We start from the raw sequence: 72,089 nt of genomic DNA on the forward strand, positions 1-72,089 counted from the left end.
GGGTATACAGCATATCTTGCAAAATTGGAAATCCGCTTCTATGTTGAATTTTACTTTTTGGTGGAACTCTATATGTCTGTTTAAGAAATATGAACAGCATGCTTTTGATAAGAAGAAGAATAACCTTTTAATTTCATTAAACGATATTTGGACTCCCATTGACAACTACTTACAATCACTTTAAATATACAATTATCATGCACTCTGTACAAATACTCTTGGAGGATATATATCCCGCATTCTTATAATATTCTTTGCCAATTTCTGTACTCTGTTTTTTATTGTTACATGATGTACTTTGTTTTCCTTTTCTTCATTATTCAATAAACAAATTGAACTTAAAAAAGGAATGGCTATATGTAGGTTCATAGCACAGATAGTTTTAAATGCAAATTCTTTAAATAGCATTGTCATCTGTACCTTTAAATTTCTTGTGCTTGATATAAGATTGCTGACGTGTTTGTCCGTAGTAGTAAGTTGGTATCGTTCATTAGCTCAAATGACGCTGTGGTTGAGCGTTTCATAGATTTTCCATACAACTGTATGGGCGGTGTTGTCCTAATGTGGGCACCTATGTTGGTATGTTATATTTTCAATTTAATTTAGTGGTGTTTGGGGTTGTATAGTATTACGCATTGACGCTTACGTGCTGACGTGTATTTCACGTCGGCATGGCATATACTTTAAATAGCTGACCCTTTTGTTCAGTTCGCGTTTGAACAGCAAGAAGAAATAAGAACGGATTGAAAAGTGTATAACCATGCACAATTTGAGTGGTGAGTCCCAGCCTTTAGTTTTAGCCATATAGAGTTTGTAATGGTACAATATGAGTGAGATTTTAATAATTTGATTGTTAAATAAAAATAAAAGCAAGAAGTTTTAAACACGTTTATCTCTTGTTTCAGAGACTTCACCTCCAGTTTGAGTTGTATTTAAAGCTTGTGTCGGTTCCCTGACGCAGTACCGAAACCTGGCACGTCGGAACCAGAAACCAGTTCAAGCTAAGTTTCAGTCACTTTATATAATCTTATGTGATTAAGAGATGTTTCCTGGAGCTTGAGTAGCTAGGATCAAATAATGAACTATCAGGAATAGTGGTATGTATTACCATTGAACACTGCGATGATTGGGTGGTGAGGCAGCACACACAGCCTTCATGTCTCTGAGCAGAGATCTACCAGATATACAAATAAATTAAATTTGGTTGAATTTAGTTTGACCTTTATGGAGTGACTTTTCTATGATTTACAGTTGAATTTTAGTCACTCAACGATGAATTAGTTGAGTTCATTACCCCTACAGTGATTTTTTGACTAAGTATGCCTGGAACAGGCTGCCTGAATCAATACATCATGCTCCATCTCTAGCAGTATTCAAATCCAAGCTAAAAGCTCACTTTTTTTAAACTGCTTTCAACTCTTAACTCTCACTCACTGCTGTCAGATACCTATACCCATTGTATTATTTCCTCTACCAGAATCTCCCCAACCCTGAGATGTCTTGTCTGCCAAATTAGATTGTAAGCTCTTCTAAGCAGGGACCGTCTATTGTACATTAAATGTACAGTGCTGTGTACGCCCTTCAGTGCTATAGAAATGATAAATAGCAGTAGTAGTATATTATTGTCAATCTAAATATGAAGTTTATGAGTATTGTTTTTCTTTTTTTGTAAATTTATTCATTCTTTCTTAGCAGGAATATGTTACTGTTCTTTCATTAGTGCAGTGGTCCGATTCGCCCAGGTGGAGCGCTAACTCTCTTGCAGCATACAAATAAAAAAAAGACTACGCACGCCTTCAGGACACTCCCTCTGCCTTGAGAATGCCTGGAAAAGATCCTACTCACATTACCTACACGCCTCTGGAACCAACTACCACCTCACACCAGATCACTAGGACTACTGAACATCAGGAAGGCACTAAAAACTCACCTCTTCCTCTACCTATGAAATAGCTACAGTCTAAATACCACTGTCTACTGATACTAGTGTGCCCCGCTGTATATTCCATACCATGTCACACCTAACACATATTATCATGTGCTGTTATGTACTATCATGCACTGCCATTTACGATAATTCCACACTTTGCCAGACATTCCATGCAATACCACACCTAACATATATTATCATTCACTGGTATGTATTGTACTGCCATGCCCTCTCATATTCCTGCCATGCTCCTGTAAGTATTGTCTGCCACATATTGTCATACATCCTAATGCACTGTTATGCTCTGTTATATACTGCCTTATCACGCTTCATACTGTCAGGCTCTATAAAGTAATGTCAAGCTCTATTAGTTACCACAATGTCATACCAAACTCATAACATCACCACCCCATGCTCTATGAGGTCTTGTCCTGTAATATCCTATTAAGAACTGTCATACTTTTTGACTTCTATCATGCTCTCCTATGTACAGTCCTATTATGTCATGACCTACAATGTACTGGCATGCTCTACATTATTATACAGGTTCTACTTTATTATATAAACCCTGTTATGCTTGTTTGTAAACTTATAACCCACTCTGAGCTCTTCTGGGAGGATGGGATATAAATCTAAATAAATAAATCAACACTTCTCCATACCTCTAAGATAACTTCAGACTGTAAAGATCCCTTCTTCATATATTACTATACATCCAAAATATAATTTGCTTCTTCACCACCTCACGATCTGCCCCACTCCCAAATAAATGCTTTCAAAAGACAATCCTACCACCCCATAAACAGCCCCCTATCCTCCCACAAATGCCCCATTACCCCAGAAACTGCAACCATCTTCCATAAGTGCCCCTAGCACTACTCCTACCCTGTTATAACTACCTCCACAACACACACAAAATAGAGATATACAAACACGCAACTCAGATACAAAGATGGGTGTGTGAATGCATTCATGCTCAGAGGTGGCAAAGAATTTCATGAGTCATGTATGCTTTCTCCTCTTGTATAATTCTTTATTTCTTAGAAAGACAAAAGAATAATCTGAATAAAGACAAAGAAAATAGCTGAGATTCTACTGTAAACATCTATGTGTTTACAGTGTGAAAGTCCCAAATTTTCTCCTTAAACACATTTCCTCAATTGATGAGTCATACTCCCTCTCTAGCCCTATTCAAATCTAGCCTAAAAGCCTATCTTTTTGAGACAGCTTTTAAACCTTAACTCCTTATTCTCCTGATATTTCACATACATGTTTATATAATATAGATGGGATGCCAAGATTGATATCAAAGAAGAGACAAGTTAATTTAATCATGTATTTTTAATGGGTATAACTAATGGGCAGACTGTTCAAGTCTTTATCTACCGTCATTTACTGTGTTACTATGAACCAGTAGGTTTTACCCTTGCAGGACCAAGCAAATATCTTCCCAAGTACATCATTTCTGTGATAACCAATGTTTGCATGTATGTGGGGAAGAAGTGTGTTTTCCTCTCGATTCCTCAGAAAATACGTCTATACTGTTTTGACAGATCCAAATGGTCACAAAGCATATAAGACTTGTATCTCACACTGGATGTATTTTTCAGTGTTCCAAGTCACAGGCAGTATTTAGCTGAGAAAGAAGTTTCTGATGATCCACATGCCTGGAGCGTTCCACCTTCACAAGTCTGATACCTTGTTATCTTACATATCCAGCTGATAGATCTAAGTATGTTTATTTGGGGGTCCCTTTTCTGCAGAAAGATATCAAAACCCCTCAAAATGAAGAGAAGCATGACTCACTTGGCCAGTAGCAATTCAAAAGATCTCATGTGTCCAGATGTTGCCACTCGATCCCTAGTGACTTACATAGGGATTCATCCCTCTATTCAGATCTACAGGGGCTCCTTTAAACTAGTCTCGGGAAAAAGGCAGCCTTATCTAAGATCTGCCAGTGTTTCCTTTTCTCTCTCTTCTACGTATCAGTTCAGCCTTAAGAGCAGTGGAATATGTGTCTCAGGTTCTGTGTACAGCATGAATCTGTCTCTCCGAATCATATGACACAGCTCCCATGCGGAAATGTGGTTCGTCTTGCTGGTACCAGTGACTCACACAGAATTCTGGGAAGAAAAAGGTTATCTCTCTGTTGGCTGATTCCAGCGAGTCTGAAAAACAGGAAAAGACATTTGACTGATAAGTCCTCTAGGCTGGGAAGAATGACTGATTTTTTCTAAAAACCTGTTTTCTTCCTCTCTTGTAATCCCTTTACTTCTTACCCAGCACCTTCTGCCCTTCTGGAACATATCTTCTACCAGCACAGATTTACTGTTATTGTTTTTGTATAAGTTGCTGGTTCTCTGCATTTATGCTTTGTGCTGGAATGTAATCCACCAAGGTCTGAGGTTTTATCACCTCACTTGGTGGATGATAAATTTAGGCTACATAAATACCTAGTGTGTTTCTCTGAAACATGCATCCCTTATACTCCTTAACTCAGTATATTTTGCTCCTTAGAGACTTGGTGCACTCATACATTAACCCCACAACTAACTATACTCCCTCCTTTCCTCATTCCACCATTGTCTGTCCCTCAGAATCTTCTAGCTATTACTAAGTCAAGAAGAAAACTGCAAAGTAAGTCAAGTGTGGGTACAAGTCCATTATTAGGCACTTGGTGAAGGTAACGTGTACAGGGAGTAATGTATGAAGATGACTAGGAAAAGGTAGAAACACAGAATCATGAGTGGTGTGTTCCCGATTTGTCATCCCTCAATATAAACTCTAACTACCTTGAGTGTTATAAGGACTTCCTTACCTGAATCATAGGGGTGTCACTGGAAGAACTATGACCCTTCAGCAGCAGTGACTGTGGTTTGTGTTCCTGGTGTTTCTTAGTTCACACATTACCAGTGGCTACTTCATTCCAATGGCAAATAGTATGTAAACAGGGCTTTGGCTCCCTACCTGAGCCATGAGTTGTGTTCCTTGTGTCTGTCAATCCATACATTCCCCGTATGGATTCTGGTTCTGTGTTACGAGCTCTGTAGACTTTTGTTGGGCCCATTAGGGACCTCCAGAGCTGGATGGCATCCTCGTGAGCCAAAATATATGCTCTCATAGGGCCACTAAGGATAAAGAGACAGACAGAGAATGCATAATGGAATATGATCAATTACAAGGAACAAGATGTACACTATTCCTCTCAAGGGCAGGGACTTGTTTGTACCTAATACTAGAGTGTTCCAATAGGGTTGAGGGTGGGAGAAGCAACTGTACTTAATGGAGGTCCAGGTAGTAATATCAGAAGGTCAGAAAGAAAAGACAGACACACCTAAACTCTCACAGGGCTGACTGCATGTTGCTCCTTGTCACACACAACCTGGGTCTAGCCTTTCTTTGACGAACCAACTGACCCCCTACCTCCCCATGAGAGCTGACATACCTGTGGGCCTCCCAAAGCAGTAGAAGCAGTGGTGGTGCCTGGCTGGCAGAGGCAGTGCTGTGAACAGGCTGCTTGCAGCTGCCCTGTCAGGGCCTTCCTTCTGCTGTGTCATCCACAGTAAGTGATGTGGCAGAGGGAAGGTCCTGGTGGGGCCGTTCGCAGCCTGTTCACAGCGCTGCCTTTGCCAGCCGGCCACCACTACTGCTGCTTTCAGAGGCCCACAGGTATGTCAGCTCTCATGGGGGAGGGGGGGGGTCAGTCGGTCACAGAGAGGGTCAGGGACAGAACAGAAGGTCTGTGTAGAATTCTGCATGGTGCAGTTGTGTAGAATTCCACCAGGAGTAAGGTGTTGAAACTGCCAGTGACTAGAAGAGGTATGGGTGAAAGACAATTCAGTGAATACTATGGGAAAAATACTGGAGGATCAGTATTTTGTAACACGGCAGAAAGCAAAATGAAGAGGAAACACAACAGAAAAATCAGGATATATGGGAGTTAACAGTTAATCTCTGGGCCTACTTGGACATGGATACAAATGCTGGACTCCACGAAAGGAAAAGACTACTTGACACCCAACATAAAAAGCATGATAAGCAAAATTAACGAGGCTATAACCTGCAAAAAGGGAACCATTAATTGATATTACAAAAATGAACTGGATTCCATATTCTGTAGCAATATCATTGAATCCTACCAAGGAAGATATAAAACTCAGAAAGATGATGCTTCCTGTTTGGAAAAAAATAATGTACAGGTGGAAAAAAATCAAATCATACCATGCAGATTTGCCACCTCAAAGGATCAAGATCACCAAAAATAATGAGAAATACCCCTCAACATCTAGCTGAAACATGCTGAACTAACAGAAAAATTATCTTTGATTTTCATATACATATACATATACATATAAATATACAGTAATTGGATTTTTTTAATGACATGTGAGGGTGATTTTTCCAAGTGATCTAAGATTCTAGATTTTTGTAAGCTTTCACTTTTTAGATAATAATGAGAAAATAATGAGAAATACCCCTCAACATCTAGCTGAAACCTGCTGAACTAACAGAAAAATTATCTTTGATTTTCATGTACATATCACCAAAAATAATGAGAAATACCCCTCAACATCTAGCTGAAACATGCTGAACTAACAGAAAAATTATCTTTGATTTTCATATACATATGCCCATTCATCTAACTGGTTGCTTTAGGGGAATTTCTGTCGCAGGACACAAGAGAACCTTATAAAAGAAAAACTTTTCACTTTTTGCTACAGAAATTCCCGAGGCAGCCAGTTAAACAAAATGAGGACCCTTGTTGGAAATATCTTTGTGGATTGACGATTGTTTGGGGCAGCATTTGCTAAAGTGAATATCTCCAGTTATTACCCTATGAACATAAGATTACAAGAAACTAAGTGCAATTTTTGAGTAGAATTTATGTGAGAAAGTGGATATATTTAAAATTGAATTGGACATGTTAACTTGGAAGTGACTTAGTGAATATGTTTGTGTGACATGGTGGAAATATACAGTAATTGGATTTTTTTAATGACATGTGAGGGTGATTTTTCCAAGTGATCTAAGATTCTAGATTTTTGTAAGCTTTCACTTTTTAGATAAAGTGTAACTGTTAGCTATATCCTATGACCTCATAAATGGGAAGTTTTCTCTATTTTTTTTGATGCATTGACCAGTAGTTCCCAAACCTGCTCTAAAAAGGTACTCCAGCAAGTCAGGTTTTCAAGATATCCACAATGAATATGCATGAGAGAACTGCAGTACGGTTTTACTAAGAAAGTGGAGGCACTCCATGCAAATCTGTCTCATGAATATGAGCTTAGTTATGTGTTCTGTGGACTGCCAGAAGAACTAACAAATCAATTCTGGAAGAGATCAAACCAATTATTAATAATCCTATATAATAAAACACTAGCCACGCATGCGCACTCTCCTCCGAGACCCCCCCTCCCCGGAGGAACGGAGATCGGTGGCTGGCTGCGGTCCCGGCTTCTGGAGGCAATCGGCGGCTGGTGACGTATAAGCGCGCATGCGCACTCCTGCGGCCACAGACCTACTGATCATGGAACACGCAAATAGGAGTGCGCATGCGTGGCTAGTGTTTTATTATATAGGATTATTAATAATTGGTTTGATCTCTTCCAGAATTGATTTGTTAGTTCTTCTGGCAGTCCACAGAACACATAACTAAGCTGGTTAGTGGATTGGAAATCATCACTAACTGACTAATTAGGTACTCTGTCCATGCTCCACCATGGCCTGCTCCTAACCACTTAGGAGATGGCTGGTTAGCAGAGATAATCAGTGGCACTAACTGGTTGAGTTCTGCTGTATATCAAGAGCCAGGTCATTCATCAGGATTTAACTGGGCAGAAGTCTCTTTTTAATATCAAATGGAAAATTGATTGTTTTTAAAAGGAAGTTCTTTAAAAGCTGATGCAAAGTTCATAGGTACAAGCCTTCATAGACACTCCCCCTGATATTTGGCACTATTTAACTGATCAGGAATGGCTCCTGACTGGTTAAATAGCATTTGGCTGGCTAACCATTAATATTCAGCAGGAGATAGCTGATTATCTCCAATGAATATTTGCAGTTAATAGCTAGTCGCTAGACGGCTATGTCATATGACTTAGCCAGATAGCCGTGAATATTTAAGCACTGGCCAGCAAACTGGGGTGCCACCAGGATTAGGAACCACTGGCATACACTTTTCTACCAAATTCCCGTTTGTTATTTTGGCAAATGTGCAAAACTTTCCCATTTGGAGACATTCCCCCCGGAGACATAAAAATAACATGAACACAGTGAGAAGAGACAGTTACAAACAAGAAAAACATATGAACCTCTTTATAGAGCTAAGCCACCTCCTCATAATGACAAAACAAAGAAGTATGGGACAAACACATCCTAGCATGCCCACGGGGCCAATATACATTCTCATAGGGAAGATTAAGCAAGAAAGCTAGTACCTGAAAAACACACACCAGCCAGTAAGCTTATGGGACCAAGAAATCCAAAGTCACATATTACTAAGGGTAATCTGTTCAACAGGGGTATAATTTATTTAATAAGAAACAAACAGAGCTATAGATACATTGGCCTTCTCTTCTGAATAACGGAATGTACATTGAAAGATAAAGATTTTCTACCTGGACATAAATTCAACCAGTCGCTGATAGAAGAATCTTCCTGCAGTGACGAGAAAAGAAAAGATTAAATGAAGTTGAGAGAAAAAGAGGATTGTAAACCGTTCTGAGCTCTTTGGGGGACAACGGGAAAGAAAACAAATAAAATAAATAAGAGAAAGAAGGGACAAAATAGAAGGCAATTCAAGAAACCTATAAGTCATATAAATATACAGTACTCCCCTGATATTCGTGGGGGTTCCGTTCCAGGAACCCCCATGAATGTAGAAAAACTCTGAATACGGTTTTTAGCAGGGGACAGTGTATGTATATATATATACACACACACACATGTATTTGGTTGTTTAGCTTGTCTTCCCAAAAGAACCCAGAATGGGTTAAAGATCAACAAACATAGTACAATTAAACAATTGGACAGCACACACAGATACTCTTATATAAGATGATGTTAATTTTCCTGGTAACAGTATTATATACACATTCAAATAATGATTTAGTAAAGTCCATAATTGCAGTCCAATTCATATGAAAATAAAGTTTTTATTGCTTTTCTGAAATTCAATAGCCTTTCCAATGATCTGATACAAGATGGTGGTTGATTCCAAAGTTTTGGCAAGAAATGGGAATAGACTCGCCTAAGGGCACTCTCCAGGAAATGGGACCATCCTTGAGGTAAGTACAACCGTCTCTCTTCCCGTGACCATAGTGGTCGAGAAGGAACATAGAATGGTAGTTTTGTGACAGATAACCAGGAACCATATTGTAGAAGACTTTAAAGGCCATCATCAATTTTTTAAAGATACATTTCCTGATAAGCAGCCAATGAACGGAGGTCAATCCTATAGAGACAGGGTAGTGAATGTGTAGATTCTTCAGCAGACGAATAGTGTATTTTGTATGCTTTGTTGATGTTGTAAATTCTTAGCAGATATTCCAATAAATAGTGAGTTACAATAATTCATGCATAATAACACAAAAGCAGAGTAGTTGTGTAAAGTCTGTTTCTGAAAAGTACATCTGGATTTTGTGTAACTGGCATAAATAGTAGAAGAAAGTGGATATAACCTGTGAGACATGATTTGTTAGTGATAGATTCGAATTGAATATTACTCCTAAGCTGCGCACTTGGGGCCTGCAAGCCCGCCTCTTCAGAATGGTGGGCTTTCCCCTTTGCACCAAGGAGGGGCCCAAGATCCTGCTGGCCAGGTACCTAAGGCCCCCTCCCATAGGAGGGCCTTAGGTATATTTATTGACAATCTTGTATATATTTTTGTATGTTAGTTTGTAACCCGTCCTAGGTAAGGGTGGAATATAAATGAATAAACTAAACCAAACCAAACTGGAGACTTAGGCCTGCTTCCCAGTGCATTCTGGGATGCACTGGGAGTGGCCCAAGACTCCAATTGGCCAGATCCCTAAGGCTCCTCCCATGGGGGGGAATGCGGCAGGAGGGAGTGGGCATACCTCTTGCCGAGGATGTTGAGGGGGGGGGGTGCCTGTGTGGGCAAGAGAGAGTGAACATCCCTCCTGCTGTAGACAGTGTGGGGGGGGGGTTCAGGGGTTCCGGCAAGAGGGAGTGTGCATCCCTCCTGCCGCGGACAGTGTGTGTGTGTGTGTGGGGGGGGGGGGTTCGAGGTTTTCCTGCCACAACTCAATGGCAACAAGATTCTCTAAATGGTGTTTGTGACATGGATGCTGGTTAGAGAATCGGGGTGGTTAGCAATTCGATATAGGACACCCGTGTGCAATACTCAAAAGCCGCTTAGGCGGCTTCTGAGACCATGCGTCCTATATAGAATCAGGCCCCAAGTGTGTAGCTTAGGAGTAATACTCAATTCTAATCTATCACTAACAAATCATCTCACATGTTGTATTCACTTCCTTCTACTATTTATGCCAGTTACACAAAATCCAGATGTACTTTTCAGGTACGGGGGCGAGGGGGGGTGTCAGGTATGGGGGGGAGGTTCAGGAGGTCATGGGTTCAGGGGGAGCATTCCTCCTGCCGTGGATGTTATGGGGGGGAGGGTGTCAGTAGGAGGGATTGAACAATACAAAAACCCAAAAAGGGGAATACTGCACAAGGCAAAAACAAGTCTTCCCTGACCCTAAAACAGGGTGAAGGGCAGAGGCAGCCAAACCAAAACAACCTGCTACTAATTATTAGTGTAAATGGGAAACCCTCAGTCTCACAGCTTGCAGTGGGAACGAGTCCCTAAGGCACCAGCTGTCACAGTCATACACCCAAAAGGGTATTACTTGTGAAACATCCCTGGGTTTCCCATTTAATTTAAACTAGTGCACAAATGTGCTAAAAGTGGAAAGTGAAATAATAATGAATAAATAATCACTAAATCTAAGGTGAACTGGCTTAACTATCTCTGTCCCCCATCCGGGGGTCAAGTGGCATCCAAAATCAGCCGACTGGCTCAGACACGAGCAAATCAAACAGAATGAAAGAGTACTTAGCTTCTCTGTAAAAGTCCGGGGTGCAGGAAAAACCAGCTTGAAACTGAGGGTGAGACTGAGGGTTTCCTATTTACACTAATAATTAGTAGCAGGTTGTTTTGGTTTGGCTGCCTCTGCCCTTCACCCTGTTTTAGGGTCAGAGTAGGAGGGATTGGGCATCTTGTTTTGCATCGTGGGACAATTTATAATTGTCTAGAATGTTTTCCCAGAGAGTCTTATTTTTATCCTTAATTTTATACCATTTTCTTTCTGTTTTCCTCAGTTCTTTTTTGTTGGTTCTGAGACTTTATTTAAAACACGGGGATGAGAATTTGCAAGGGATAGACTTAATAACTTTGACGTGTATATATCTGTCTCTTTATATCTACTGTATATATACACACACACCAGGTTCTCCACTGACAATACCTAATGAAAATAAGCTCAACCCCACAGACAGGGCTCCCCATTAGAGATATATACAGAGAAAAAGTCACACCCCAAAGCAGATCTCTCTTTTACTGATATATACAGGGAATAACCCCACCCCACAGATAGAGCTCTCCATCAATGACATGTATATTCAGGGAATAAATTCTACTCCACAAGCAGGACTCTCTTCTGAAGTTGTCCCCCTGCGGTACCCGAGTGCTCTCTGTAGAAATTCTGAGAATCTTCTCTTCTCCAGCTCAGCTCCTTACTTCTCACTATTAGGAACTTATTAAGCAAGATTTTCTCATGAACTGCCTGAAATAAACAGAAAAAAACCTCAATGAACAATTTTAATAGTTTCAGATACTTCAAAAACCTGCATATTTCTTAAATATGAGCTCATATGTGGGATAAACAGAATATAATGATAATATCTTCCCAAATCAAAGTATGCTAACAAAAGTCTTCACCCCTCATTCAACTTCTTCTTGCCACTGAAAAATCACAATGATATTCCATCTGTCATATGCAACACATAATCACAAGGGAATTGATGGGGATGTGTATTATAGTATTGTTTCATAAGAGCATGCTCTGTTTTATTTACCTACCCCCTTTTTACAAAAGTTTAGCACAGTTTTCAGCACCGGCCATGATAGGAGCTGTTACCACTGCGGCTGGCGCTAAAAAACGTGCTTTGCTTTTGTAAAAGGGGGCGGAGTTAGTGTGCACTAAACAGTGAGGGCTATTACAAAATTATATGAAATGATACAAACAAAACCAAAAATGAAATGAAATCAGGACATAATATTTCATTTGTTAACCACCCATAGTGCAGGTAATTGCACTGACATACTATTTCCATTGCCACTCACAGGGCACACAAACATGAAGAATCATGAAATATCTCAGGTTACCTTGAAAATGACTGGATGAGCTATAGCATCAGGCTTGATTACAGCCAGAGTAAGCTGGAGAATCCTGGCACTATTTCCTTGTGACATTATTAGAGGAGATGGTGGCTTCCTATTCCACAAAAAGCAAAAACAAAGTTTCTATTTAATCTGTTTTCTATTTATATGATTTATTCTGCATTATGTTTTTAGTTTGTTGCTTAGCCTTAGAACATTTGAAATCTACTTTGACTGGTTAGTGCCAGTATTTAAATTAAAAATCCCTTTACACTGAAATGCCCATCTTCCTTTGAAGCCATGTTAACCGTTCCCTGCTAATCAAAGAATCACCTCAGTAATTTTTGTTACCTTACTTAATATACTTATATAAGGCTTATTGCAGCTTTTCCAAGAGTCTAAAATCCTTTTTGTACGTAAAGATGCGACATCTGGTATTTTTCATTTTTTGGTATCCTGCCTGCTTAAATCACACTCAGCAGCTCTTAATCAGGCAGTACCACTGAATATCGGCACTGACTGGCCATGTCAAATCTGGATTAGAGAAAGGCAGTCCAGAGACAGAATCTGGGAGCAGCTGAGTTAAGCAGGTACTGGTAATATTCAGTGCCTACATAGGATTGCACAAGTCTACTTGTTCTTCGAGGAGTAGTGTAATGGTTAGTGCAGTGGACTGTGATCCTGGGGAACTGGATTCAATTCCCACTGCAGCTCCTTGTGACCCTGGACAAGTCACTTAACTGTCCATTGCCCCAGGTTCAAAAACTTAATATGTCCATGTCTAGTAGCACTATATAAATGATTAGTGGTACTGTAGTTCTTTGGGCAAATTACAAAGACTAGGGGACACTAGAAGTTGCAGGGAAATTATTTTAAAACCAATAGGAGGAAATATTGTTTTTACTCAGAGAATAGTTAAGCTCTGGAACACATTGCCAGATGTGGTAAGAGTGGTTTTATAAAAGGTTTGGACAAGTTCCTGGAAGAAAAGTCCATAGTCTGCTATTGAGAAAGACATGGGGAAAGCAACTGCTTGCCCTGTGATGGGTAGCATGTAGCTACTATTTGGGTTCTTGCCAGGTACTTGCAGTGGCGTACCAAGGGGGGGGGCGGGAGGGGCGGTCCGCCCCGGGTACCAAGCCCTGAGGGGGTGCTCCCGGTCCGGTCCAGTTCCCCCCCCCCTGCGCCGGGTGTCGCGTCTGGAAACAGCCTGCAGCAAGATCGCGATGCCAGAGATCTTTGCCTGCTTCGACTGTTTCCTCCGCCACGGTCCTGCCCCTCCTCTGATGTCAGAGGAGGGGCGGGACCGCGGCGGAGGAAACAGCCGAAGCAGGCAAAGATCTCTGGCATCGCGCGATCTTGTTGCAGGCTGTTTCCCCAGGGCAGTAGCGTACCAAGGGGGGCGAGGGGGAGGTCCATCCCGGGTGCCGCCTTAGGGGGGGGGGTGCACAGCTGGCCCGGTCCCTATCGCGCTCCTACCCTCCCAGCGAAAGCAGCATCGGCGCCATTATCGAAAAAGGTAATGGCGCCAGGCCTTGGAGCACCAAGGCAGACCGCTTCTCCCCCCTCCCAGCCGAAACCCCGCTGACCATCCTATCTCTCCTCCCCCAAGTGAACCTTTCCGACCCTCCCAGCGAAAGCAGCAAACCTCCCTCCAGTAGCGTCGGCTTTATCCTCCCTCTGCCGCATCACTGATGACGTCATCAGTAACGCGGCAGAGGGAGGAGAAAGCCGCGAAGGAGGTTTGCTGCTCTCGCTGGGAAGGTCGGAAAGGTTCACGGGGGGGGGGGAGATAGGAGGGTCAGCGGGGGTTCGGCTGGGAGGGGGGAGAAGCGGACTGCATCGGTGCTCCATTACCTTCTTCGGGCAGCAGCAGCGTTTACAATTCGCTGCTGTTGCCGGCTTCAGGCCTTGTTCTCTGCCTGGTCCTGCCTACTTCCAGTTTTCATGAAGACAGGACCCGACAGAGAGGAAGGCCTGAAGCGGGCAACAGCAGTGAATTGTGAATGCTGCTGCTGCCCGATGAAGTTCAGGACATCAGGACATCGGGGAAGGAGCAGGGAGAAATCGGCTGCTGGCTTGGGGGTGAGGGTAGGGAAAGAATCGTGGAAGTGGAGAAATCGGCACGATGGCTTTGTGCGGGCTAGGGGGAGAGAGAAAGAAAGGCAGAAAGAAAGAGGAGGGCCAGGGGGAGAGAGAAAGAAAGGCAGAAAGAAAGAGGGGGACCAAGGGGAGAGAAAGAAAGGCAGAAATAAAGAGGGGGGCCAGGAGGAGAGAGAAAGAAAGGCAGAAATAAAGAGGGGAGCCAGGGGGAGAGAGAAAGAAGAAGGACCAGAAGAAGGACCAGAGACTCATGAAATCACCAGACAAAAAAGTAGGAAAAATGATTTTATTTTCAACTTAGTAATCAAAATGTGTCCGTTTTGAAAATTTATATCTGCTGTCTATATTTTGCACTATGGCCCCCTTTTACTAAACCGCAATAGAGTTTTTTAGCGCAGGGAGCCTATGAGCATCGAGAGCAGCGTGGGGCATTCAGCGCAGCTCCCTACGCTAAAAACCGCTATCGCAGTTTAGTAAAAAGGGAGGGGGAATATTTGTCTATTTTTGTATAGTTGTTACTGAGGTGACATTGCATAAAGTCATCTGCCTTGACCTCTTTGAAAACCCGCGGAATATAAATGATAATTAACATTTTCTCTGCGTACAGCGTGCTTTGTGTTTTTAAAATTTTATTGTTGGTAGATCATTTTGACTTGGCCACAAAGGTAAGGGGGAGGGAGGGAGGGGAACTGCTGAAAGACATCTAGTAATCCTTGCAGGCTTGACTGCAGGGAATTATTTTTGTAAAATCATGTTTTGTTATGTGACTGGCATTATTTAGACTTTAATTTCTATGAATGAATAGAATGAAAATGATATAAAATTACTTGCTTGTTTTTATGTGCGTGCGCTGAAGGAAAGTGGAGAGAGAGTGGGCTGAGGATGCTGAAGGGAAATGGGGAAGAGAGTGGGGAGAAGACGCTGATTTATAAATTGACAATTGTACAGAATATTGTTTCTTTTTATACTTTAATATAAACAATTCAAGGCTTGTGTGGATGGAATCAGGTGGTTTGCGGGGATGGGGACCGAACTTACGGGGATTAGTCCAATAAAATGGTATTTTTTTATTTCTCATTATTTGTTTTATTTTTATTTGTTAATTTATAAAGTGGTGATTGTTATGTATCAGTTTTTTCAAATTTACATCTACTGTCTTTATATTTTGCACTGTATTAGAGGACATGTGTTACTGTTTTTTGTGGTGTTGCATTGTATCCAGGGTCTGGTTTCTTGGCGGATCAGTTTAACTTTTGTCTACATATTTCTATTTTTAGTTTGTGATTATTCCATTTTGGGCAAGGGTGTATCTCTGTTCTGTGTGTTCTGAAAAAGACATAGTTTTCAGTTGGCATTGACTACAGGACCAATTGATTGTGCGGGATCTGGCTTGTTTAGTTTTACAATGTATGTGTTGGTGTTCTAGTGCTCACTGCAATGTTTAAGATGCAGCCTTTTCCTAGGTACACTCTTGTGGTGCGATTTGTAGATTGGTACTAAAAATCATATTTTTCATATAGATGGGGGGGGGGGTGTCAAAAAATGATGGGCCCCGGGTGCCACATACCCTAGGTACGCCACTGGGTACTTGTGACTTGGATTGGCCACTGTGGAAACAGAATACTGGGCTAGATGGACAATTGGTCTGACCCAGTATCACTATTTTATGTTCTTATGGGCATTTAGCTAGGTGGGTACAGGCAATAAATATAGGCAGGCATCCACATAGCTTCTGGTGTGTTGATCCATTATCTCCCACCCTTTCTGACTTCCTCCAGCTTCCCATCAATCACCACTTTCTGACACCCCCCCCCCCCCATCCTTCCATTGTTGCAAGCTCTGTGGACATTTGAAGGAGGAATTGGTATTTTAATGGATCATTAGAAAGGGTGCTATGGAGATTAGACACAACTGTGGCAGGCGGGGGGAGAGATCAGAAGGCACAAAAGGAGCATGCTATGGGAATGGGGGTGGGAAGGGGCCCTGACTGGATCTGACACATCGGCTTTTACAGCTGATAATTAGTTGGGTCCCACATACGTGGTTTCTTTAGGTACTGGTAAAGTGGAACCCACATCTGTAATTGACAACTCTTGCCATACTAAGCCCAGTATCCTGTTTCCAACGTTGGACCCCAGAAGAAGGTTATTCATAACTGAAACACGGACCATGTCGGGTCCATACCACATTTTTATACTGCGCGTAATAAGGATTTGTGAAGACATCAAGATCATCGATTCGGATCTTTTCCAGATAAGCTCCGCCACTAATGGAAAAAGTGCATGCGCCGAAAGTTAAGCCCCGCCACCTTTTGCCAGAGCACGCAACCTTAACCAGTGAAGTTCTCAGCACAACGCCCCCACAACGCGGCGCGATGTGTATAAAGTAAAGTGGTATAAAGTAAAGTGGGGGGGGGGGTTCCCCCCCACGCCCACCCCGTCGGAGCACCCAAAAAAGATTTTTAAAAAGAGGATATGAAACTTAACATTATCAAAAATAGGATAAACTGTCGACCATTTTTTTAAGGGCTTCGACGGGGGGGAGGAGGGAACCCCCCCCCCACTTTACTTTATACAGATCGCGCCTCTTTTTTATAATGTTTTTTTGGGTGGCGGGGGTTAACTTTTTGGCGGGGCTTATCTGGAAAAGATCCATCGATTCCACTGTTTTTGTTGTTGTTGGTTTTCCATTTTTCCTGTGGAACGATTTGGTGACTTTTTTTTTACTACCTGGGTACAGCATAGATGGCAGAGAGGATTACCAGCCTTGTCTCATGGCACCTTATCCCTAGGCTCTGGGTCTCGCTTTTACCGCTCGTGTGTCCGTCCGTCTCGCATTCCCCGGCTCAAACACGCCCTGCCTTTTTTTTCCAGGCTCGACATTTGTGGGAAGAGCCCCGAGCCTTTTGGCTCTCGCCCCCTACTTCAGCACCTCGCTGACCGCCGAGCTCAGCTTAGAGTCCGGAAGCGCAAGCACCAGGTCCCCATCCCACCTCTCTCCCGAAAACCGGTAGTCAGCCGCTCGCCTGAAAGATTTCCGACATAAACTTCCCGCCGGTAACGGAAAACAAGGCGGATCATGTGGCCAGAGCGCTCATTCTTATCCGCTGCAGAGACGCGGGAAATAAGAGATGCGGCCGAGAGCGTCTGCGCGCAGGCACGCTTCGGGCAGCTCGCTGCGATGAGGCTGTGCGCAGGCGCACTGAACGTCAGTTGGGGTCCTCACGCCGTTGCGTAGCTGCGGAGACGCTTGCTTTGCGGAGAGGGACTTGGAGCGGCGGACGCGGACGCCGGCCGGCGAGCTGTTTACCACTATGCGCGTACGTCGGTTCCACTGCCGCGCAGCTGTCTTCTTACTGAGCCCCGTTGCGTTCGCCCTTCCAGTAACCCCGCGTCCTGCTTGGTGAGGGTCGTGGTGGATGTCTTTGCAATTCCCATAAGGGGGAGGGCGCTTGTTGCCATGGCGCGTGCTTCGCAGCTGGGCGAAATCAGGGCCAGATTCTCCAAACTTAAAGGTTCCGGCACGTTTAGCATGCGCGTTTTTTTCCCCCCGCGCTTCCTAGCCATGCAAATGGATTTGTCAATATTAAATAGGATTCTTCAGTTTCGTCGAGCGATTTTCCAAGCCCAGCGTCGGCTTTTGGCAAGCAAAAATCGGCTGCTGGTCTGGGGGAGCCGGTACTGTTCCAGCACTGTGTAAAGCGCATCTTTGGCATGTGTTTTGACTGTGGCTCATGAAAAAAAATCTCAATAATCAAGACAGTTTCTGTAATATATTTAGTATACTTTATGTACTCAAAGAAAAACAATTTTTTTTTAAGTCTTCAGAGTGTGCCCACCATCAGCCAAATAATCTTTAGGCTTAATCACTCAATTGGCATTTTCATCTTTATCAGACTTTTTTTTTTTTTCTTTAAGTGCTCTGCTGTTTATATTTTGTCAGGATGCAGCAGAGCAAAATAGAAGGGGGGGGGGGGACTCCTTGTAAAAAGCCTTGGGGCAAAACATGTTGAGCTGACAGGTCCTACCCAAAATTCAAAGAAAATTACTACTGTGTTTCCCCAAAAATAAGACACTAGGTCTTATTTTCGGGTAGGGCTTATTTTTTCATGTACATGATCATCTCTCCCTTCCTCTTCTTCACCCCAATTCTTCCTCTTTGCTTTCCCCCACATATACAACATCTTGCCTTCCCTCTGCAACATCTTTCTATCCCTCCCAACCCCCTGTGCAGCAGAACCCTTGCCCAGCTTCCATCCTTCCCTCCCATCCTTTGAGCACCCGCCCGCACCATGGAGCCGAACCGCTGATGATCCTCCATCCTTCCCTCCCAACCGATCCCCGCTGACTGCAACCATAAATACCTTGCTGCAGAGGAGCGTCGGGCCAGCAGCACTCACAGGCTGCTTCACTGCCTTCTCACTGGGGCCCTCTGTGTACTGATGACCACTCCCTCCTGCTGCTGCCTTCGTACCCCCAATGACTCTCTCATGCCTCCGACAACTCCCCCCGCCCCCTTTTACCTTGTTTACAAAGGCCGGCTAGAGGGATACCTCCAGCCAGCAGGCCCACTTCTTCAAAATGGTGGGCCTTCCCCTCCCCAGTGCATCCCATGGGAGGGGCCCTGGGCATCTGGGCCAATCAGAGCCTTAGGCCCCTCCCTGGTGCATCCCAGGATGCACCGGGGAGGGAAAGGCCCGGCATTTTGAAGAGGTGGGCCTGCTGGCTGCAGGTATCCCTCCGGCCAACCTTTGTAAACAAGGTTAGGAGGGGGTGAGGGGTCGTTGGGGGTATAAAGGCATTAGTGGGAGGGAGTAGGCATCTCTCCCGCTGACTGGAAGGGGGTGTTGCTAGGCATCTCTCCTCCCGATCTTCGATTTGGGGTCTTTTTAAAATTTTTGCTTTATTTATGCATTTATTTTACACTATCACCAGTGATTAACATATGCACATTTAGTGACAACCCCCCCCTCCGGAGACTCTGCCAACCTCATTTGCATGCGCAATTTTTAAGAATGACTCGCCTTTTTGAAATCGTTACAATAGTGGCCCATCATATTTTACCGCCAACATTTGAGAATCTTCCCCTAAGTGGCTTGCCCAGAGACACAAGGAGCGGGCTGGGATTGAACTCACAACCTCAGGCTGCTGAGGCAGCAGTTCTAACCACTAGGCAACACCTATGACCTAAAAATGTTGCTTGAATACCTGTCTTATTAATTTCAGAGTGGGCAAGTCTGGCCAGTATTACAGGGCTGACAAGGCATTAGGAGGGTGCAAATTTCTCCCCAGGACCTCAGCATGTCTAACCCAGCCCTGAGAGTAAGTCTTTTGACTAGTGCAGTTAAAATTGAAATTTTATTCCCTGAAAAGGCTGTCAGTAGAATTTTAATAGGAATGGAAATGGCTGACTAGATTGGGCTTTTTAAATCGTATGTGCAAATATTTCTCTCTGTATAGATTGAATCTGTATTATTTGCATATTTTATACATTTTTTTTGAGATTTTTGATATAATATTGTATCAGTTTTATTCATGCTGTTTCAGAACTTTTGAATCTTCTAGCTTAGTCACAATTTGAACACTTCTGCTTTATTACTTAATCACACAATATGAAGCTGTCTAGCAATCAGAATGTTATTTCTCAGGAAAGCAAATAATGCTTTCTTCTCTTTTGATAAAAAAGAAATCTCATAATTTATAATATGCAAAGAATTTTGTAATTATATAAATTAATTTTAAAGAGTCTGCCTATATTAAGGTTCATAGTACAATGCATGAGGATGGATACAAAGTTTTGCAAGATAATGCTTTTAGACAGAAATAAAAACTTCGCAACAGACATCCCTTAGCTAGTTTTATTTGTGTAAGTGGAGTAGATTTTTTATTTTGACAAATCTCAGCATTTTCTTTGGTAACATAATCAAAATGGAACCGAGGCTATTTGGAATCAATAACTTTATTGATATGGTGATTTGTGAACTGTGAGGAAGTTCAGTGGCTCCTTCTATCAGTGCACACTAAAACAGGGGAAACAAATCCACAAAAATCAAACAAGAGCAAAAGTGGAAATGTCCAATCAGAATGGTGCACAAAAAGTGTCTTTCAACTCATCTGATAAATCCAAATGTCTTTATTCATCCAAAATAACTCATTCATCCAAAGTAACACAATGACTCGACATGATCATGTTTCGGCCACCCGGCCTGCATCAGGAGTCTTAGGAGTCTTTGGGTATCAAATGGATAAATATGCTCTAAAACACAACGATCAAACCGTTGCTCCGTGTTGGTTTGTAGCATCACAAGATTCGGAGCAACGGTTTGATCGTTGTGTTTTAGAGCATATTTATCCATTTGATACCCAAAGACTCCTAAGACTCCTTATGCAGGCCGGGTGGCCAAAACATGATCATGTCGAGTCATTGAGTTACTTTGGATGAATGAGTTATTTTGGATAAATAAAGACATTTGGATTTATCAGATGAGTTGAAAGACACTTTTTGTGCACCATTCTGATTGGACATTTCCACTTTTGCTCTTGCTTCCTTCTATCAGTTAACAGCAGTTATCCTATTACTTCTAACCTTGCTTCTGAATAAATTATTCTTGCAGACTGCCTGGCCTTCCTGTAATTCATGAAGACTTTGATTTTACAGAACTGCCCCCACTAATGTGACTCACTAATTCCTCTCTCAAGGTGAGTGTCCAAAACTGGGTGCAGTTGTGGGTGGGCTTGGAGGGGCACCAGCCCTTCCGATTTAGGGAGTATTCAATGACTTGCTTGCAGTTCAGAGATGAGGAATAATTGTGAGATTGCCTACAGTTTAAAAAGAGAAGGAAGTGACAGCTATAATGTCTGGCCGTTAGCAGCAACTGACAGTGGCACACCACTCAGACACCTGGCCTTTCCTTTAAGCTGCAGGTAGAACCACAGAATTGAATGAGGAGTCTCTGCAGGATTTGTAGCCACACCAAGAGTTGAGTGGTGTCTCATCTATTCTGTAGCTGCCGATTTCTGCTGTCTTTCTCCTTTAGCCTGAAGATACTTTTAACATTCATGGGCTGTTTTTTTCTTTGGACTCTTGTAGCATTTTGTAGAACTTCATTTTGTTCTCTGCACTGTTTATATTTCCAATGTTCCATCTAAGCTGAGCATGAGTCCTCCACCTACAGTCTTGCCAGTGTGTGTGTGTGTGTGTGTGGGGGGGGGGGGGGGCTGTTTGACTATCACATTTTCTGTAATGAGAGACAGGCAAGCTCTACAGAGAGAGCTCCAGGAAACTTAGCTGTCCTTAGCAATTGAAAACACAATATTGAAACACCACCCCCCACTGGCAGCAATGCAGTTGGAGGACTCCCACTCAGCTTAGAGCAGTTGTTTCAAACTCAAATCCTTTTGAGGCCACATTTTGGATTTGTAGGTACTTGGAGGGCCTCAGAAAAAATAGTTAATATCTTATTAAAGAAATGTCAATTTTGCATGAGGAAAAATCTTTATAGTTTATAAATCTTTCCTTTTGGTTAAGTCTTAATAATAATATTGTAATTTATAGCTAAAGAGACATATGATCAAGAAACTGTTTTATTTTACTTTTGTGATTGTGATAAACATACTGAGGGCCTCAAAATAGCACCTGATGGGCCGTGAGTTTGAGACCACTGGCTTAGAGGGAACAGTGATGCCTTCCTCGGTCAGTCATCAGGAGTTGTAATTTATTGTTGTGTTATCACCTGAAAGTCAAAGCCCTCATTAAATGGTTACTGGATACATGGAGTGAGATTACCTGTAATGTTAGCAATGGCAGGAAGAACTGATTGTACAGCTAGTAGGGGTAAACAGGATGTTGATGTACAGTTAGCAAGATGAGAAGTGTTAATTAAATAGACACTGTAGCTGCTAGAGGAGCATGTTCATTTGTTAAATATTTCTTGCAGTCAGATACTTCTAGAGTTGGCATACAGGCAGGTGATATGAAGAAGTAGCATGGCTGGAGATGGACTTACAGTGCCTGAACTGGATCAAGAGAAATATGATGCAGATGAGAATGTGAAAATTATCTGCCTAGGAGACAGTGCAGTGGGAAAATCAAAGTAAGTGAATATTCTGAAACCAAACAAGAACTGGTACAGCTGCTCAGAGGCAGGCAGGAGCAATGGTGACATGTAGCCTGTGCTTTATAGTTTATTACTACTACTATTAATTATTTCTATAGCATTGCCAGACGTACACAGCGCTATACAGATTCATGAAGAAGACAGTCCCTGTTCAAAAGAGCTTACAATCTAAACAGACAGACAGACAGACAGGATGTCATGGATGCAGTTAAGGGGAGTGAGTGGGGAGTAGGGTTATGAATTGAAGGCTATATCAAAAAGGTGGGTTTTCAGTCTGCTTTTAAACAAGATAAGGGAAGGGGCTTGGTGGACAAATGCAAATGAAGTCTGGAATTAGCAGTGGAGGAGAAGGGTACAGCTAAGAGCACCTTATCTGAGGAACGGAGTTCTCTTGGAGGTGTATAAGGAGAGGGGAGATCATTTAAATTGTGATTATGATTACCTATGGGACTTTTTTTACATACTTTATGTTCTTCATTTTGAAAATATTTGAATGTGATTCATAAATTTTATTTAAATCAAATGATTGGTGCAAGAGAAATATAGTAACTTATGCAGCTGATGCCATGGTTTAAAACAGCTATCCATAAGTTGATACTGACTTGACAGGTGATGCAGAGAGATAAAATAGCTTTTTTTCCCTTCCTGTTTCTAGGCTAATGGAGAGATTCCTGATGGATGGTTTGTATCCTTTTCTAGTGTAGCATTAATGGTTATCCTAGTGGAGGAAATTTTATTTCTCTTATGTATGCTGTCCATGAGGGATAAGAGGAAAATACTAGTTTCTACAGCAACCTTACATATGTCCGCAATGTAGTATCTATGTAGGAGATCCTTTTAGATAGCATATTTGTGCACTGATAGAAAAAAATCTTTCAGTGATTAATTAAGTCCTTGTTAAAAAAAAATCCTAATGATCTGAGAACAATGCTCATTTACTTGTGATGAATTGTTTGGACTATTGTAATACTATACTTGGCTTACCTTAGAAACAGAAACATGACGGTAGATAAAGGCCAAATGGCCCATTTAGTCTGCCCATCCACAGTAACCATTATCTCTTTCTCTCTCTGAGATCCCACTTGCCTATCCCAGGCCGTTCTGCTTCCTTGTACTACCATACAAAATACTGCCATAAAACTGTTCTACAATACAAAAAAAAATCATGTAATGCCATTGCTGAGGGAGCAAAACTTTTGACAAATGTTCCCTATGACTTGACATCGCTCTTAAACCCTTGCATTCATCCTAGACATTTGATTTGGATTAGAGAATGACACGGTGACAAAATTCATCACCGTTCCCATCCCCACGGATAACCGCGGGAAACCATCTTCATTTGATTCTTTAAGGAGAGAGGGAAGAATTAGAGTATAATTGGGCACAACCACTGACCCGCAAGCTTTGCTTTGAAGAATGCTGGTGTAGAAAGACCGAGGTTGAAATAGACACTAGAAAATGACATGGGATTATTTCCCGCGGTTATCCGCGGGGACGGGAACGGTGATGAATTTTATCACCGTGTCATTCTCTAATTTGGATTTAGTTCACATCATTTTCAGTAGAAACTCAAAGTTTGTACCTAAGGCAATAGAGGGTTAAGTAACTTGTCCAAGATCACAAGGAGCAATAGTAGGATTTGAACTGGACTTCTCCCGCTGTCTTCCCAGTGCTCGAACTACTAGGTTACTCCTCCCTATCTGTTTTAAAACTGGAAATCACACGATGCTGCTTTTTACTGTTTGGTATCTTCCATGTGCAGTTCGCTTCCTATAGGATAAGGTTAGAGATCTCCATTAATACATATATTAAAAAGGGTGCAAAAGTTTTTGAGAATGTTTGTTTGAAGCCATTGGTATTTAGGTTCTCCAGTCTTGCAGCATAATTGGCCCACATTGTCTTCCTTTCTTCTTAGATTTGGTTTTATACTTTGCTCTTATCCTTGCATCTAGAACTGGTTTGGTTTTTTTTTACTTGGATGGGACATTTTAAACAGCTTTTGTGATTGTCTTTGATTAACAATATATCAATTCTTGTAAATACACTTTTTTTTGCATCTGATAGAAGGCTGTCTTTGAATATGTAGGATGTTAGATTTTGTAGTGTCTCTGCAAGGAAGGATGCAAAATGTGACCCTCTCACTCCTACCCCATGAAAAAGGTATGGTAAGTCAAAGGTGCTCTGATTCCATAATGGTGAATAATACTTTCCCATAGGTGCTGCTTCAGTAAATCCATTTTCTAATTGTATGGTGCTTAGTGTCACAGAAATGTAGACAGTGAATGTAAGTGTAGATACTTTTTAACATTCCTGTGCTAGTATTTCTTTGGACTCTCATGGTATTTTTGTAGGACTTCATTTTGTCCTCTGCACTTTTTATGCTTTGGAAGTATTTGGTTGCCTCTTTCCTATCGTTCCTTTTTGCTAAGGCACAGAACTATACATACAAGGGGCACACATAAACCACAGAGGAGAGCAGATTGTTTGTATAAGGAAAGTTTCAACACAGCCACCACTGGAATTTAGCCTACTTTTTGTGAATTGTATCCTAGGATTATATTACATTACATTAAAGATTTCTATTCCGCCATTATCTTGCGGTTCAAGGCGGATTACAAAAGAGTTATAAATGGTGGGTTACAATAGAAGATCATTGCTGAATATTTTAATGTCTGCAAAGTAGACAAAACCACAGTTTAGTGCCATATCTAAATTATGGCATCTTTACCAGCATAGTGTTGCCACACAGTAGTTGAGCATGGAGTCAGTTTGAGACATTCCCCAATTCTGGCTCAAAGGGCAAAATACTGCTTAATGGCATCCTGAAGTAGTCCATCAGTACTGACTCGAAGAAACTTGCCCCACTCTTAGCACTTAGTGTTCCTTGATATTCTCCAACACATGTAGTGCCCAGCTTAAATTCTGTGGAAGCTGCAGCACTCTAGAGGCCAGTGGCTTCTTGTCTTCTATGCTGCTAGGACAGCTTCAGTGGATGGTGTTAAGAGGAAAAGGGATAGGACACACCTGAATCCCTTCTCTTACTAAACCTCAGACTGTCTTCTGTAGTGTCTCTCCTCCCAGCAAGAATTAGTGACTGGCTGACTGGGATATGGGATGGAAGCCTGTGTGATGCTATCCACATTTTAACTACTTAACCCAATCACAGTCGCCCTCAGCAGCTGTCCACGTTTGCTCTTACGCTGTACAAATACACTACCACTGTGGATGGGAAGACGATCCTTGTGGGTAAGACTTTCTAAACATTCTTTCTGTCTTTCAGGGATTTTCCCATACGATGTAAGTATTGTCCTAGCTTGACCTTGCAGCTGCACTGTAGCCCAGACAGTGTTCCTCAGCCCTGACCTGACGCATACCTTCATGTTCACAGTATAATGTGTACTCGCACACCTCTGTTGCTGTATTACAATCTTCTCTGCATCCCCCTTCCGATATTGAGACACAGCAGTGCCAGTGGATCTCTGTTTGACCTGTATCCCTGCTGCCTTCTTGTTGTTCTAATGCTGAAACCCACATCGGGTTCTGCTGTTGTGTAAGGGGTGGCATTAGGAAGGATGTTGTCCAGATGAGAGACCAGCTGTGGGGCAGAGCAATCTCTAGCTAAGTGAGCAGCAGAATTAGGGAGGCAGGCTCTGGTTGCTGGGGCAAGAGACTGTATAGGGGAGAACAGTAGATAATCCTTAAGTAAAGCGGATACAAATTGTCTTATGTTTAAGGTTTTTGACAAATACAGTTGTTGTGTTTTTTTTTTAATTTGACAAAGTTCTGAAATTGGATAGTGGCTTAAGCTTTTAGCTGCACCAACTTATTTGTGGGATTGATAGCTGCAGAAGCAAATGGTTTCAGTAGAAGTTGTAGTTCTGCCAGCAGTGGAAAATAGAGATGCCCGATTCCTGATTCGTTTCCAGAAAAAACTGGACTCACCAATTCATGAGCAGTAGAACCAGCCCCCTTGTCGCAATGTATTTTACAGAGTCTCATTTGGGCTTTCCCTCTGCTGGAGTCCTTCCATCTAATGTAACTTCCTGTTTCGTGAAAGGACTTCTGCAAAGGGAACGCCTGAGTGGGCCTGTATGAGCAGATCAGCAGCAAGGTGAGCCCACATCTCCCTGGCTTCTTTTCTTTTTTTACTGGTGACTCCTTCCCAGAATCAATCCTGTCACCCTTCTCCCTCCAACAGCATTTATCTAATTCCCTGCATCTACATTTAATTCAATGCAAAAGTTGTTGCGAGCGGTGGTAGTGAATACGATTCACAGAGCTACCCTACCGCTAGTTCGGGTGTCTTCTCTGCATTGCAGCAGCCCCAGCGGAAACAGGAGGTTGTTACTGAGGGCGGACCACAGTAGAGAGAAGACACCAGAAGAGGCGGCAGGATAGCTCTCTGGATCGCTAGATTCGCTACTGCCACCGGCAACAAATTTTACAACAAAATAAAGGTAGATGCGGGGGAGGGGAGGAGATGACGGATGGGGGAGATGGACTTGGTGGCGAGAGAGAGATGGACTTGGGGGAGGAAGGCAAAATGGGGAGAGGGAGAGATGAACAACGCAGGGATAGCAGAGGGACCCAACAGCTGAAGGCAGTCTGCTGATACCTGAATTCATATCAAGCCACAACATTTAGCAATTCAAGGGATTAGGGCAGTGTATCGCAAACTGTGTGCCTCCTGAGATCTCAGGTGTGCCGCAACACACTGTGGAGGAGGAGAGGCACCAGCGCTGGCTAACTGCCTACAGGAGAGGCACATTCTGTAGGCAGTCAGCCGGCGCCAGCGCCTCTCCTTCTCTCTGGCCCTCTTCCCTGCTAGCACCACCCATGTTTCTAACTAATTTGAAAGCTATGTTATAGATTGGATGTTCCTGTTTTTTGACATGATATTGATATTGCCTTGGTTAAATAAAATGTTTAAACTTAAGAAGCTATGTCATTGAAAAATTGATTCAGCAGATCGAATCGAAATATTTTTCCCTGAATCGGGCAGCACTAGTGGAAACACTGTGCTACCTCAGCTGTTGTCAGCTGAAGGTGTTCAAAACAGCTGGCTCCTTGGAGTCCCCATTAGGTACAGAACCTTCCAAATAAAAATCCACAATTATTGTATGCTGTACTTATGTTGGCATTTGCTCCTTTTAGATTTCTGGGACACAGCAGGACAGGAAAGGTTCCAAAGCATGCACGCTTCCTATTATCATAAGGCACATGCCTGTATAATGGTAAGGAATATTTGTTCTTTGACCACCTCATTGTTTCATATGCTATCCCCATGCTTGTCATTATAAAACTTACTCCCAAAGTCCTGGAATCATAGATTAACATGCCTTCCAGCACTACATCCCAGAATAATAAATACTGTTCAGCTGCCATCACTTACATGCTTTCAATATGCGTCCATATTGCAAAATACCTTGCTTTCCAAGCATCTGACACACCTGGGGAGTATGCAGTAGCATGCATGTGCTGTATTTCTTTTTTTTTTTTTAATTCTTTATTCATTTTTAAAAACTTACAATAAGTGTAACAGCATATATAACATTTTAAACTCAGATACAACACTTAATATTCTGTTAAAATCCATATGATAATTTATCCTCCTCCCCCTAATCAATAACATTCTTTAAATTCAAGAAAGCCTACCATAATCCCCATTCCTATATACCTTACTTTAATAATCAAATAATAATAATAATATACACTGTCTAATGATTAGGGGGAGGGGGAGGTATATTTTACATTTTTCTTATTGGGGAAATAATAAAGGAATGATGGGAAGGGAGGGTGGTAATTTTATGTATTGTAAGATAAATCAGAAAGATTGTCAAGTGATGTGTTTAATTGTATTGTTTTATTGTATGTGCACTTGATGTAAGATTGAAAACGAATAAAGAATTTGAAAAAAATATAATCAAACCAAAATAACCTTCCCCTCTCCCCCCACCTCCCACCTTGGACATACATATTTACATTAAACATTACTCAAAAAGAAAAGAAACGTCTACAGATAATTCAAAACATTGTCGTCAAACTTATTCACAACGGTAAAAAATATGATCATGTAACTCCTTTCTTGGTCAATTCACATTGGCTTCCCATTAACCACCGCATTACCTTTAAAATTTTGCTTCTAGTATTTAAAACCCTATCCACTAGTGAACCGCAATTTATAAATAGCAGTGTTCTCCCCAGAAATTTTTTCCAGCCGGGTGGCATGAAAAAGTAGCCGGGTGGGGCGGGATGGGGAAATTTGGTGGTGGGGAAAATTAACCCCCTCTTTTACTAAGGTGCGCTAGCATTTTTAGCGCGCGCAAACCCCTGCGCTACGTGGGAAAACTAGCGCCAACTCAGTGCTGGCGTTAGCATCTAGCGCGCATGGCAATTCCTCCGTGCGCTAAGCGCACACTAAAACCACTATCGGAACTTAGTAAAAGGAGCCCTAAATGTATACTATTTTTATTAGTTAATTATTATTATTATTTTCCAATGCTCAATATGACTTCCTTTTTTAAGGTTTGATACTTGTACCAGAATATTTTTACTAAATTTAAGAAGTATTTGCCCTCTTTCAAATGGTATAGAGGTCTAAAAAAGGGAAAGGCATTAATGAAGTCATTAGGTTCAATCTAGCCATTTATTTCTGCATGAATTTAAACAACTAAAAAAAAAAGATAAATATAGCTCATCCAGTCATACAAGAAATGACTGTATAGCAGGGGTGCCCACACTTTTTGGGCTTGCGAGCTACTTTTAAAATGACCAAGTCAAAATGATCTACCAACAATAAAATAAAAAAAAAAACACAAAGCACACTGTACGCAGAGAAAATGTTAATTATCATTTATATTCCGCGGGTTTTCAAAGAGGTCAAGGCAGACGATTCTATGTAATGTCACCTCAGGAACAACTATACAAAAATAGACAAATATATCCTCTCCCTTTTTACTAAATTGTAATACTGGTTTTTAGAGCAGGGAGATGCACTGAATGCCCTGCGCTGCTCTCGATGCTCATAGGCTCCCTGCGCTAAAAACCGCTATTGCGGTTTAGTAAAAGGGGGCCATAGTGCAAAATATAGACAGCAGATATAAATTCTTAAAACAGACATATTTTGATCACTAAACTGAAAATAAAATCATTTTTCCTACCTTTTTGTCTGGTGATTTCATGAGTCTCTGTTTGCACTTCCTTTTTCTGACTATAAATCCAATATTTTTTTCTTTCTGCCCCTCCCCTTTTCTTTCTGTCTCTCTTTCTTTCTCTCACCCTCTGCCCCCCCCCTAAGCCATCGCGCCAATTTCTCCACTTCCCCGATTCTTTCCCTACCCCCTAAGCCACCATGCCAATTTCTCCCTGCTTCCACGAGCCAGACCAGGAATATACAAGCGCTGGACTCACAAGACTTCACCTCTGATGCCAATTCTTACGTCGGAGAGGAAGAGCCAGGCAGCGATTGGCTGGCCCAGAACTTCCTCTCTGACGTCAGAATTGACGTTAGAGGTGAAGTCTTATGAGTCCGGCGCTTGTACGCACCTGGCCTGGCTCAGGGAGGCAGGAAGAAAAAGATTGCCAAGGCAACGCGATTGACTCACATTGCCTTTGTGATCTACTGGTCGATCGCGCTCGACCATTTGGGCACCCCTGCTGTTATGGTATGGTATCCTGTCCTGACCTGAGGAAAGGGGTTTAGTCCCCAAAAAACTGCCTTATTTCCATTTCCTATTTATAAACTTTAATCAATAGATACAATACTACTTGATTTTACGTAAAGCACCAAAAAACTTTTTTTCTACCTTTTGTCGTTTCTGCTTTAATCATCTTGTCTTCACTCTTCTTTCTAGCCAGCATCTGTCCGCTCTGTCTTCCATGCAGCATCAGCCCCTTCCATCCACTGTCCACCCTCTTCCCGTTCCATATGGCATCTTCCCTCTTTTTATGCTCCTTCAATAAACTGTCTATCCTGTGCCTCTTCTCTTCTCCTTTGTACATGATTGATTTCAGCTCTGCCACCTCTCCATTTTTCTCTCTCTGTCAACACCCCGTCCCCTATGCTCTGGGAACTCTCTCTTCTCCTTTCTTTCCTTCGCACCCCACAGTCTGGTATCTTCCCTTCCCTGATTCTCTGGCATCTCACTTCTTTCCTTTTCTTCCATCTCTCCCTCTCCCTCCATGCTCTGACATCTTCTTCTTCCTTTCCCCCTTCCTTTTCCCTTGGTATGGCATACTTTCCTCCTTCCCTCCAATCCCTGGCATCTCGTTTCATTCCCTCCCTCATCTTCTTTCTCCCTCCAGTTGGGTGCAGCAAGTCTCTCCCCCTCTGCTCCCTTTCCTCCTTCTGTCACCCAAGGCCTGGCGTCATGAACTTCTTCAGGCAGCAGCATTCACAATTCGCTGCTGTTGCCAGCTTCGGGCCTTCTTCTCTGCCGGGTCCTGTCTTCATAGAAACAGAAGTAGGCAGGACCCGGCAGAGAGGAAGGCCTGAAGCTGGCAACAGCAGTGAATTGTAAATGCTGTTGCTAGCCAAAGAAGTTCATGATGTCAGGCTGAGTACCCGGGGCAGACTGCTACTCTCCCCCCCCCACAACCTTCCTATCTCTTCCTCCTCCCATCACGAGACTCTAAACAGCACTGCTCTACTCTAAGCAGGCTGCTTCGGGGCTTTCTCCTGCCATGATTCCCTCTGGCACGTCACTGATGAGGGAAGGAGGGAGAGATAGGAGGGTCAGATCGGGTTGGGGGGGTGCCCAGGATGATGATGAGGCTGCTGCTGCCAGCGAATCCAGCAAGGGTGAGGCCCCAAAGCACAGCACTGGCGGGACCCCCTGACCATTTCAGGTCCTAGGCCTGTGCCTACTGGGCCTATCCTTTAATTTGGCCCTGCTTCCTCTCCCCCCCATATGCCCTGACATCTCTCTCTTCCATTCCATGGTATGGTATCTCCTTTCCCTCCCTCCCATGGTCTTTGCATCTCTTTCCTCCTTTTCCTGATCTTCCTTCTCCCTCCTTCCCTCTCTCTCCCCAATTGGGTGCAGCAGCATTTCTCTTCCCCTCCCCCCATTAGGTACAGCAGTATCATCAGCATTTCTCTTCACCCTCCCCCCTAATTGTGTGCAGCAGCATGACTCTTCCCCCTCCCCCTATTGGGTACAGCAGCAGCATCAGCATTTCTCTTACCCCCCCCACAATTGGGTACAGCAGAAGCACCAGCATTTCTCTTTCCCCTCCCCCTCTAATTGGGTACAGCAGCATTTCTCCTCCCATTAACCCCCCCCCCCCGCCGTCTCACACACCCGGCAGATTCGCTACAGACAAAGGCAAGTTGCAAGTTTCCCTTCGTCGCTGACCTATCTCCCAAAGGTCAGCGACAGGGAAGCTTACAACTTGCTGCTCTTGCTTACTTCGGGCCTTTCTCGTTGCCGGGTCCTGCCTTCGCGGAAACAGAAAGTAGGCAGGACCCGGCAGCGAGAAAGGCCTGAAGTGAGCAAGTAAGCTTCCCTCCGTGGCAGGCCTATCTCCCGCATGCTCCGGTGCTCTAATGGTCCGTGCCGGCTTCTCTTCTCTACCCCCCCCCCCCCCGTCTTTCGGCGGCTCTTCAGGCTAAGCGTTAAGCAGTGGTGGCAGCAGGATTCGGCAGATGACAGCCGGGCGGTAATCTAAATTTGCTGGGCGGAGCGCCTGGCTGAAAAGCGCTGGGGAGAACACTGAATAGGATGCTCATTCCGTATAACACATCTCGCTCTCTTCGTTCTACGGCACAAGGACTACTTCCTTAAAAGTTATTGGCACTAGACGTCATGATATGTTTTCAATAGTGGCCCCCCAAGTCTGGAACTCCCTACCTCAATATATAAGAGATGAAAAAGACATTAGCCGTTTTAAAAATAACTTAAAAACCTTTCTGTTTAAAGATGCTTTTAACCTCTAAATGGATACATTCCACCGGAACGTGCAGCCCGGATGGGAATTACTGCGTCGCATTCTTGCCCGAAATGCAATCAGGCTCACGCATATTTGAGTCACATGTTTTGTGCCTGCCCCGCAATCCAACTGTTTTGGAGACATCTTGGCCTATATACCACATCGCTTTGGGGAAGGCGATGGCTTCCGCAACCGAGGGTGTTATTTGGATTTTATAATATAGCCTCGCCCAAACCCAGGTAAATGTCAGCATTTATCTCCAGAGCCCTTTTGATGAGAAAAAAAAGCCATCCTCACCAACTGGCTCTCCCGTGATCCCCCGTCATATGCACAATGGAGATCCCTAATGATAGTGCACGCAACACTGGAGAGACGCATGGTGGGAGACTTGAGTCTTGGCCCGGGTCGCAAATTTTGTCAGGTGTGGGAGCACTTCTGGCAGGATCTCACACCGCGTGCTCGCAGTAGACTTTTGAATCTTTAAGATTTTATTCCCACTCTCAGCTGTTGGACTGGCCATGGATTCTTGGGGAGGGGGGGAATGGGAGGGGAACTGATTATATTGTTGAAAATGTTATTTCCTGAATGGTACTACTGTTTGTATTTGCTTCTTACTGCTGGAATAATAAAAATCATTTAAACATGACCTCTAAATGGAATATATACAGTGCAGTTGACTCCCTACTAAAAAATTAAAAAACAAAAGAAAGAAAAATGGATGCCCCTCCTTATGTTTTTTCCCTCTATAGCTCTTTTCTTTCTCCAAAATTATTAATTTTGTAACTTTACCCCCTTACTCCCTTCGTATTCAATTCTGTCGGTATGTCTGTTCGTCCAACCCTTTTTAACTAAATTTTTTTTTTTTTTTTTGTTTTATAAATCTTTATTCATTTTCTTATGTTACAACAAGTGTTTCAAATAAATTCATTATAAACTTGAATAATCATACTTGATTAACTTACAGATTAATATCAAATTTAAAATTTCTTTAGAAAATCAATATTTTATAAAGTTATAATATTATGTAAGAAATCTAAATTAATATAATTATTATTGAATATAATAATCTCCCCTCCCTCTCTCCCTCCCTATCAATATTGAATGAGAAATCTTTATTCATTTTCATATGTGACATCAACAATATAAATTCATACTAATATTTCAGAAAACTAAATTTATATAATTCTTAGTTAATATAATAATATACCATCCCCTCCCCCCTCCCTTCTATTCAGTAATACATGAATAAAATTTTTAAATGTTATTTTATCCATATTTCATATTATAAATCTAGTATTAATATATTATATAATATTTAGAGATATGATCTCTTTTTCTTCTAATCAAATTCTATACATGGGAAAATTAATCATTCTTTACAATATTCAGTTAATGGTCTCCATATTTTTTGAAATTTATCTACATGTCCTTTTTGTGTTGCTATAGTGAGCTCCATTTTGTATATATGACATACAGAATTCCACCAGAATGTATAATTTAATCTGTCATGTTTTTTCCAATTGAATGTGATTTGTTGTATTGCTATTCCAGTTAAAATAAAAAGAAGTTTGTTATTACTTGATGATATTTGACTTTTTTCTCTCATAGTTGTTCCAAATAATATGGTATCATATGTCAAGGCTACCGGATTTTCTAACATCCTATTTATTTGGGGCCAGATTGATTTCCAGAATGTTAAGATGAATGGACAATAGAATAAAAGATGATCTAATGTCCCAATTTCAACATGACAGTGCCAGCATCTATTTGACCTAGAGCTATCTATTTTTTGTAATCGAACAGGGGTCCAGAAAGCTCTATGTAAAAGAAAAAACCAAGTTTGTCTCATAGATGCTGATACCGTACATTTTAGCCTCCAAGACCAAAGTCGTGGCCATTGAGATGCACTAATTTGGTGCTTTATCTCAATGCTCCAGATGTCTCTAAGACCATTTTTTGGTTTTTTATTTATATAATCGGATATTAATTTATACCACTGTGCAGCTTCATGACCTGTTGAATTAATCTGGAAACACAGGAATTCCAAACTGTGATAATTAGTAAGATTTTTCCATTCAGGGAACCCTACCTGAATGGATTGCTTCAATTGCAACCATTTAAAATATTGTGTTTTTTTAAGATCAAATTTATGTTGCAATTGTGAAAACTCCAGCAACTTTCCATTTTTTATTATATCATCTAAAATACGAATACCTGCTGTCATCCAGTTTTTCCAGATTATTTTGAAACCGCCTATTTTGATCTTGGGGTTTAACCAAATCGTTTGAGTTGTTGATTTACTAATTGGAATAGGAGTTAGATTACTTATATATCTTAAAGTTTTCCATGTATCCATGAATATTTTATGTTCTTTGTATAGCCTTGGCATTTTGATACTAACTACATGACTGAGACGTAAAGGAAACATGAGTCTCCATTCAAGCCAGAACCAATCTGGAATATTATCAGTGGGCTCTGGGAGGATCCAATACATACCTTGACGTAAAATATAGGCTTGATGATACCTATAGAAGTTGGGAAAATTTACCCCTCCCTCCGCAATTGGTCTTTTTTAATGTCACTAAAGCAATTCTGGGATTTTTCCCAAGCCAAATAAATTTTGTCAATACCTTATTTAACTTTGTATAAAAAAAATCTTGAAAGAAAACTGGTATCATTCCCATTTGGTAACAAACTACAGGTAAGATCATCATTTTAACTGTTTGTACTCTTCCCCACCAAGATAAATGTAAAGGATTCCATTGTTCACACATCTCTGTCACTTTTTGTAATAAATCTTTTGAAATCCAAATTCCAAGATATTTAATAGTATCCTCCTTCCAAACAAAAGAGAATGTATTAAATAAACCTTTTGTACAGTGTACATTTAATGGAAGTATTTCTGATTTATTCCAATTTATCTTATATCCTGAAAACTTTCCGAATTTATCAATTAGTTCAAGCAATTGTGGAATGGTGGATTCTGGATTCCTCAAATATAATAATAAATCATCAGCATAAGCTGATATTTTGTATTCTCTATCTGAATGAGGTATACCTTGTATTTCCTTTACTTGTTGGATTGCTAATATTAAGGGTTCTAAAACTATATCAAACAGTAAAGGAGACAAGGAACATCCTTGTCTAACTCCTCTCTGTAGATTAAATTTTTCTGAAAATGTATTATTTATATATAATCTAGCAGAGGGGGAGCTATATAATGTTTGTATCATTTGTATGAATCCAGGACTTATACCAAACCATTCCATAGCCTGATACATAAATGTCCATTCTATTCTATCAAAAGCCTTTTCTGCATCTAAAGAAACAGCAAAAGTAGGCTCATTCATTTTCTTTGTTAAGTATAACATATGGAATGCTAATCTGGTGTTATGAGATGAATGTCTTTGAGCAACGAATCCTGTTTGAGGCATACCTATAATATGGGGAAGAGCATTAGCCAATCTTAATTTTAAATCGTATGTTGTATGTTTACTATGGATTTTACTGTAATTCGCTTAGTAAATTATGAATAAGCAATTTATCAAATTTATAATAAACTTGGAAACTTAAGAGGAAAAATAATATTCAATCATTACAATATTTTGTTAATGACTCCTAAATAACCTGGATTTTTTTTTTTTTAATAAATCTTTATTCATTTTTCATCTTACAACAAATGCATATATATAAAACATTTGAAATTCTATCATTTATGATACTAATAGATAAAAATTTTTTTAGCAACAAAATAAACACTAGTAGTCACTTATTTTCGTATTTTGACTGTTTGTTACCTTTTGTGCATGCATTTTAGTGACATTGCATGCGCACTTATCCCCCCCTTTTTTTGAAAACATGTCCTCATGTTATTAGTATTTTTTAGTAATTTATAGTTTATGGTCACAAAGATCATCTGGTTGTTTTACCTTTATTATTTGTTATCTTTTTACCTTTATTATCATATCTGTTTATAATATTGTATTTTTAATATTGTGTTTTATGTTATATCTGTACTTAATAGGACCCCTGATGAAGGTTGTCCGAAACACGGACCGTGTTGGGTCCCCTGTTTGGTAAAAAGGTTTTAATATATAGTTTGGTTGTCACAATAAATTTTGCCTACATCGTTGTACACATCTGCAGTTTTGGCTTGTTTTTTCCTGGTTGGACTCTCCTCTTTTCATTTCTGTTGATATGTTTGATTTACATTATTTGTGGAAAGGGAGGGTGTGGGAGGGATTTAAAATATGTATTGAAATAATAATAAGAAATAATTTGAAAGTGATGTATAGGAATTAACTGATGTAATATTGTTCACTTGGTGTAAGATGAAAAAATGAATAAAGAATTGGAAAAAAAAAAAGAGCTATTTAACTTCTGTAAACGAACCGGGGTCTAAGTAAAAGAAAAAAAACAAACAAGTGCTGTATTTCTAATTAGGCAACTGTGTTTCTCTTCAGTCTTTTGAGGCTGTGGTTAATACAACACTAGTCCCACTCTATACATAGTGAGGCAGCAGTAAGTTTCCTTCTATGTTGTATATTTGCAGGTGTTTGATGTGCAACGAAAGATCACATACAAGAATCTCAATACATGGTATCAAGAGTTGAGGGAGTACAGGCCTGAGATACCCTGCATTGTAGTAGCCAATAAAATTGATGGTGAGTGTTCTGCTAGCTTTAACCACTATTCCAAGGGCCATGTACAAAGAAGGAACAGGAGGAGAATGGTATGAGACTGTAATTAAAGGAGAATGATTGCACTTGAAGCATGGAGATTGCCCCAAATAAAGTGGCTATTTGCTCAGTACAAGGGCAGTCTCTCAGCATTCCTTCACCCTGCTCACTCAGACCACACACTCCTAACCAGACTTCTCCCCTAAAATCGGAGCCTCCTCCCATCCCAAGGAGCCCGTCTACTCCTTCTGCCAAAATTTCTACCTCTAATTGTTACCAGTTTTCCCACTGGTGCCTGTCCTTCGTTCAAATGTACCAAGTTAACAACTTACTTCTCATCAACATCCTATGTTATCTTTCTCACCTTTGCAGTCTTGCACCTTTGTAACACAAAGCGCAATCTCCTTTCTCTCTCTCCTACTAATGCTCTGAATACCGTCGACTGTATAATGCTACTCATTGTGAAACTGTGTAATACACAGAACATGTAACTCTCCTGTTACTATCACTAGATGTTCAATGCTATACTCTGTAATTCGCTGTTTGTACAGTTTCTCTTCATTGTAAACCGCCTAGAAGTCGCAAGATTGTGGCGGTATATAAGAATAAAGTTATTATTATTATTATTCTCTGGCAGGCTCCCCTCCAGAAACACCACAGGATTTCACACCTATGCTGGCAGGGTTGCTGCATGAATAGTGTGTAATAATGTTTACTAGTGCAAAGGTACATGAGTCTTGAACCAGTGGGTTACTCACTTCTAATCACGAGTTGTGTAGATGGCATCATGTACATTTTTTCAACTTCACCTTCTGTATCTCTGGGCTGTGCTGCAGCTCCTCAGGTTTATCTTCTACTTATGAGTTGAAGGTGTCTCACTGGACAAAAGTTTACCTGCAGGCATCAGCAGCACAGGTGGCGGGAGTGGACAGTGTGCAGACTGACTTTCTCAGCCGGTGGACCCTGGACCCAGGGGAGTGACACTTGTCCCAGAAGAACTTCAGTAGCATTGCGAGTCGGTGGGGGAATCTGATGTTCAATCTGATGGTGTCAGCAGCCAACAAAAAAGTCTCTTGGCTCTTCAGGCAAAAGTTTGAGACCAGAAGCGCTGGCATAGATGTCCTAGTACAATCTTGTCCAGAGAAAGGACTGTTGTACATGTTTTCCCTGTGGCCCATGATAGGTCATGTTATTGGCAGAATCCTGGTTGCTCCACACTGGCTGTGTCGGCTGTGGTTCGTGCATCTAGTTCGGCTACAGAGAGCCAAATGTCTCAAATTGCCACTTCATCCAACTCTTCTCTTGCAGGGCCCAATTGCCCTAGAGGATCCAGAATGCTTTTGGGCTTATGGCATGGCTCTTGTGCGTGCAGCCTTAGCATGGAAGGGATACTCACAGATGGTCATAGCTACCTTTCTAAGATCTTAGGAGCAGAGCAGATTTTGGCTTCGTTGGGAGTTTCCGTGTCCCTTCTTTTTATTTCTCATTGTATAGTGCTTTGGTGCAAACTGAGGAGCTGTAGCACAGTCCAGAGATACAGGAAGTGGAGACGAAAAAAGTTACATGATTCCTTCTACACAACTCTTGATTAGAGGTGAATAACCCACTGGTTCAAGACTATATGCCTTTCTACTAAAAAGATTAGTGAGGTAAGAACCTAATCTTCCCTTGTTGAATCCCTGCAGCGGACTTGAAAGTCACTCAAAAGAATTTCAACTTTGCCAAGAAGCTGAATCTACCATTCTATTTTGTCTCTGCCGCAGATGGCACCAATGTAGTGAAGGTAAGTTTCCTGCCTGAATAACTCCTAGAGGTTCTGACTCTTGAAAACATATGTTGGACAATAGAAAAAAAATCTGATAAGGAGCATTATAAATTTAATTTACAAGTAAAAACAATTGAGAGAGAGAGGGGAAGGGAGTCATAGGAAATTCATGTATGTGGGATGGGGACTCCATGACACTTAACATGAAAGATCCATACAGGGTCAGGAGGATCTGTGCATAAGGACTGCAGTGACTTGGAATGGTAATAGGGGAGATCCATATATTTTATGGATATAATTTTGTAGAAAGCATTGAATAGGAATATGTTCCTGTACATGTGGAATATAAGCTTCCTAAATAAATATATAGAAACATAGAAACATGATGGCAAATAAAGGCCAAATGGCCCATCTAGTCTGCCCATCCACAGTAACCATTATCTCTTTTTCTCTGAGATATCCCACATGCTCATATGATGATGGAGCTAGCGGAGAGGAATCAGACTGCAAGTATTTGGGCAAGGGGAGGTTACACAGAGCAGATAGCATAGAAAGCCAATACTTCTGTATTCCCTTAGCCTGCTGCTAGAGGTGGGAAGACTCTAGCAGCAGGCTAAGGGAATACAGGCAGTGATTGGATTCCCCACTTGAAGTTTTGAAAGGGTGTTTTTTTTTTGTTAAGTAAGAAATATAAGTCCTTAGATCTTGATGCTTGGTGATTTTGGTCTTAGTGTTATCAATAGTTAACTCTTTCCTGCTAATAGAGCCTCATGTGCATGATAAAATTTATGTCATCTGTTGCAGCGTATGAGAAGGGGGAAAGGAGAGAATAAAATGGCTGTAGTGGTTGAAGGGCAGAAGCTGGACCTTGTCTCATCACTAAACTGGAGTGGGAGAAATCCTGGGCAGTTTTAACAGTTCAGCTCCATGTCCGGTAGTTGTATCTGATAATTTACAAAATTCCTGGTTTCTCCTCAGCTCTTTACAGATGCCATAAAGTTGGCAGTGTCTTACAAGCAGGATTCACAGGATTTTATGGATCAGGTCATGCAGGAACTAGAGGTAAGACCCTGCTGCTCTCGCATAATCACACAACAGCTGTTGGCTGATAGGACCCTTTTAGGCCTAGCAGGGTTCAGTTCTTCTTACTTATTATGACACTGTAGACCAGAGGTCTCAAAGTCCCTCCTTGAGGGCCGCAATCCAGTCGGGTTTTCAGGATTTCCCCAATAAATATGCATAAGATCTATGTGCATGCACTGCTTTCAATGCATATTTATTGGGGAAATCCTGAAAACCCAACTGGATTGCGGCCCTCAAGGAGGGACTTTGAGACCCCTGCTGTAGACAGTAGGGATGTGTGATCATTTGAAATGGCATGGGAAATGTCAACAACATTTCTTATTTCATATTTTTAACCTGTCACAGACGTTTATTGACGTGTTAAGTGCCTAGTTCTTCAGTATCCCTTATTGAAGGGTAATGTGCCTGTTGTGCACACTATTTCACAATACTGTGCACTATTGACAAAACTTCCCTGAAACGTAAATTTGAAAAAAAAAACCCAAAACTACAACCCCTCCCCCATAAAAACCAAACGAACTAACTAAAACCCACAAAAAATAGGAAAAACAAAACAATTTGTTTGCTTGTACACTCCTAATAGTATTCTGTCTTCTCACTTACATTATTTAAAAGATTCCTAAATGTGTTTGACAGTATTGAAATGAGATAAAGTGGGCTGTCAACTGCAACTGTTTGAGGGGATGATTATGTATTTGATGGACAGAAGATTTGTTAATTTAGATGTATGTCTGCTCCCAATCTTACCGTGAGGTTTGTATCTATCTAAGACAATTCTAAAACCTTGGACATGATCTAGAGCACTGTTCTTCAACTGCCGGTCCGCAGGAAATTTCTGCCGGTCCGCACAGGGCCGGCAAGATTAAAATGACCATAGGTCCGTTTTCAGACCTCCTGTCCCGTTGTCCCCACACACAGCTTCGGGACAGCATCCTGAAGCTGTGCTCGGGGACAACGGGACAGGCAATCATTTCCTGTCCCTCCCTCCTTCCTTTCCCCGGGTCCCCTTCTCTTACCACCCTGCCGCTACTGCTAAAGCCCAAGAACAAAGGGGGTTAAAGGGGATAGTTTATACAACATCTGATTTAGTAGATTCATTTACTACACATCAATGTCTGATTACTTCATAGACCCACCAATGTTGGTCCTGGCTAGGAAGCCACTAAGATAAGTGTTGCTGTTCTTTAATACAAAAATATAAAAATACATTTGATGTAGTGAATAATAGGACATTATTAAGTAAATTAAGTTAACAACATATATTTACCAACTAATTTAAATAAAAGATAGAGATAGGTTTATGCACCCTTAGTTTATTAGTTTTTTATCCTAATTAAACATTATTAAATAAATTTTTTTTAAGGTAGGAAGGAGGTTTGAAGTAAATGATTACATTATACATATTCAGGATGAAGACTTGAAATAACATCCAAGTTATAAGAAGTCTCTTTACTGAGAACCATGTATCCTTTATGATACTTCAACCTCTTAATCCACACAGCAGGTTAATACACTGATAGTATGGTTGTTCTGTACATGATATTAAAAAATGGTTTTAGGGTTAAGTATTTATAAAAAGTAATCAGACATTGATGTGTAGTAAATTAATCTACTAAATCAGATGTTTTATAAATTATCCTCTATAAACCCCTTTTTTTCTTAATGTTTATTGTTATGGGTTGGACAACTTGAACAAAGATCCGATTTTTTTGATAGCTACTTCTAAAGCCGACAGGAAGTCTTCTTTCCAACGTCAATTCTGACGTCGTAGAGGACGTTCTGGGCCAGCCAATCGCTGTCTGGCCCAGAACGTCCTCTCCGACGTCAGAATTGACGTTGGAAAGAAGACTTCCTATCGGTTGTAGCAGCAGCGGCAGGGCGGTAAGCAGGGGAAAGGAAGAAGGGAGGCTTTTTTTTTTGTGGGGCAGGGAGGGAAGGTGGTAGGCAGGCAAGCAGGCTGGGTTTGGCCAGGGAGGGAGGGAGAGAGGTAGACAGGCAGGCAGGCTGGCTGGCTTCGGGGGTGGTGTGGAAGGCAGTGTGGAAGGCAGTGAGAGGTACATGGGAAGGGTGCACTGGGGGCACTAAAAATAGGAAGGGGCACTAAGGACATGGGAAGGATGCACTGGGGGCACTAAGGACATGGGAAGGAGGTACTGGGGGCACTAAAGACAGGAAGGGGCACTAAGGATATGGTAAGGAGGCACTGGGGGCACTAAAGACATGGGAAGGAAAGACGGAGGGAACAGAAAGGGATAATTCTTGGGCCTGAGTACAGAAATAAAGAAATGAAAGAAAGGATACACAGACAGAAGGAAACGCAACCAGAGACTCATGAAATCACCAGACAGCAAAGGTAGGAAAAATGATTTTATTTTCAATTTAGTGATCAAAACGTGTCAGTTTTGAGAATTTATATCTGCTGTTTATATTTTGCACTATATTTGTCTATTTTTCTATAGTTACTGAGGTGCCGAGCTCGCAGAGATGGGGCGGAAACGGGGTTTTTAAATTTTAGTCCTAGTAGTTTGCTGATCCACAAAATAATTATTTTATTTCTGCCAGTCAATGGGTGTAACTGGGTTGAAAAACACTGATCTAGAGCATCATTCTGTTGAGGTGATATAGAAATCTTAATAAGCTAAGCTTCTCTCTCTGATCAAGCATGCTATGATTTTGTTTTTTGATTTGGTTGATACCACCTCCACTTTTAGGTAGTTGTCCCATAGATTTTGGGGAGAAAACAGTATTTTTATACAAGTTTCATGAATTTGTTTTGTCCCAGTGGGTGTGTGTGGATGTGTCTCTCTTGTCTATTCATGGTATGATGCAGCACTGAGATCTGTTCTGTATCTTGACTTTTTTTTTCCTCTTTCCCTCCTGAATTAACAGAATTTTGAACTGGATAAAAAAGTTGAGGAGGAGGAGGAAGATGATTTATCAGATAAAGAGGAATATGACACTCATGTGGCGAAGCCCCATATCCCATGAATGAGAACTTTGGCTCCACTGTGGCAACTGAACTGAGTTATTCCATTTGCTCTTCATGCCATCGGTTGGAAGATTTTATATTTCTATCAGCTGCTGGTTGGACTGGTTATCATATACTATTTAATGGCATATACTTAAGCGTCTCTCCAGACCGGCACAGCTTCACTGATGGGTAATAGCTCACCATGACCAGCAGGTGGAGACTGGGACATAAACTTTTAGCTGTAGTACAAGTAGACTTTGCAGTCCCAAGTACAATCAGTCTACTCTCAGTCTCCAGCAGATGAAGGTGATAAGCCTGGGCAGTCTTCCCTGGTTTAGTGTAGGGCTGTTGGAATTTGTGTAGTAGCCTTCTGGTCCCCATCTGTGGTGCAGTATTGAGCTTGGGGAGACCCTTATGGGGGTTCATCCAACCTCCGAGATGTCATACTTGACGGGTCAAGTCCCTCCCCCTGGCTCCCTGAAATTTTTTCTTTAGAGGTGCTTCAGCTGTAAGCCTTGCCACCGATACCGGCAAGGCATATGTCTTAGAAAGCCAGTGGGGTCTGTTCAAGTAAAGTTATAGTAAAAAAAAAAAAATTCCTGAGGCAGTGCGGGTCTGAAGGGAAGCCTTCAATTGAATTTATTAATTTTTATTGCTAACCGGCATGTTTTCTTTCAGCTAGCAGCGGATTGTGCAGTGAGCACTTTTAAAGGGGAAAAGTGCTTATTGTACTCCAGACACGAGGTCGATGCAGCTGGCCTGTGTTCGCAGTGTGCCGGCTGGTGCGAAGGGGAATTCTCGTCAGCTTTGGGTGATGGTGAACAGGGTTTCCCTTTGCAAGTGCTTCGCCTTTTCATGTCAACCAGTTCGTGGTCCACCCAGTCCACCATTGCACACTGGATCAAGGAGACTATCGCTTCTGTGTATCTTCTTTAAAAGAAGTCTGTTCTGGAATTTCTCAAGGCTCATTCTACTTGGGGTTAGGCTGCTTCTTGGGCTGAGTCTTCCCTGGTGCCTCCAGTAGATATCTGTAAAGTGGCAGTCTGGTCTTCTCTCCATTCCTTTGTGTGGCACTACCGTGTGGAGGTTCAGGCACATCGGGACATGGTGTTCAGGGAGCGCATGCTTGTGGCGGCCCTTCGGGGGTCCCACCCATGATGGGTACTGCTTTGGTACATCCCATCAGTGAAACTGTGCCAGTCTGGAGAGACGCTTAAGAAGGAGAAATTAGGTTCTTATCTGCTTTCTTTTCGTCTCTCTGGACTGGCACAGCCCCTTCCCTGTCTGTATTTGCTTTCGGGATTCGCATGAAGAGGGATTCACGTGAAGAGTGCGGGTTTTTTCTGCGGGATCTAATGTTTTTGGCAGGTATGGGGAGATTATAAGAACAGCGACTTTTAGTGTAGCTGGCGAACTGTGGGGACGTTTTCTGAAGGTCCTTCTCCTATTCAATTTCCAACAGTATTTCTGTTAGTTTTTATTCCTGTGGGGAGTGTTGTTACTGTTATAATTTGCACTTACTAGCTTCTTAGTTCTGTTTGGCTATTCGGCAGACTGATTGTACTTGGGACTGCACAGCCTACTTGTACTAGAGCCAACGGATTATGTCTCAGTCTCCACCTGCAGGTCATGGTGAGCTATTACCTATCAGTGAAGTTGTGCCGGTCTGGAGAGACTAAAAGAAAGAAAATTAGCAGGTAAGAACCGTCCTTGTTCCTGTGTCTAGTTAGCTGCAGCTTGTGTGTGTTACTGTAGGTGAGGAGAATAGGTTATATTCCTGTCTGTTATGAATTACTTGTATTATAATATCTTTGCCATTGGAGAAGACCATTTTAACCCCAGAAGCCTGCTGAATGTAAGCAAGCCTTAAAACATTGTTATGCTTGCTAGCTGCCTTTTCCAAAACAGATCTCAGGAATTCTTATGCTTCATCAAATTCAACATCCCAAAGCCAGGACCCACAGACATCAGTAAACACCAATCCAACCCACTATTCTAAGCAGATAGGAATTATTTACACATCCATCGGTTTTACATCTCACACATTACATGAGCTATTATGCCTCCCCCTCTCTATTCCAGAGCTGTTTGTACATCCATACAGTCCATTGTCCCAAAACCACACATTTCTTCAGCCCTTAAAAGGCTTTATTCATCTATTCACCATCACGCTTCAGACATCAGGTCTTCGCGAGACCCTTCTAGCTTCATGTTTCATGGTCTTGCAAGGGGGTTACTCCTTGAAATTGCCTCCCTTGCAATTACTTGACCTCTCTTAGGCCATGAAGGTTTTATCCTTCCAAAATCTCATGTGCCATAGACCTAAATTGTTGTTTCCAGCTTACCCTTTTGGAAGTGTAACAGCCACCAAAATCTTGGTCTGCAGGCAGTGGGTGTTCTAGCCTAAACCCATATTTTGCCAGCCAAGTAAGTTCATATTGTCCTTAGCTAGATCACCTGCCATAGCCGTTGCTAGAACCCTTCAAGAACCATGGTGCATAAAAGTGTTTCCCAAGTCAGTCCTTGAGTACCCCATTTGCAAGTTAGGTTTTCAGGATATCTGCAATGAATATGCATAAACTCAGTTTGCATAGACTGCTTCCATTATATGCAAATCTTTCATGTATATTCATTGTGGATAGCCTGAAACCTGGCTTGTAAGGGGGGTACTTCAGGACAGACATGGGAAATACCGGACTATAAGTAGTAAGCTTTTCCCTTCTTACTACATCTCCCTTCTGTCATACATCACACGTCATATCTACCAGAACCACAAGCTGTAGTAATTATTACACCCTTTCGCCATAATAGCCACATTCATCAAGCATCCTCTCCAGATTCATGTTTTTTGAGCCACTGGAATTATTTTTCTCTTCAAATTTGTTCTGAGGTTATGGAAACCCTCTCCTCTTAGCTTGTGACCTGAGGAACATGTATGTTTTTCATCTGCCATCACACATTGCAGAAGTTTACATGTACTAGTGTAAAACAGATAACATTATTTAAAAATGTTAATATTAAATGACACAAGTATTTTTGTGTACATGATGTTGTATATAAATGTTTTTTTGTATCCTAGTGGCTGCCTGCCTCATGCTGTGGTCTCTGGATTCTGCTTTGTAACTAAGTGTGTGTGTGTGTGTGTGTGTGTCCTTATTATGGGCTGCAGTCGCTCTTAATCTCTCTGTGACTGACTTTCTTACCATGAGATTTTGCCTTGTGCCTTGTGCCTAAGTCTCAAATTGGACTCTAAGATAGTGCGCATAGTTTTTAAAGCAATCTAACATAACTTATGATGGTGATGGCAGGAAAGATCAGTTGACAACAATAACACTTTCACAATGATTTAGTGGAAGGTAAAAGCATGAGCTAAAAAGCCCCCACAGGGAGGAAAACCCTCAGACAGAACCCTCCCACCGCCACAGTAGTGGCTAAGGTGTTCAGGTGGAAAACCTCATCAAAAATGAACACGCTAACCCGTGTCTCAATGCACAAAAAATGGCGGCTAAAGGCCTAAAGGTATGTAAGTTTTTGCATTTAGTATGCATTTGGAGGTGAGATTCTTAGCTTTTCTTTTTTTAATTTTTTTTTTAAATATTTTATTTATAAATTTTTCATTCTTACAATAATTTAATTGTACATAAAGCTTCAATTAATACATGAAAAATTGTGATTACAAATAATTCATCTTATCACATAAAATATAACCCTCCCCTTTTTTCATTTCTTAAATCCATATAATATACATTCCCCTCCCCTCCCCATTCTAATATAATCATTACTAATGTGCTATGAAATCTGATCATTGGATTAACGAGTCAATGGTTCCCAAATTTTCTTAAAATTATGAATATTTCCCTGTTGTAATGCTATTGTTTTTTCCATTTTGTATATATGACTTACTGAATTCCACCAAAATGTATAGTTTAATTTGGTATAATCCTTCCAATTTTGAGTTATTTGTTGCATGACGACCCCTGTCAATATTAATAATAGTTTGTTATTGTTTGCTGTAATCGGACTCTGAGTTCTCATTGCTGTACCAAATAGTATAGTATCATATGAGAGTCCTACATGATTTTCTAGTAATTCATTAATTTGGGGCCAAATTAGTTTCCAAAATGCATTTACACAGGGACAAAAAAAAATTAAGTGGTCTAATGTTCCAACTTCTATTCTGCAATGCCAGCATCTATTAGATCTAGTACTATCTATCTTTTGTAAGCGCGTAGGGGTCCATAAAACTCTATGTAACAAAAACATCCAAGTTTGACTCATAGATGCTGACTTTGTAAATCTTAATCTCCAGGACCAAAATCGTGGCCATTGAGACTCAGATATTGTCTGACCAATCTCAATACTCCAAATATCCCTAAGTCCAGTTTTCTTTTTTTTATTTAAAAATCCATTTAACAATTTATACCATTTTGCGGCTTGGTGACCCAAGAAATCCGCCTGGAAACATAGAACCTGCAGACTATATTGGGTATTAAGATCTTTCCATTCAGGGAACCCTGCCTGAATAGCTTGCTTCAATTGCAACCACTTAAAATATTGTGTTTTATTTAATCCAAATTTATGTTGCAATTGTGAAAAACTAAGCATTGTTCCTTCTGAAATAATATCATTCAATGTTCGTATACCTGCAATTATCCATTGTTTCCAGACGATTTTGTATCCGCCAATCTTGATCCTGGAGTTTACCCAAATTGATTGATTTAATGATTTAGCAATTGGTTCTGGTGATAGATTACTAACATATCTTAACGTCTTCCAAGTATCCAATAAAATTCTGTTATCCTTATATCTTCTTGGCATGTTTATACTAATTAGATGTTCTAGATGTAGTGGGAACAGGAGCCGCCATTCTAGATATAGCCAATCTGGTACATTCTCCATGAGATCTGGGAGGATCCAATACATACCCTGTCTTAGAATATAGGCTTGATGGTACCTATAAAAATTTGGAAAATTTACCCCTCCCTCCACAATTGGTCTTTGTAAAGATACTAAAGCAATTCTGGGTCTTTTCCCAAACCAAACAAACTTTGTAAGAATATTATTTAACTTTTTATAGAATGACCCCTGAAAAAATATTGGTATCATACTCATTTGATAACAAACCACAGGCAACATCATCATTTTAATTGTTTGGACTCTTCCCCACCAAGAAAGATGTAAAGGATTCCATTGCTCACACATTTCTGTTATTTTTTTTAATAAAAGTTTTTCATTTTCTTTGACTGTATCTTCAATTGTATTTTTGATAATAATTCCTAAATATTTTAATCCTTCTTCTTTCCAAATAAATGAATATGAATCAAATAATCCTTTGGTACAGTGAACATTAATTGGAAGAATTTCCGATTTATTCCAATTAATTTTATATCCAGAAAATTTCCCAAATTTCTCTAGAAGATTAAGTAAACTTGGAACAGTATTCCCCGGATCTCTTAAATATAATAATATATCATCCGCATATGCAGAAAGTTTAAATTCCCAGTAAGAAAATGGGATTCCCTTTATCTCCTTAGTTTGATTAATTGCAATTAATAAGGGTTCTAAAATAATATCAAAAAGTAAGGGGGACAAAGGACATCCTTGTCTAACTCCCCTACGCAAGTTAAATCTATCTGATAAATTATTATTAATATATAATCTTGCACCAGGAGAGCTATACAAAGTCTGAACCATTTTAATAAAACCGGGGCCTATTCCAAACCATTCCAGAGCTTGATACATATAACTCCATTCCACTCTATCAAATGCTTTTTCTGCATCTAAAGATAGCATAAAAGCAGGATCATTCAAATTTTTCATTAAATTTAAAGAGTGAAATGCTAATTTAGTATTGTTTGATGAGTGTCTTTTAGCAATAAATCCTGTTTGGTGTACATCAATAATAAAAGGAAGAGCTTTTGCCAATCTTATTGCTAATACTTTAGCAAGCAACTTACCATCTACATTTAATAAAGATATAGGCCTGTAATTTGAAACCAAGGTAGGATCCCTGTTTGGTTTTGGTAAGACAATAATTATCGAATCAGCCATAGTACCTGATATATTCCCATTATTTATTTGGTATTGATACAAATTTAATAAATATGGTAAGATGATATTTTGAAATGTTTTATAGAATTCAACAGTATAACCATTACCACCCGGAGCGGATCCAACTCTAAGAGACTTCAATGCTGATTCTATTTCTTTTAAAGATATAGGATCTTCTAAACTTCGTTTTATATGATCCGGAACATTTGGTCCAATAAATGAGTTTAAGAAATTTAATCCCTCTTGTTCTTTATTTTCATAAGATTCAGAAGAATATAAATCTTTATAAAAATCAAGAAATTGTATTAAAATATCTTTGGTGTTAGTGTGTGTGTTGCCTTGTGTGTCTTTAATTGCAATAATCTTAGATTTCCTTTTTTTTGCTTTGAGAAAATTAGCTAATAATCTTCCAGCTTTGTTTGAATTACCATAATACTGAACTTGCTTATAGAAGATATCTTTCCTCACAAATTGAGAAGAAATCTCATTGTATTTCGCTTTTACTTTTAATAAATTTTGTAATGTATTATGTTCCCATTTCTCAATTAATTTATTCTCTAATACTTTAATTTGTTTTTCCAAATCAACATATTGTTTTTTAAGTTTTTTGATAAATGCTGAATATGAAATAATATTTCCTCTTATTGTTGCTTTAAATGCGTCCCACAAAATCTCAGCATTAATATTGTCCGAATTATTTATTTGAAAAAATTCATTCATCTTTAATTTAAAATCTTCCAGAAAGTTCGAATCCGCAAGTAAAGCATTATCAAATCTCCAAATTGGATTGAAATGTTCTACATCATTATTCTGAAAGTCAATCCACACACCAGCATGGTCTGAAATTATAATGGGATCAATAACTGCATTCATCACTCGCTGCGCTATATTATTAGACACAAATATATAATCAATTCGTGAGAAAGATTTGTGGACCTGAGAACAAAAAGAGAATTCCTGATCATTAAAATGAAGAATACGCCATATATCAACTAAATTACAAGATTGAACCAAATTATCTAAACCTAACGATTTCATAATTCTACTTGGTCTCTTATCCAAAATTGGATCCATTACAGCATTGAAATCCCCTGCTACTATTAAATTAGAAGTAGCCAGTGGTAACAGTAATTGTTGAACTTGTTTGAAAAACTCCATTTGATTCGAATTAGGAGCATATAAATTTAATAAATCCAGGGTTGTATTTCCCAGAACCATATTGATATACACCCATCTTCCTAAAGGATCATGGTTTATTAATTTGAAATCAGCATTGCACTTCCTATTTATCAGGACAGCAACCCCAGCTTTTTTCCCTATTGCAGGTGCAAAGAAGCATTTAGAAATCCAACCCCCAGATAACTTTTTAGATTCATGCTCAGAAAGGTGCGACTCTTGAATAAAATATATGTCCGCATTTTGCTTTTTAAGGAACGTTAGTACTTTCTTTCTCTTAATAGGATGATTTAAACCATTGACATTAATAGAATAAATTTTTATATCCATCTATTTTATAATTAAATTTTGGCAAATACTTCTATAATAATAAAGATGATCAAATCTCAGCACATTAAGTAAATATATTTTCTTCATCCAATCCCCCCATCCCTTACCCCCCCCCGAAAATAAGATTATAAAAGAAAAATTCAAATTTTACATTTATCCCATTTTCAATAAACATTTCAATTTCTGCATTTTTCCCAACTTCATATCTTAAAGAAAGATTAATCATCCCACTCCCCCTCCCCTTCCCAGCCCTCCACCCTATTCCCCCCCCCCACCCTTTAATAAATGTGTAAGCTTGAAAACACACATAGATAATCAGGTAAAGAGAATTCCCCCCATAGAACTTTAAAAAAAAAATCTATAATCATAAGTTACACAAAAAATATTTTAACAATTAAACCCTTTCCTCAAATCCCTAATATCTAAACCGACCCCCTTAAAATAATTTTCTTTAATAAAAACCAAACAAAACTTTTATGTAGAACCCCAATCAATATTAAGAATAAAGTGATTCATAACAAAAATCATTTTTTTCCCTCCTTTCCTGTTTTTTTCTTTCTTCCTCTTCCTTTTCCATTCCAAAAATCTTTTTACATAAAAGCATATTACTATATAAGTAATACCACATGAGGTTACTCATCAAAACTACATTAGCATCAAAAAGAAACAGCCTGTAAGTGATTCCATAACTCCATAAAAGGATAAGATTCCAAATATGAAATCATTTCAATTCTAAAGCCAGTAAACTGTACTAACTGTATTAATGACTATATTAAAAGCACCAAATATATAATACATTGAACTGCATCTTTTAAAGAAATTGAAATGCAACACAGAGCATCTAAAAAATAAATAATAAAGTCTATGTCTCTATGTAATCATAAGTTCCTCTTGTTTCTGCAAAAAGTCCTGCAACTCTTCTGGTTCCTTGAAATTCATTGTTTTATTCTTAAAAGTCACTTTCATCATCGCTGGATAAATCAGCCCATATTTTGCTCCAAGACTTCTGAGCTGTGGTCTCATATCAAGAAATTTTTTCCTCTTTGCTGCAGTGGCAGGAGCAAAATCTGGAACAAAGTGTATGCGAGAGTCCTGAAACTTTAAGTTCTTATTTTCTTTAGCCAGCCGAATAATATCCAATACTTGCTGATGTCTTAAGAGCTTGAATATTATTGGATGAGGTCCCCTTTGAGTATCAGTCCTCCTGACTGGTATTCTGTGAGCTCTTTCGATTTCAATAGGATATTTAAAATTGAGAGGGAGGATTTTAGGGAGGAGATTCTCCAGAAAGGAAGTAATATTATTTTCTTCTGCCCCTTCCGGGATCCCAAGTAATCTTAAATTACTCCTTCTCTCCCTATTACTACAATCCTCCAGCATTTGCGTAAGTATATCCATTTTCTTTTGCACCGGCTTAAATTTGAATAAATCTGTTTCAACTGCCAGCATTCTATCATTAAGATTAACAATCTTATTCTCCACCAGCTCCATTTTCCTGTTAAGAATATTTACTTCCTTCTTAACCTCTTTAATATCCTTGGAGTTTCCTAGCACAATTTCTTTAATTGCTTTCAGTTCCTTCAATATTTCAGCTGTTTCAACAACTTCCTTCTCAGCCTGTTTTTTCGAAGGGGTCGGAGGCTCAGTTTGGCTCTTTTTGCACTTGCCGGCATCACAAAAGCTGAATCAGCTTTGTTATTCTTTCCAGACGCCATATTGATAATTAATTCTCCCGTATTGAGCAAGGGACATCAACGCCTTTGTGAAAGCTTCAGGTTTGAAAACAATAATACATGCAAAATGACACCAGCGCAAGGTTTTTAAAATTATAACCAAGATTTATTGAATTATTGATTCTATTTTTCCATTATTAGATCAAAAGAACAGCATCATTGCTTAACATTGCGCTAATGGGAGATCGTCATTGTGGCCCAAAGGCTGGCCTTCTAACAACGGTCTCGTTTTCATATCTCATTTCATTCTATTATATAACTTTTGGTTTAGTGACATCATCAAGGTTGACGACCAATAACATTTCTATGGGTGGTCTTAAAGTTTAGACAAAGAAACATTCCTCCATGTTTAAAAGTTATACAAAGTTTTCAGAAAATTACTTTTGATTTCTGAATTAACATTATAACATTCAAGAGAATCTATAATTATTAACATGGTGCTGAGAAATTCTCAGCCCTAAAGGAAAAAACTCTTCCTAAGCTGACAGGTTCAAATTGCACAGCCTTACACAGAAACCTTACTCTGGAGGAAGGGGGGGCAAATCCCCCTCTCCTCTCCCTGAAGCGCATGGAAGCTTTTCTTTTTTTGATTTACTTTTTTAGCTCACAATCGGAGGTTACACCCTGAGGCAGCATTATGTGAAACGCTGGCCATCGTTGGTGTTCTGACTGAGCTCACGAATAAAAGATAAGTTTAAAGTCACCTTGGGTGACTCTTTTGAGTCATTACAACTTTAAGAATTTGACTTAGTCATTGATTTCACCACCTATTTATTTATTTATTTAATCATAACACAACACAGAGCCACAGTGGTCTCCATGGGAGGTTTTTATGCCGATGAGGTTTTCCACCTGAACACCTTAGCCACTGCTGTGGCAGTGGGAGGGTTCTGTCTGAGGCTTTTCCTCCCTGTGGGTTTTTTTTAGCTCATGTTGTAGGATGTTTTACCTTCCACTAAATCATTGTGAAAGTGTTATTGTTGACAATTTTTATTTTTTTCACATATTCTGAATTTTGATACTAATGTGTTAGGAAAGATCAGTTGACCCATGCAGCCTGCAGTATTACTCCACACTGCTAAGGATCCCTCCCTGCTGTCATTTTTTCAGGCAAAGTACCCTCTTCTGTAGCACAGCCCTGAGGTATGTTGAGTTCAGGGAAGGAAAACAACATGCATCTCATTTTGAACATTACATGTATTTACCCTCTTTTCCAGTGAGTGACAAAGGTGGGTAAAGGTGCATGTGCTTTTCACAAACAAGAAGCACTAAGTACTCAGTTACTTTTATCTACTATAATAAAACGCTAAGCGCGCATGCACACTCTTACGTGCGTGATCCATGATCCGTAGGTTCCTGGCCATCAGGAGTGCGCATGCACGCTTAGCTGTGCTTGGCCTCCCTGCTCTCCACTTCGCACAGTCCTCCATCCAATAAGTACGGCCCTACCGGCCGAAGTTTATTTTTAAGTTAAAAGCTGCTGCGGCGGCTCCTCTCACGAGCCGCACATGCGTCGGAGAAGGCTTCCGACACAGGCGGCGATCGTGAGAGAAGCCACCGCATCGAGGCTCAAACTAATCTTGCAGCTAGACCGCGGGAAGGGAAGAGGGGCGGCGGCAAGGGACTAAGGGAGCAGGCCAGACCGCGGGAAGGGAAAGGAGGGGGGGTTGGGGGAAATGCTGCTGCTGCTGCACAGGGACATGGAGGGGAAGGGAAATACCGCTGCTGCTGCACAAAGAAGTGGAGGGAGAGGGAAATGCTGTTGCTGCACAGGGAAGTGGGGTGGGAGAGGGAAATGCTGCTGTACAGGAAAATGGAGGGGGAGGTAATGCTGCAGCAGCTGCTGCACAGGGAAGTGGGGTGAGGGGGAAATGCTGCTGCACAGGGAAATGGAAGGGGGGGAATGCTGCTGTGGCTGCTGCACAGGGAAGTGGGGGGGAAAGAAATGCTGCAGCAGCATAGGGGTCAGGGAGGGAGACAGAAAGAAAGGAATAGATACAAGGGCAGGAAGAGAGACAGAAAGACAGACAGACAAAGGGGGCCAGGGAGAGAGACAGACAGAAAGAAAAATAGCGGGAGGGAGAGAGACAGAAAGAAATAAAGACAGACAGACATATATTCTAGCACCCATTAATGTAATGGGTTTTATATATTTTTGTTAGCTAATGTTCAAAGTGGAGAATGGCATGTGACAAAATTCATTTCCGTTCCCACGGATAACTGAGGGAAACAATCCCATATCATTCTTTAGTGTCTCTCAATCTCAGTTCTTCTTCGCCAGCATTCTTCAGTGTATGGCTTGAGGGTCAGTGGTTGTGTCCATTCATACTCTGATTATTCCCTCTCTCCTTAAAGAATGAAATGGAGATGGTTTCTCGCGGTTATCCGCAGGGACGGGAACAGTGATGAATTTTTTGTCACCATGTCATTGTCTTGTTCAAAGAGAACGCTGTTCCTCTGATAAGCCACTCTTAGCTTTACCCTTCTCCTTCACTGCCAATTCCAGACTTTGTTCCTTTCATCTAGCTATCCCTATGCCTGGAATAAATTGCCTGAGTTTGTTCGCCAAGCCCCTTTCCTTGTTTAAAAGCAGATTGAAAACCCACCTTTTTGAAATAGCCTTCAGTCCTTAACTCTGCTCCTCTGCCCTCCAATCCAGCCAGCTGATTAACCGTTCCCCTTAACTGTATCCATGACATTCTGTTTGTCAGTCTTGGCTGTTTCGATTGTAAGCTCTTTTGAGCAGGGACTGTTTTCTTTTTTGTGACTGTACAGCGCTGTGTATGTCTAGTAGCGCTATAGAAATAATTAATAGTTTCCAAGTTTATTAGTTTTTGATATCCCGACCATAAAACAAATATCTGGCCGGTTAACAATATAATTTAAAAGAGGGAATAAAAAGAGAAAAATGTATAAAATATTTGAGTGGGACATAAATGACAAAAACCAAACAAACTTGACAGTGAGGATAGTAAGGGAGGAGGGGAAAAAGTTACATTTAATAAGAAGAAAAGGGAAGAGTGGGTAGGGAAAAAACATGAAGGTGAGGGCATGTAGTAATAATAATTGCTTGCGAGAGGAGAGAAAATAGAAATAAAAGAGAAGAGGAAAAAGATAGATAGTAGAGAATCTAGGTTAGGTTAAACGCGTCATGAAATAAGAAAGTCTTTAGACAGGATTTAAATTTAACAAGTTGTTGTTCGTCGCGGAGGTATTGTGGCAAGGAGTTCCATAATGTGGGGGCAGTTACAGCAAAATTTGTTTTACGAGTATAATAGAAATCTTTTAGAGGGGGGATGAAAAGAAGTTTTTGATCAGAGGATCTAGTAGGTTCTCATTGCAGAATTGCTACCAGGTGTTTGTAGGTACAGTGTTGGCATGCTTTGCAATTACATAGACCACTCAGCATTGTCCACCCTTGCCACAGAATTATGAGACTGCCGTGTCAGCCATTTATAGCTGATCTGTTCCACTCCTTGTTTTTTAGGTATTTTATTTATTTATTCATTCATTCATTCATTTATTTAGCCTGTCCTCCCAAAAGAGCCCAGAACGGGTTACAGGAGTACATTCATAGTATGGGTAGGACAAATTTTAGTGAGACATAGACTTTACAACATTTATAGAGCTTACAGTATTTACAGTATAGACATAACATGCAGACTTATAAATACAGACTTAGTGAACATAGGGTGGTTTAAATTGCAGCATTTTCAGTGTAGAGATACTAGGAAGTGGAATAGCTTTTCTTTGCAGGTGGGTGCAACTTTGATTGTCAGAGAATGTGGTAGAAATTCAAGTTATATTTGCAGTGGCATGCAAATTTTAGCGAGTTTCCGTTGGGTATATTAGGTGGTGTCTTTGGGATTCCATCTGTCCGGGGTGTACTGTAGACTTTGCCACTGTATGTCTGATTAAAGAACTGCATTGGTTTTTCTCATTATGATTAAACCGAAGTTTCAGGTAGATGGGTACTGCAAAAGCAGTGAAGGGATTGAATTCCAGCCGTTACTTAATAGCACCATCTACTGACCGGATGAAGCTGTTGGCTAAGAATTAAGAAAATGAGAGAGATTCACTTCCAAATCTTGAAATTTCAGGATATCCCCAGTGAATATGCATGAAAGAGATTTGCTATAATAGCTGAATTTATTGATAGATTACAGACTACGAGTTAACTGGTCTATTCTTTAGATTGTCATTTTGTTCCAGTACATCTTTCAGGATCAACTCGATGTGCTTCGGTTTATCTGAGTCATTTCCATCAAACAGTGATTCCTCTCAAATAAGAAATGAAATAAAAATTCATTTGGTTTTTTTTTTCTTATGACCTTGCTTTCCCTGAATTCTTTTTTTATTTTTTTTACTCTTCAGTCATCTAAGGCAATACGGCGTCTTTCACAGACTAAACGGAGGTGGGGAGGACATGTCAAGCTGCTTTGGCAGAGAGGTGATAAGGAAGAGACCAGAGCAGAGCACGAAGACTTTAAAACAAACACAGAAAATACAAGTGAAAGATCCAGTGCTCTCCAAACGTATAAGAGGTAGATGTTGGAAGAGGTTTAAGTGAGTTTGAGAGGCTTCTGCTCTCTTAAGCCCTACTCTGAAAGCTGTCTCCTGGATATTGAACTGCATGTATTTGCATGGCGCTACTACTATTTCTAAAGCGTTGAAAGGCGTACGCAGCGCTGTACATTTTAACATACAATAGGCGGTCCCTGCTCAGAAGAGCTTACAATCTAATTTAGACAGGACATTTCGGGGCTGGGGAAGTTATAGCAGGTCTAGGTATCTGACAGCGGTGAGGAGGAGTTAGGAGTCGGGAACAGATTAAAAAAAAGTGGGCTTTTTAGCTTGGATTTGAACGCTGCCAGGGAGGGAGCACGACGTATTGATTCAGGCCACAAGAAAGAAGGGACGGCATAGTAAGGGGGGCGAAGGGTGGGTCTGCTCCCGGCAACGTTTACAATTCGCTGCTGTTGCGGCTTCAGGCCTTTCTCTCTGGCTGGTCCTCCTACTTCCTGTTTTCATGAACACAGGACCCGCCAGAGAGGAATACCTGAAGCCAGCAACAGCAATGAATAATGAATGCTGCTGTTGCCTGATGAAGTAGTTGAAGGAGGAAAGTGAGCAGAGGGGGAGAGAATGGCTTGGAGGGAAGAACAGATGGCAGGGCATGGAGGGAAGGAGGAAGGTATGCCAGACCAAGGGAAAAGGAAAGAGGAGATGGAGAGAGGCCACATGGGACAGAGAGAGAGAGGGCAGGGCAACAGAGGGTGAACAGTATTCTAGCACCCGTTAATGTAACGGGCTTAATGACTAGTTATAATATATATATATTTTTTTAAATTCTTTATTCATTTTTACATATTACAACAAGTGTATAAGAAAAATCATTCGAACTTATAAATATACACTTGATTAACTTTCATATATCATTAAAAATATAACTTTTCAGCCAATACCTATATTCTATAATATTTTGAATATTATGAACTATTCCTAGTATCTAAACAATTGATATCAAGTTAGAAAACCCTCCCAACTTGCCATCACAGTTTATGTGATTTAGCATAGATCAGGGTTAGGCAATTCCAGTCCTCGAGAGCCTGAGCCAGGTCAGGTTTTCAAGATATCCACAATAAATATGCATAAGATAGATTTGCATCTCAAGGAGGCAGTGCATGCAAATCCATTTCATACATATTCATTGTGGATATCCTGAAAACCTGACCTGGCTCCGGCTCTCGAGGACCGGAATTGCCTACCCCTGGCATAGAGTAATGGCATCTGAGATGCTTCTGTATAGGGTTACCAGATTTTACTCCTGTAAAATCGGGACCCATAGCCCCACCTAGTTCTACCCAGCCCCGCCTTATTATGTTCAAGTTATGCCCTGTTCCACCGCAGTCTCACCCCCCTCAACCTGTTCTCGTCCTCGGGACCACATCAGGAGGGCATCAGCATATGCGAGAATGCAACGCCATGATGTCACACACATGCGCATTTCAGAGCAACAGATCAGAATTTTGTGGTACCTGAAGTAGCAATTTTTGCCAATATAATTGATCGAGATGAGGCAGCTGCTTTTAAGTTGCTTCTTCCTGTTATGCAGTTAAATCTGGGTGAACAAGTTCTGGGAATGTAATGTGACTGAAGGACAGTGTGAGAAAGGCAAACAAACTGCCGGAGCTTTCCGGGTTCTTGGAGTGCAGTCGCTCTGGAGTTGTCCGTGCCGGGGCTCCGTTGGTGCCGTCACCCATCAGTCAAGAATATCTGCCTGCTGTCCCTGGATAACACCTGTTATGGTAAGTAACTGTGCTTTTTGGCAGTTGGAACCCAAGCACAGTACCGGGTAAAGCTTTGGATTCTCGCCCAGAAATAGCTAAGAAGGAAAAAAAAAAAAAAATTTAAATTGAATCAGGTTGGGCAGACTGGATGGACCATTCGGGTCTTTATCTGCCGTCATCTACTATGTTACTATGTTTAAACTTTCGCCTCAAGCCGCCGCATCCTCCTCCCAGCCACTGCCGCTCCGCACTGCCTTTGCACCGCCTTTCGCCTCGAGAGCAGGGAAGGCCAGACCGTAAGCCGCGCATGCGCAATTCCTAGCTACAGCTCACGGAAAACGGACGCGCGCATAGGAAGTGCGCATGCGCGGCTTACCGTTTTATTATATTAGATAAGAATTGCCAAACTGGGATAGACTGAAGGTCCATCAAGCCCAGCATCCTCTTTCTAATAGTGGCCAAGCCAGGTTCCAAATACCTAGTCAGATCCCAAGTAGTAAAACAGAGTTTATGCTTCTTATCCTAGGAATAAGCAATGGATTTTCCCCAGGCCATCTCAATAATGACCTATAGACTTCTTTTTTAAGGAAATTAAATCCTGCTAAGCTAACTGATTTCACCACATTCTCCAGCAACGCGTTTTAGAGTTAATTATATGTTGTATGAAGAAATATTTTCTCCGGTCTGTTTAAAATCTAGTATTTAGTAGCTTTATCGCATGCCCCCTAGTCCTAGTATTTTTGGAAAGAGTAAACAAACGATTCGCATCTACCATTTCCACTCCACTCTCTATTTTATAGACCTCTATCATATCAACCCCTGAGCCGTCTCTTCTTTAAGATATGGCAACCAGAATTGCACACAGTGCTGAAGGTGTGGCTGTACCATGGAGCGATACAAGGGCATTGTGACATTTTCATCTTTGTTTTTGTTTGGGTGTCAGCCCAATGTTACACTAAACTACTCTCTGCTTTCACCTTGAGGAATCTATTTACAAGATGGTAAGCACACACACAAGAAAGAATTGTAGCATGCAGATATGTAGGTAATAGGTTTCAAAGAACTTCTATGCTGGAGGAGTGTCCCTCTCAGTTATGGGAGATATGATTATCTTTTTTTTTTTTTTAATTCTTTATTCATTTTCATATTTTACATCACGTGCACAAAATATTGAATTACAACAAATTAATACACAATATCACTTTTATATCTACTACATAAAATTCTAAAAATATTTTTGTCCCCTCCCCCACCCCCACCCCCACCCTTCAAGTACTTTCCAATCACCTTATACACATTATCCTATATAATAAAACCCTAAGGGTTTCGTGTTCCCTGCCGCCGTGGTGTGTGATCTGTGGCCGTGTTCCATTTTAGAACCCAGTGACAGGGAACACTCTGGCCACTCCCCTCCTCCCGCCCTCACTCACCAACCGCTGCTGCTGGAGGAAGCTGCAGGCAAGCTCTCTCCCAGCGGCGCCAGAGCTGCATCATCGCCGCCCAGTACCGCTGCCGACGCCGCTCTTCAAAGGAGCCTGGTGAGAATAGCGGCCACCTGTAATAAACTTCGCAGGCTGCTCAGCACCTCAGTAGCACGTTTCCTCTGATGTTTGCGATCGCTTCAGAAGGAACTTGCTACTGAGGTGCATAGCGGCCTGCGAGGTTCGCTACAGCTGGCCACTATCCTTACCAGGCTGCAAATGAACATGCTGGACAGGGGGAGCAGGTAAGGGGCGCTGATGGGCCGGGGAGCAGGGAAGAGGGACAGGGGGAGCACGGAAGAGGTGCTGATGGATGGGGGAACGGGAAAGAGGCTGCAAACGGACAGGGGGAGCAGGTAAGGGGCGCTGATGGACTGGGGAGCAGGGAAGAGGGACAGGGGGAGCAAGGAAGAGGTGCTGATGGATGGGGGAACAGGAAAGAGGGACATGGGGAGCACGAAAGAGGTGCTGATGGGCTGGGGAGCACGGAAGAGGTGCTGATGGACGGGGGAACAGGAAAGAGGCTGCAAACGAACATGCTGGACAGGGGGAGCAGGTAAGGGATGCTGATGGACCGGGGAGCAGGGAAGAGGTACAGGGGGAGCACAGAAGAGGTGCTGATGGACTGGAGAGCAGGGAAGAGGGACAGGGGGAGCACAGAAGAAGTGCTGCTGGACACGGGGAACATAAAAGGAAGAGAGAAGGGCTACTGCTGGACAGGGGGACCTGGCAAAGGGTGGTGGTGGAGAGCGGAGGAAAAAGAGACAGAAAGAAAGAAAGACAGACAGAAAGCAGCCAAGGAGAGAGAGAGAGAGAAAGACACATCTATTCTAGCACCCGTTAATGTAACGGGCTTAAAGACTAGTATACCATATTATAACATATTATGTAAAATTGTTTTCATTACCCACCCCTCCATATGTGCCATAAAGAAGACAACGAAAAAAGAAAAGAAGAAGAGAAAACCTACTATTCATTCACTACAATATTTTGTCAATGGCCCCCATATTTTTATAAATTTAGTATATGTCCCTCTTTGTATTGCTATTGCTCTTTCCATTTTGAATATATGACAAATTGTATTTCACCAAAATGTATATGATTATCTTAAATATAGCAAAGGCTTGCGAAGTATTGAATGGAGTTGGTGATTACCCACTGTGATTATAAGGAACGGAGTGTGAACTCGGCGGCTTTCAATTCTGGAGGTTAAAAAAAAAAATAAGAGAGGTTCAGCCTCTGTAATAAACACAGAGCATAATTATACAAACCTTTCCTGCACAGAAAAGGCCTTTCTTAAAATTAAGTTACACTTAGAAAGCACACTGATGCAAGCTAGTCCACACTTAGAGTGTTCTTGGAAGAGTTAGGGTGGAATGTGGATGGAGTCATAGAGGGCCAGATTCTCCCATGGCCACACCCCTTTCAGATCTGCATGTTAATAGAATATGCTTAGTAAGTTATCTGTGTAAATTATAATTAGTGTAGATAATTGCTTGTTAGTGGCCAATTATTGGTGCTGATTGGCTCATTATGTTGCATGCACAAATTTGGCCATATATTGAATCCAGGGGATAAAGTACATGCTAATATTTACAGCTCTTCTTGAGTGTAGTGTTTGTACCTTCAGTCTAGATCAGTGGTCTCGAACTCACGGCTCGGGGGCTACATACAGCCCGCCAGGTACTATTTTGAGGCCCTGGGTATGTTTATCATAATCACAAAAGTAAAATAAAACAGTTTCTTGATCATATGTCTCTTTAGCTATAACTTACAATATTATTAAGACAGCCAAAAGGAAAGATTTATAAACTATAAAGAGTTTTACCTCAGGCAAAATTGTCACTTTTTTAATAAGACATTAACTATTTTTTCTGAGGCCCTCCAACTATCTACAGATCCAAAATGTGGCCCTGCAAAGGGTTTGAGTTGGAGACCACTGGTCTAGATGTAGTTTTTACCACCTCTTGTTCCTTCCTCCCTACTCATGTCTGTCATAAATGTTATCTACCCCCTTCCTCCACATTTACATGTTATGTGGTGGATTTTTCTTTTATATTGGGTTTGTTTTAAATTATTTTATTGATTGTAAACCGTCTAGATAATTTTGATAGACAGTATATCAAAGTTATAATAAACTTGGATCTCTGCAGTATCTGTGCAAATATTTCTTAGACAGCCAGAGAGAGCAGGGGGGGGGGGATAAGCAGGTAAGGTAAATATCCAGAGGGCAGAATGTGTGCGTGGAGGGGGGGGGGGTGAAGCTTATTTTCTTGATTCAATCCAATGATTTTATGACCCCTATGACCTCTGATTTGGGGTCATTACCTACAGTTTGGGAGCCACTGCTGTAGGGTTTGCATTTGCACTTTTATCCCAAATAAATATCCGATACATAATTTCCTGCCCTTTTTTCCTTTATAACATTTCAGGACTGATGTGATGGACTTTAGTATTTGTCCCATGTCAACCTTTTCACTCATACTGTCATTTCTGATGTTCATTAAAATGCTCTCCTGTGAGTCTTCTGAGTTTCTAGAAGCAGCCACTTTAGCAAGAGTGTCAACAATTACATCACATGTGCATTGGGATTGATCGGTTCATTTTGTATACAGTGCTAGTGTCCTTCAAACTTGGCTGTGCCTATGGAGCTGCTGGAGGAAGGGGGGAGGGGCATCATAACACTACTGAAGGGAAATAAGAGAAGCCTACTTGTGGCTGGAGAAAGTCAAAGAAGTCATCTTGCCTCAGTTGTTATTTCAGGCTTACTTCACTCGGTTTACTTCAGTAAAGACAAATCACCCCAGCGGTATGATTAAAAATATATCCCCGCCCTTTCACAAAACCACGATAGCTCAGGAGCAGCGCAGAGCATTCCGCATGTGGTTTTGTAAAGGGAGGGGGGTTAATTGGCGGAATGATATTAGAAATTAATGCTTCATCTGTTACTTCACAAACAAGACAAAATGGGAAAAAATCAGAAGAAATAAAAACCTTTTCAGAAGCTAAAAATTAAATTATCTTTGCTTCTCCAATGTGGATCCTCTTTCTTCTCTATTGTCTCAGCAGTAGACATGATGGATAGGTTGTTTCTAGAAGGTGAAGAAAAAGCTCAATCTCCTCAACTTTCCACACAGGTGAAAGGAGGCAAAATCTCAACTTCCCCTCAGCTTTCCTCAATCCCATGGGTCTTAGAACCACAAGATTCCTCTGACTAGGGAAGCCCTGTGCCTCCTTATATCCTCTGGAATAAGGAAAAGGACAAAGACACAATCTCTCTTTTTATGGCGTTTCCTGTTTTCTCTGTTATGGTGTCCCACTCCAGATCTCTCTGGGATCCCTGTTTTTATTCCTTCGTCACCCTTGGGATCCACTCTTCACAAGGCCTGAATCCTTTGATTCTTGGGCACATGACTTCTTGCTGGAAGATAGATAGAGAACAAAGAAAGAGACAAGATCTCCTCCCAAACACTATAAAAACTGCTACATTTCTAGCTCTTCCATTGACCCTCCAGCTAGAAACTCCCTCAGACATACTCTTATTCAGATTTTGGTAATCAAAAAAGCTTCAAAAAATCAGAAGAGGTTAAATTAATAGTTATTTAGAAAAACCTGCTCTTAGATTCCCAACTCGCAGAGCACAATCAGTGAAGCAAACAACTGGCTGAGCATCTTAACCCACTCTTCCTCCTATCTTAGTTTTAGAAAACTAGTAAAAACAAACTTGTTCAACCGATTTGTATCCTAATTGCTCCCTTTGCCCTATCGCTTTACTCCATCTGATTTTTACCACGTTCTCTCATTTCCGCTCTGCTCTCGGCCTACTGGAATTGATGTCCGTCCAGTGCCCCACTCTCGCTGATTGTTTGCAGCAGGCTCCTGCTCTCTTTTTCCTGTATCCGCTTCTTGTACTTTAATACCTTCTTTTTACCTATCTTCGCTGATTCTCCAGGTCCTCTTATTGTGAACCGCCTCGAACTAACATAAGAATATAAGAAGTTGCCTCCGCTGAGTCAGACCAGAGGTCCATCCTGCTCAGCGGTCCGCTCTCGCGGCGGCTCATCAGGCTTAATTGCCTGAACAGTGTCCCTGACTAATTTTGTAACTGCCTCTAATCCTATCCCTATTACCTACCTCTACTCCTATCTTTACCCCTCAATCCCTTTGTCCTCCAGGTACCTGTCCAGACCCTCTTTGAAGCCCTGTAGCGTGCTCCTGCTTATCACATCCTTCGGTAGCGCGTTCCATGTATCCACCACCCTCTGAGTGAAAAAGAACTTCCTGGCGTTCTAAACCTTTCCCCTTTCAATTTCTCTGAGTGCCCCCTTGTACTTGTGGTTCCCCGTAATTTGAAAAATCTGTCCCTGTCTACTCTTTCTATGCCCTTCATGATCTTGAAGGTTTCTATGGCTTTGGCGGTATATAAGAATAAAATTATTATTATTAAAATTATTAACAATAAACACTTGTTTTGGTTAGTTTGGTGAGAAATCAGTTCTTGGGGAAACTTCTTAATAAATCTTAGAGTCTCCACCAGAGTTTATCCCACAACATAATAAGTAGTACCCCACCAGACAATTTAATGCATTCATTTGTTGAAAAAGCACAATTCGTCGCATACCACTTAACTCTATGATTTATAGTTATCATGAGGTTATACTATTATTAATAGGAAAATGCTTGTTTGATAGAGGAAAAGCAGTACCTCTTGCAGAAATACTGTCTAAGGGTTTCTTTAAGTTCAGTGATCAGTGTTGTGGTTTGCCTTGTCTTTTCTGTTTGGAAAGCAGTCCTTGCTTGTAAATTGCAGTCATATTATTTGTGGCAGATTGAATAGTGCTTGTTACTTTGTCTCTGCAAGGTGAGATGGTTTATGTGTGACAGGCATTTCAAATGAGCTGCCCCCCTCCCCCCTGCTGCCAGCCTTAATAGCATGGGGGCCGGGGACAGTGGCTGAACTCTTCCCATTTTCTTTGCATGTTCCCTTGTGATGTCTGAGCCAGGCTGTCCAGAAGTCTCTTTTGTCATTTGTTTCAAACCTCATTGAAGAACAGCTGGGGAATTTCTGAAATGAGACCAAAAAATATCCCAATTCACTTTTTATTCTTTGCCCTCCAATATTCCCTGTCCCAATTTGTACATGTTTTCTTCCCCTTCCCCTAGCCCAAAAAGGACACTATAGCATGAGAGTGGCGAGCTGGGAGCTGTTTCCTTTACTATCCTTAAATGGACTTTAGTGGCTGTTTGAGATTATTGAAGGTCCTTTGATTCCCCTGCCCTCCAGCAACCTTTCCCCTCAGTCTGGACCAGCTAAGGGCTTTACATGGCAAGAACTTCTTTGAACTCACTGTCTTCCTCTTCCTCAGCAACAGCATCAGGGCTGTTCAGAGCCAGGCTTCAGTGCACTCGTTCATCTCCATCTTCCAGCACCTCCCTTACATCTACAGTCAGAGTCCCTGAGCAGCTAGCCATATTTCATCATGACAAATGTCTCCCCTTTCCCTTGCTGACAGTCCTCACTGCAATAGAAGGAGCAACATCCATTTTGAGAGAATTCCAGGAGGAAAGAAAATAAATGTGGTCTAGCTATTGACCTGATTTTGTTAGCAAAGGAGGATAATTGAGGTCATGGACCCAATGCATTATTTTTCAGCTGGTCCTGGGTCCAGATGGTAGACCAAGGGATATAATTATGAGAGCTCATTACCTTTGAGCAGTGCTTCTCTAGCTGCTCCTGCAGGACCCTCCAATTTGGCTGGTTCCCAGGATATCTACAAAACTTGCATGCACATCCATCTCAGGCATAGTTCTTCTGGGGTTCCTGAAAACAGAGTTTATAGATTTCCAGCTACTTGCAATACATCCTCTAGCAGCTGTGGTCCTTGTTCTGTTCTGTAATGAAGATTGTATTGTAGCTCCTTTCTGTTTTTTCCACTGATTTTAATTGTACACCACTCTGATGACTTGTTGAAGAGTGGTATATCAAAAACACCAAATAAACGATGACTAACACATTATCCTTTAACAGGCTTAAGTAGATGAAGCTACAGAATACAGTTGATGAATAATAAGGGTGGATCCAACTACTGAGTAACTGGTTTTTGGAAACAATCCCACTGTTCAGCTCGAGACTATGATGGAAACTCACGGCAGCCATTTTGGATGAGTGATCTGCACGGGGCAGGAGTGTAGGAAAATCGCTCCTGCCCCGAAAGACCACTAGACCACTAGGTAAGGTCCAGGAGATGGTAGGGAGGTGGGGGTGAGTCTGGTTTTAGGACATCGCGAATAATTGAAATCACGAGTCCTAAAACCATGAATCGGGAGGGGGAAGTGTACCGCAGAATACATTAAGCTTTAAAGTAATTTACAGTGAAGAAAAACATCATACAATAAACATGTTGCATTTTTTATCATATCATTAATACAGATAACCATTGAACTCTTTATACAATCAAATCATAATCCATAATACAATACTCCCCTGAAATTTGCGGGGGTTCTGTTCTAGCAGCACCCGTGAATTTTAAAAAAAACATGAACATTGGAAATGGTTTAGAAGCGGATCAGAGGCAGGAGAGGGCTGAAGGGGCAGCAGCGGGTGCCTATGTAAGCATTCATGGCATTAAAAAATATGCAAGGTCTGCTGGGCTAAATGATGCTTCTGAGAAGCTGGGGAATCTCAGGAATCAAATTGTTAGTGAACTTGTGACTTTATCTGCAGAGTGCTGGCAGGAACAGCTATCCTGTTATACTCACCTGGATGTGGAGAACTTTGTCACTGATCCTTGGAGCTTGCAAATTAGGGGTGGCGGCGGGTGTCTATGTAAGTCATTCGCGGTATTTTCTGACCGCCTCTTCCAGGAACTAAAGTCATGCTACAAGCAGCTCTTGTAGCATGACTTTAGTTCCCGGAAGAGGCGGTCAGAAAATACCACGAATGACTGAGTCTGCAAATTCACAGGGGAGTATTTGTGCAGCCATTTCCCAGAAGCTGGCTTGTGGAATTTGGTGAACAGGAACAGTGAATCTTATGGTACTGTGATAAGGAAGTGGAGGTCGACATTCTAGCTTGAAACATCTTTTGTTTACTGCAGAAACAGCAGAGTGTGAGACAGGAGACTTAGTCACGTAAGAAGTAGTGTGAAAACATTATATAACGGGCAATCAAAGGGCTTTTTTTCTGAAATCTATCCGTGCGCTGTAAAGGGATAGTCCCATGATTGACCCAGTCCATCACTGCCTGAAAAGGGGATTCCCAGTTAGTTGTGAGGAATGGTGTTGTCACAATCTTGGTGAGGTTATTCTGAATTATCTGTGCTCTATGTATTACTGCTCTGCAATTTATGTAACCAATAAAGTAACATAATTAGCCTTATTTTGTGTGTGTCTCTGCATGCCGTGAAGTGCTGACTACCTAACGAACTTGGCATTACAGTACTGTATAGAAATTTAAAACAACTTTAAAAAGATAACCTATAAATCTTTGATAGCATTCTCAAAAATCCAAGTTTTCAAAATTTTATGAAATCCAAAATTACTAGGTGAACCACTAATAGTAGTGGGCATAGAATTCTATAAATATGATCCCACACAACAGAAGGCTCTATTCCTAGTAGAAGTTAGTCTCATTTTAGGATGAAAGTTGTAACAAACAATGTTGAGGACTCTTTGGAGGATTGTTCTGATGAGGAAGAAATATCTCAGCCCCACATTGCAGCAGAGCTGAGGAGTACTATTTTTTTAACTGGGGACTTAAAAAAAACAAAACAAACAAAAAACAGGCGATAGTTGATATGGACACCTTGTGGCAAACCCATTGGTTCTGGACTCCAATCACAAAATTACATTTTCTGCTCTTAAAATCTGACCATGGAACTATCTCTTCCAGTGTGTAGGGACATGGGGAGTTGCTGTCTACCTATGATGCTAGGATAGAGAAGCAAGAAGAGCAAACAGTTGAGATACAGTGGTTAGAATTGGAATTCTTTAAGGAAAAAAGATGATTTGAGATTTCTGAATTTCCTACAGTACCCAATAATTTCATCTATTGAAATGGTGTGGAAGTATTTTTGCGAGATACTGTTAATTCCAACTTACAATATTTTGTAAGCTATAGGGCTCATATTCAAAAAAATAAAGTATGTCCAAAAAATGGAATAAAGTGGCACTTGGATGTCTTACTCACCAAGACGTCCAAGTGCCGATTTTCAAAACTAACTTTCTTGACGTTTCACTAAGTTTCTTAGCTGCTGTGCTTCCAGAGTTTGAGAGGGTATGTTGGAGGCGTGTAATGGGTGGGCTTACCACTTGGATGTCTTGCAGTGATAATCAAACATTTGCAAAGACATCCAGGATGGAATTTAGATGTACAGAGCTAGACCTGTTTCAAGTGTCTAAGTGCCAAAAAGAACATAAGAACATAAGCAGTGCCTCTGCTAGGTCAGACCAGAGGTCCATCATGCCCAGCAGTCCGCTCACGTGGCGGCCCATCAGGTCCAGGACCTGTATAGTAATCCTCTATCTATACCCTTTTATCCCCTTTTCCTTCAGGAAATTATCTAATCCCTTCTTGAACCCCAATACCGTAGCTGTCCTATCACACCCTCTGGAAGCGCATTCCAGGTGTCCACCACCCTCTGGGTAAAAAAGAACTTCCTAGCATTGGTTATGAATCTGTCCCCTCTTAACTTTTCCGAATGCCCTCTCGTTCTTGTAGTTTTCAAAAGTTTGAAGAATCTGTCCTTCTCTACTTTCTCTATGCCCTTCATGATCTTGTAAGTCTCTATCATGTCCCCTCTAAGTCTCCGCTTTTCTAGGGAAAAGAGCCCCAGTTTCTCTAATCTTTCAGCATATGAAAGGTTTTCCATACCTTTTATCAATCGTGTCGCTCTTTTCTGAAGGTATCCAAACTAACAAGAAGATCACTGGAGGGATGAAAGCATGGCACCCCATACTCCCTTTCACTCCCCAAAGATGTGAGAGAACGATATATACCAGCTTCCATCACAGCTGCATATATTATAGGACATCCCAATAGAGCAGCAAGCAGATGTCTGATGAGCCATAGAGAGGGGGAATCCAGGCCCATATCACACCCTAGCCATTACATTTATGGTGGAAAACCCACCCAAAATCTACTGTACTGCCATATAGGTGGCAGCTGCATCCATAAAGTCTACTGAATGGACATAGTGGACCCAGGAACGATTGTCTTCATTAATCAGAAACAGAGGACATTGAGATTTCTCATGGCGATTGTGTCTTTTAAGTGTCATATTTTTTCCTTTTGGGTTTTGACTACTGAAGTAGCAGACAGGTGGGTATAGTAGGTTTTGGGGAGGGGTTGAAGGGCTCACCATATGCTTAATGGGGGTCCTAGTAAAATATGGACTTAGCACCCTTTATGTGAAATTCACAGTAGTGACCCCTAAAGGGCCTCACTGCCTTGTTGGCCAGTCTGTGTGGCCAGTGTATTAAGATGCTGGTTCCTCCCACTCCAAATGGGCTTGATTGGGATGTTTTGAACTTTGATGTTTTTGTATTTGAAAATGGCCTAAAAAGATTGGACATCCTAAGGACCAGGATGTCTAAATAAGTCATAAAATAAATTAAAAATTTGCATGTCTAGCAGTTTTGAAAATGGACATTTCTCCACCTCGACTTTTAAATGTCTTTCAGGAAACATCCTTCCATCCTCCCCCCTTTCCCCCAACCCATAGATATATAAAATACAGAGATTTTCAATAAAGATATTTCAACAATAAAATTTAGCAGGAGACAGCACTGGGAGTACTGACCAGCCAAAGTTACTTAGGTTAAGTTGGTCAGCCTAATTGTAGTCCTAGAGCAGTGTCTCGCAAACTTTGTGAAGCTGTGGCACCCTAAACATGGTGGTCGTGGCTCGAGGGCATCCAGAAGTGCACAGACATTGAAGTGATGATGTCATGCACATGCGTGATGTCATCATGTCAATGTCTGCGCATGCATGAAGGCCCTTCAGACAGAGCCCTGAGCCGCCTGGGGGGGGGGGGGTGCTGAAAGGAAAGAGGTGTGGAGAGAAGAGGCGCTGACTGCCTAAAGGACTGCCTAAAGGAGTGCCTCTCACCGCAAAAGGCATGTCCTGTAGGCAGTCAGCTGGCGCCTCTCCTCCCCCGCGTCTCGTGGCACTCTTGGAATCTCGGGTGGCACACTGCGATACACTGTCCCAGAATGTGGAGTAGTGGTTAGAGCAGTGGTCTCAAACTCGCGGTCTGGGGGCCACATGCGGCTCGCCAGGTACTATTTTGAGGCCCTCGGTAAGTTTATCATAATCACAAAAGTAAAATAAAATAGTTTGTCGATCATATGTCTCTTTAGCTATAAATTACAATATTATTATTAAGGCTTAGCTAAAAGGAAAGATTTATAAACTATAAAGAGTTTTACCTCATGCAAAATTATCATTTCTTTAATAAAGACATTAACTATTTTTTTTCTGAGGCCCTCCAAGTACCTACAAATCCAAAATGTGGCCCTGCAAAGGGTTTGAGTTTGAGACCACTGGGTTAGAGCTACAGCCTCAGCCCTCTGTGGGTTTCAACTGATCCTCCATTGTGAGCCCACTGAGACAGACATGAAACATGTTTGAAGCATCTGTACGTTAACTGCTTTTGAGTGTGGCTGCATAACAACAAAAAAGGCAGTAGACAAGTTCTAATCCCTTTCCCTTAACCAAACAACTTAGCCCAGTTAACTTTAAAATGCATACTCAGCCCAAACATATTTGGGCTATAAAAAACCCACAATAGCTACATTCTTTTGCATAAAAATATAAAAACTCAAAAAAAAACAAATGTGTTAATAAAAGTTTGATGGGAGGTTTTTTAATGTTGATGTTGTTTCTTGAAAATTTGGAATCCATATATTGAAAATCTTTCCCATAGAGCTCGTAGTATGATTCTTAATGTTTTATATTGAGGAATAAGAAACTTTCATTGCTTCTTAACACTTTGTAATATGTGTCATCTTTCATTATAGGGATAGGGAGGGAATTTGTTTGATGATAATAATAGTTGGACTTTCTTGAATTGTATATTTATATAATTAATTCATTACATTGTTATATTTTTTTAAAAAATGGGGGGGGTGTGAAGGGGAGGAAAGGGGGTGGGAAAGGTATGGGGGTATATATGATATTATGAATAGGTAATATAGAAAATATATTTTGGAGAAATGATAAAATTATTTATGTAATATTTGAGCTTTGAATTTAATTGTAATGAGCATATATTGTATAATTGTATATTTGATTGATTTCTTCAATAAAATGTTTCAACATAATGCTGATATTCAAAATGTGAGAAGTACATTAGAAATTAAATGCTGATAAATTGAAGCTTTTTACACCTAAAAAAACTATTTTTCCTATGAGACTCTTAGGGCTCCTTTTACTAAGGTGCGCTAGCGTTTTTAGCACACGCAGCAGATTAGCGCGTGCTAACTCCACGCTACATGGCTAGAACAATGCTATTCTGCGCGTTAAAGCCCTAACGCAGCTTAGTAAAAGGAGCCCTAAGTATATATCACTGTGGAGGATAGCTGCACTAATTAATAGAGTTTGGATAATATCCCTCCATTCCTCTTTTTAAAAAATGATATAAATGAGTGTGCGTTGCAGACTCGGTTCATTTCAGATTTTACACACACACATTTATTTTGCATTGCGTTGAAACCCAACTGGTTGGTGGCTCACCAGAATAAGGGGCTCTTTTCCTAAATTGGGGTTAGCACTAATGTGTGCGTGCCACAGCAATGCCTTACTGCAGGCTACCCATGCGCTAAATAATAAATTATAGTTTTTAGTGCTGGGGCAAGTATGGGGGTGGGGTGTGGGCATATTCTATACTAATTGGTTAGCACAGCTACATCGCTGTGTGCAAAGTGATTGTGTGATTAGTGCCTGTGCCTTTACCCCCTACAGAGTTCACATGGTAATGGCCACACGCTAATAGGAAAATTAGCACATGGCCATTAATACTGAAAATAGAACATAAGAATTGCCATA

The 72,089-nt window shown here is 41.0% G+C and overlaps 2 protein-coding genes across 14 annotated transcripts; one reads left to right on the forward strand and one right to left on the reverse strand.

The window, feature by feature from the left end:
• Nucleotides 1–2,939: 2,939 nt before the first annotated feature.
• NME6 (NME/NM23 nucleoside diphosphate kinase 6) lies at nt 2,940–18,899 on the reverse strand. 6 transcript variants are annotated; one of them, XM_033958090.1, is made up of 6 exons: nt 18,802–18,899; nt 12,342–12,450; nt 11,637–11,739; nt 8,548–8,587; nt 4,898–5,058; nt 2,940–4,098 (listed from the first exon to the last, which is right to left on the reverse strand). In XM_033958090.1, the coding sequence occupies exons 2-6, from the start codon at nt 12,426–12,428 to the stop codon at nt 3,950–3,952; spliced, it is 540 nt and encodes a 179-aa protein (XP_033813981.1). In that variant the 5' UTR covers nt 12,429–12,450; nt 18,802–18,899; the 3' UTR covers nt 2,940–3,949. The 6 variants fall into 6 exon arrangements, 4 of the variants coding, with proteins under 4 accessions (XP_033813981.1, XP_033813979.1, XP_033813978.1 ...); XM_033958088.1 differs by lacking the exon at nt 18,802–18,899 and adding an exon at nt 17,250–17,458 and having other exon boundaries at nt 11,694–11,739; XM_033958087.1 differs by lacking the exon at nt 18,802–18,899 and adding an exon at nt 17,250–17,458.
• RABL2B (RAB, member of RAS oncogene family like 2B) lies at nt 17,619–46,060 on the forward strand. Of its 8 annotated transcripts, none has more exons than XM_033958079.1 (10): nt 17,619–17,757; nt 21,052–21,136; nt 22,375–22,530; nt 23,210–23,239; nt 25,721–25,800; nt 27,709–27,788; nt 37,037–37,148; nt 38,849–38,946; nt 39,907–39,990; nt 42,901–46,060. In XM_033958079.1, the coding sequence occupies exons 3-10, from the start codon at nt 22,424–22,426 to the stop codon at nt 42,997–42,999; spliced, it is 690 nt and encodes a 229-aa protein (XP_033813970.1). In that variant the 5' UTR covers nt 17,619–17,757; nt 21,052–21,136; nt 22,375–22,423; the 3' UTR covers nt 43,000–46,060. The 8 variants fall into 8 exon arrangements, with proteins under 8 accessions (XP_033813970.1, XP_033813973.1, XP_033813976.1 ...); XM_033958082.1 differs by having other exon boundaries at nt 22,379–22,530; XM_033958078.1 differs by having other exon boundaries at nt 17,686–17,840.
• The last annotated feature ends 26,029 nt before the right edge of the window (nt 46,061–72,089 follow it).

This window comes from Geotrypetes seraphini, chromosome 9 (assembly GCF_902459505.1).
Source record: "Geotrypetes seraphini chromosome 9, aGeoSer1.1, whole genome shotgun sequence".
Lineage (NCBI taxonomy): Eukaryota > Metazoa > Chordata > Amphibia > Gymnophiona > Dermophiidae > Geotrypetes > Geotrypetes seraphini.

Excerpts from the sequence above, each read along its gene's own strand:
- NME6 (XM_033958087.1), bottom strand. The coding sequence starts at position 17,320 with ATGTCGAGCCTGGAAAAAAAAGGCAGGGCGTGTTTGAGCCGGGGAATG. Across the intron at positions 11,740-12,341 it reads CTCATCCAGTCATTTTCAAG|GCAGTTCATGAGAAAATCTT; the intron begins GTAACCTGAGAT and ends TGTTTATTTCAG. Across the intron at positions 4,099-4,897 it reads GAACACAACTCATGGCTCAG|ACTCGCTGGAATCAGCCAAC; the intron begins GTAGGGAGCCAA and ends CCTGTTTTTCAG.
- RABL2B (XM_033958079.1), top strand. The coding sequence starts at position 22,424 with ATGGCTGGAGATGGACTTACAGTGCCTGAACTGGATCAAGAGAAATAT. Across the intron at positions 25,801-27,708 it reads TGGGAAGACGATCCTTGTGG|ATTTCTGGGACACAGCAGGA; the intron begins GTAAGACTTTCT and ends TGCTCCTTTTAG. Across the intron at positions 37,149-38,848 it reads AGTAGCCAATAAAATTGATG|CGGACTTGAAAGTCACTCAA; the intron begins GTGAGTGTTCTG and ends GAATCCCTGCAG.